The sequence below is a fragment of the Helianthus annuus genome, chromosome 5 (assembly GCF_002127325.2).
Source record: "Helianthus annuus cultivar XRQ/B chromosome 5, HanXRQr2.0-SUNRISE, whole genome shotgun sequence".
Classification (NCBI taxonomy): domain Eukaryota; kingdom Viridiplantae; phylum Streptophyta; class Magnoliopsida; order Asterales; family Asteraceae; genus Helianthus; species Helianthus annuus.
This window is the reverse complement of record NC_035437.2, coordinates 109,520,330-109,592,418: the sequence shown is the minus strand read 5'-3', so window position 1 is coordinate 109,592,418 and position 72,089 is coordinate 109,520,330. Positions and strand designations below refer to the sequence as shown.

Genomic DNA, 72,089 nt, shown 5'->3' with positions numbered 1-72,089 from the left:
AGCATATGAGTCATCTTTGCTTGAGGTTTGGTTCGTTGTACGCTAACATATGAGATTGTGACCGTTGCTATGAACAGACCATGTTTTAAAGAACGATTTGAATACGTATGTACTGATCTCATGTTTTTACCTAGTAGATATATGAAATTGTCCCCAAACAATACGCGAAAACGATTGAATTGTATGTAAAAGGCGAAATAATCTTAAAGGTCGCGATATATGAAAAAACAAACAAACAAGGACTCACTTGAGAATCCAAGTCTCTATATTAACCCTCCAAAAAACCTAATTTGAAAACCAGTTGGTTAACTGTAACTACACAAGACTGAAATATGTACAAACTCAGGAAAAAAAAAAACCATGTTAATTTCCTACTTTGAGTTGATATGGACTTTTGACCACTAATATTTACCCACAATTTCCATGTAAATCCTCATGATTCAGCCTAGAACTTGTGTGATTTCCAGTATTCTTCACACACACGGTTCCTATCAATCGACTGGATACCCTGTTGAACGACATAAAACCAATTTTATATGAAAAAGTGCACGAAAAAAGAAACAAAATTACAACCTTAAGATTTACCTGCAAGATAAAAGGTGACGAAAAACCGAACATTTCCATTCCATCAAGACTCCCAGGAGGTGGTAAAACCGGAAGATTAGCTTTTCCTAATTTATGTTGTTCCGAGATTTCATGATTAATTCTTTCGCGCACCATTTCCCAACATTTTACAGGTGAAAAATAGATAAATACTTCACTTGGATACTTCTCCGGTGAAACCTGTGAAAAGAGAAAAAAATATGGTTTTTCATAAGTTTTGGGTGGATGCGGTAATTTTCACCCGTTTATTAAAGAATGGGTCGGTCACACTTTTTTGTCTCTAAGAGGGGGCTGAAAGTAGGGCCGCAAACGAACCAAATCATTGGGCACGAAGTTCGTTTGTGTTCGTTCGTTAAATGAACGAACAGGAACAAGAAATTTCATTCGTCTAGCAAAATGATGAACGAACGGACATAAACAAAGGTCGCATTCATTCATTTATGATTTATGTTCGTGAAGGTTAGGTAATATGTTCGTTTGTGTTTGTGTTTGTTTTTGATAGTTAAGAAGTGTTTTTAGTTTTTACATTATACTCAAAATTTCCAACAAATAAAATATTTAATAAGTATCAATGTATTATATATTTTGTTCATAAACGCTTGTTTACGTTCGTTGCCTAAAATTAACAAACGAGCACGTTCATTTCCTTAACGAACAAACACGAGCATAAAATCTCATTCGGTAAGTGTTCATGAACAGTTAGTGAACACATATATTTCCTTAACAAACGAAAATTATTACTTGTCTGACATGTTACAACAATATCATGATTTTCAAATTGCAGCAAAGTTAAAAGTAAGAAAGAAAAAAAAAAGATTTTCCGTACCATAAATAAAGGTCTACCCAATCCAGCATCCAAGATTTGTGAAATGTAGTAGCAAATATTATTGGGATCGAATATATCCAAGTATTTAACCCTGCTTCTGAATCCTGCAAAAGTTGCAACATTCAATATTATGTTTATCTATTTTGACCCATTAAGATTTCGACACGCTCACTTATTAATAGGTGGTTGATACGGTTTAGGTTTAGCTCCAACATGTAAAATGGGTAGAAAGGCGCCAATAGTGTATTTTTAATAATGTTATGAAAGATCTAAATTCTTACTGGAAGATAAAATACCATTAATCACAACAAACCCCTGTTTTAAGTCCTTTTGACCCGCACCTAAAAGTTAATTTTGACCCGTTACCCAAGTCCAAGTGCCCAAAGCATCTGCCCCGCTCATTTTTCCACCTTTATTCCCAAGAGAAAATCCCACGGTGGGTGAGCAATAACTGAACCGTTAACCGAAACCAACGAAACCTTACCGCGTTAATTGACAATAGGTTATCGTTTTTTTTGTACCCTCGGTTAACCTAAATTTGCTGAACCAAACCACTCATATTTTCATATATTTCTAGCTTTTATACCTCCATTTCATGTATTTATACATCTATTTCCTGTACTTATAACTCCATTACATGTTTTTTTAGAAAAAATTTTAGCTCAAGTTTGGTTTCGGTTATTAACCGAAAATAACCGAACCAAAAACCGAAAAAAATAAGCGAATAAACCGAACCGATTAACCGAAAACCGAATGGTTAATAAGATAGATTAACCGATGACTTCGGTTACAATTACGGTTTCGGTTAATGTTAATAACCGAACCGAAGCGTGCACACCCCTAATATTAAGACTTACCTTTAGGATAAATGGCCCGATTGTCACACCATAACTTTCCCGGTTGCACAACTCCAAATTCCAAAAGTTCAACATTGTACTTCTCTTTGACACTTGCACAATCTCGTATTTCTTGGTGAGGCCCACAAGCAAGAAACGCTGGTGTATTAATTCCACAAGGACTTACCTTTTTGTCCTCATCACCAGCCTCATCATCACTAAGAACAATAACATCACTATTTCCCACAAACAATCGATTATTTTCCGAACCTTCCTTCACGAAATCTTTTCGCTCTTCGGCTGGCGATCCCGTAGAACGTGGGCTATCTTTATTTAAATGATCAGTTAAATAGAGCCCGAGATCTTTTTTAGCCCATCTGTATATTGCACTTAATTTTCCTTCTAAAGCTTCAACCAAGATTTCTAAATCGCTCATATCGTAACGAAATAAAAAATACTTTGACCCCGATGAACACGAGCAAAACTGGTTTGCATGACTCATGCAAGAATATTTTTCAGGCGAACAATTGTGACAACCGGCAGCTGATAAATGCAGGTCAAAATAGCAAACGCTGCATTCTCTCTCGTTTACGGAGTCGAAATTAGCGTCCATTTTTAAAGATTGAGAACTTTTACAAAGAAAATCCCGTCTCACACGCTCCATCTCCACACGCTCCTACACATACAAATATTTGGGGTAAGAATGTTAAGACCGTTGATAATAGCTTCACAAAATTCATGTTCATTTTGACCTTAAAAGTTAAAAGTCAAACTAGCTAACTAGAATAACAAGCTTACTGGCATACCGTATGACAAGGAAAGAAGGTTTGACCTCAAAAGTCAAACTAATTAACTAGAATAACAAGCTTACCGGCATACCGTAAGACAAGAAAAGAAGGTTTGACCTCAAAAGTCAAACAAGTTAACTAGAATAACAAGCTTACCGGCATAGACAAGGAAAGAAGGTTTGACTTCAAAAGTCAAACTAGTATAACTAGAACAACAAGCTTACCAGCATACCGTATGGCAAGAAAAGAAGGTTTGACCTCAAAAGTCAAACTAGTTAACTAGAACAACAAGCTTACCAGCATACCGTATGACAAGAAAAGAAGGTTTGACCTCAAAAGTCAAACTAGTTAACTAGAACAACAAGCTTACCGGCATACCGTATGACAAGAAAAGAAGGTTTGACCAGGTCACTTTGACCTCAAAAGTCAAACTATATAACTAGAATAACATGCATATTATATGACAAGAAAATTACCTTGAGTGCTTTCGATAATATCCCTTCTTTCCCACAAACGTCTTTCCATTTTAAGTTATCGGGTGTATTTTTTCGAAGTAAATTAATTTCCCACTGAGCTTTTACAGCATCTCTTGCAGCCCCAAGTAAAAGTTTATCATGAGAAATTGACGTTTTACGGGCCTGCTCACGATACAGCTCGATTGCAGTATGTCCATGCGGCAACCAATCAACCGGTGCCACATTGACAGCCTCCGCACAATTGAACCCGCAATTGAACCCCGCATGATATGACCGAGGAAAAGTCAACACAAATTCACCTGGGTTTTGAATGCAACGGTAAATAGGAACGCCCTCGGATTTTAGTATCGATGGTGAAAGTTGTGTGACCTGAGATTTAAAATCAGATATTGAATTATCAGAATCAAATAATCAACGTGGTTAAAAATAGGTGTGTTCAAGATCAGATTATCTGGTTTTCGGGTATCCGATATCCAAAATTTTGGATAAGGATTCGGATATTAAACGGATATCCGGAATTATAAAAAAAAATCCAAAAATCCGTTCGTGCAAACAAAACACATTCATAAATCCGCATCTGAATCCAACTATTTACTATTTATTTTTAGTTTTCTGATATCGGATAATCCGAGTATCCGAACTTTTTAGAATTCCACATCCGAATCTGAATCCGAAAATTCGGATTATCCGATTTTCGGATATTTCAGATTTCTTTGAACACCCCTAGTTAGAAAGACAACAATTCGGTTGCTTGAAACTACAATAATCAAAGTACATGTAAAGTGAAACATTAAGGTTATATTTTTTTTAACTATTTTAAAAGAAAAAAAAGCTACAATAATAGACATGTAAATCTACAACTCACCAACTTATGAAGCAGATCGGGCTGCTCTGCAAAAAGATTCGGTAAATGCTTTCTCATAGCGGCTTCTAGCTTAACGGCATCTTTTCCTGCTACACCGTACCACATTTTTGGGGCGCCCCAATGCAAATAATTTATTGAATACATGTGATGATCTTCAACATGCTGCAATAGGATAGATAAAAGGAAACGGGTTGAAAGTCACTCAATGTATACTTAAAATGAATTAATTGTTTTTACGAAAATAAAATATATATATTGAAATAACAGTAGTCTTTGTAATCATCACGATAATTTTTTTATAAAAGATTTAAAAAGGTATTTTAGACCGTTAAAAAATTACACATATTGATAACTTTAACTTACCCAACAAAAAGACGAGAAGCACATTCCGATATACAACCAAGGAACCAAAACACCGGATATATCACTACTTTCATATTTGAGTAATGACCGCTGAAGCTTTGGGAAGTTATTCAAATTCCAACCAGATTTAACATATTTTTCATCCGACCCCAAAACTTGACAAGAGACAATGGGAAACCCGCTACCAAACGTGCAGGTTTCCAAGTCCGCACCATAAAGCACCTACATTAAAAGTAGTTTGTTTATGTTAAGTTTCAAAATCAAAGAATGACAAGGGAGAAAAGACAGTGTTTGGATGTGCGGTTTGAAAGTGATTATATGATATTGAATAATCAAAACTATATGGTTGCATTGTTTTCAGGACCGGACCGGACCGGACGTTGAACCGGTCTCCTTATTGGTTCACTGGTCGGGCAGGTCGAATCGGTCAGATCGGATGTAAGAACCGCGTGATGCCATGAATATTATGAAAATAAATAGGATAAAACTGAAAAACTTTAATCAAAATCCGGTTCAACCCCTTAAAAGCCAAGTTTGACGACATGGCTATCCCGGTTCGACCGCTGGTTCACGGTCCAACAGGCCAGTTCGACTCATGATGGCCGGTTCAGTTTTCAAAACATTGGTTAGTTGTAATAAAGTGTTTGGATGTACTATTGTTTTTTGAAGTTGTAATAATCAGATAATCAAACGTATATTCGTTTGAATATAAATAAGATTATTTAAAAATTAATAGCAAAATACCTCAATTTCTTCGGTAGGATTCTCTACCATTCGCCAATATTCACCCTCGATGTTTTCTACTAACGGTTCCCATGAATCTTGGATACCGGGTTTCCCATCGTTTATTCTAAAATATTGCCTTTTAAAGTCATCCGCATATTTCTTGAACTCATCAAGAGTGAACTGCGGACCAGTCTCGAACCCAAAATCAGCTTCGTGAGCCACCGGCTCGACCGCATTTGACCCGTGGGTCACATGGTCAAACCCTGCTTTCGTCCCTCTTCGAGCTTTTTTCTTTTTGTGGTAATTTGGTCTAAACATTTTTCTCATTGAATCCCTATTTTGAAGTTTATCAACCCTTTGAATTCTTGTAGCGAATGTTGAATTTTCCCATATGTTTTTTTGTTTAAGAGGGCATGGAGGTTTCCATGATGACGGTGGAATGATCCGACATATGCCATATGATTCCGCTTCATTGCGTATGCTTGCAATGTATTTTAAAGTATCCTCAAACTCCTGAACCGAAGTAAAAACATTTAATAATCTAACTAAATAAGTGTATATCATTATGAATTGGTCGATTTAGGTTTTTTGGTTTACTGGTCGAATAAAAAATCTAGCTAAAAGGGGAACGAGTCAAACAGGTTGAAATTCGGCCACATTCTATTTATGATGTATACAACCTCTCAGATCGTTTATTAAAAAGAGTAAATTGTCATTTTAGTCCCTGAGGTTTGACCATTTTTGCGACTTTCATCCAAAGGTTTGTTTTCCGCATCTGGGTCCTCGTGGTTTCAAAATCTTGTCATTTTCGTCCCTAAGGGCCAAGCCTCGAGGGGCGAAAATCGCAATAAATTGCCAAACCTCAGGGACAAAAATGGCAAGATTTTGAAACCACGAGGACCTAGATGCAGAAAAACAAACATTTGGATGGAAGTCGCAAAAGTTGCCAAATCTGCTTGACCCGAGTCCATTTTGACCCGTTACCCAACACGCTTGACCCGCTCAGGGACGAAACATTTAGCTACTAAAAACAGGTCAAATGGTCTAACGGGTCAAAAGTAGACCAAAGTGTATGTTTAATGCATACAACAACATAAACCGATTTATTCATAACATTATATTATCATTGAAATATTTATTAAAATCTATAATTATTTAACACACTGATAATTTATAAAAAAAAATTAACACTTTCAAGCTAACCTAACCCGACCTGTTTATACCTTACACAAAAATAACCCCTTTGACTTGAACCCATGTTGACCGGTTACCGAACCCGTGATTTTGTCACCTCTAAGATAAATGAACCATAGAAGAACCTAGTGATGAGCATTACGGTACTGGTACCGAAAAATATCAGTACCGAACCGAATGGTACCGTACCGATCGAATTTTGGTAAACGAACCATACCTCTTCAGTTGGGTAAAATGCAGGAGCCTCGGAAAGAATTGGGACCCGAGCTTCTTCTGGACGCCATTTTGCAGTGACCTAAACACAAAGAGCTTTTAACTTTAGTGCATTTATCTTTTTAAAGAAAGAAAAATGTTAAAAAAGACAACCTTTTGACAGTTGGTGCACTTATCACACCCACGGATAACCCCGGTTGGGATCCGAGAACCTAAAATTTGATCCTGCATCACCAAGGTTAAGTCAAATATTTAAAAAAACAACAAAACTAAGGGTGCTAAACGGGACGTGTTCGTGGGTTGACGGGTTAAACCCGACCCGAACCCGAAAATCATGTCATACATATGAACCCAAACACGACTTGAATATTAGTGGGTTGACCCAAACACGACTTGTTCAACCCGAATTTTTTATTTTTTGATTTTTTTTTCCCAAAATAATATATTAGAATTAAAATTGTACTACAAAAAACACAAATGTATATAATACTATTACATTTTAATTATAAAATTTAATGTAAATTTCTTTTTTTATGTTATAATTATGGCATAAAACACCCACCCACTTTAATTTATGAGACAAAAAGTGTTGTAAAAAAATAAAATATAATGTAAATGGGTTAAACGGGTCAACCCGCCAACCCGACCGAGTTGACACAAACCCAGCCCGTTTAGCAAAACGGGTTCATGGGTTCAAACTGAAATTTACCAGAACTCATTTAGATTAAACCCAAACCCACGAATTTCATGTTACGTTCGGGTCATGTTAGAAATTCACACCCCTAAACAAAACCAGAAAAAAAAAATAATTTTAAATTTTAAATAGGAATTACAATATGATCAAATGGATCAGAATCACACTCGTCTCCCGAACTGCAATCAAATCGGTTGTGGGTTATTTCCGATCGACGCCTCCTAGACCTCCTTATCGTTTGATCCTGACCGTACATATGTACGAGTTCCGGTTTGGCTGTCTGTGGTGCAAGACCACTTGTTGTGACCGAAGAAGTTGATGTGATGCTGTTATCATTTATTCTAAAGGCTGTAAAAGACTCGAAACCGGGTGGAATTGACGGAAAGTCAACGGTCTCTTCTTTGACTTGATGGTTGATTAGTTGTGTTCCCATTTTGAATAGTGTGCACAAGATGGGCTTCTTGATTTCGAGATTTTCTGATAATCAAACAAGAAATAGGACACTAAAATTGAAGAAAGCAAATCAATTGAAAAACTTTGGTTGGTATTTTTAAATTCTAGAGGTGGCGTTTTTGACCCATTTACTTTTGTACATGGGCGGATCTTTACTTGGGCCAGGGTGGGCCCCGGCCCCCTGTTTTTTTCGCTTATCAGTGTAAATTTTACCGAAAAATTTATATGTATTGAGTACATAATTAATGCATTAGATATTCATTTTTCTAAAAGCGTACATAAATAAGGTTTACACGTCAACCAAACCCGACCCATTTCAGGCCATACCCATTTTGACCCGTTTCCCAAATCCTGTCAATTCCTCACAGAATCTTGAATAGGGTTTCTTGATTTTATATGTAAATTACATGTACTCAAGGAATCATACATAAAAATGACAATTCTCTAAAGAACCGAAATTCAAACAATCACAGATCTAAAGGACTTGATACCATCTAATCCGCAATTGCGTTGAATTTAACTTTATCGAATTAGTATTCTCATTAGCTAATGGAACCGATGATTAAATACAGATCTTAAAGTTTGGATCTTGCAAAAACATCAACATCTTTATGGTAAATTTATTTTCATAAAGTTATGAAGCTATTGCCACCGATCATATCAATCGGAAAATAAATAAATAAATAAATAAAAAGTTACAAGAACTTACATATTTTTTGCCCAAAAATGCAGCTCGAGCGCAGATGTTAAAGATGGCTATAATCTTAAATTAACCCTAAAAATCAAATAAATAATGAATCAGTAAATTTAATATTCAAGAACAAGTAATCAATTTATAAGATCAATAAATCAAACCCGACCCGACCCGGATGCCCAATTGTACCCATCAAGAATAAAACAATCAATCTATGGCTACAAAACCATAACTGATCAAACCAAGCACAAGTTACAGACATATAAACTTAGAATCATCATATCCAAAAACTGCATGAAACATATGGATCAAGAAACCTCACATGACCCGACCCGACCCAACTCGACCCATATACCGAATTGTACCTATCAAGCATCAAACTATCAATCTAGGGCTACAAAACAATAACTGATCATACTTATAACCTTAAATTCATCAAATCCATAAATTGCATGAAACATATGGATCAAGAAACCTCACATGACCCGACGCGACCCGACTCGACCCATATACCGAATTGTACCTATCAAGCATCAAACTATCAATCTAGGGCTACAAAACCATAACTCATCAAATCCATAAATTGCATGAAACATATGGATCAAGATACAGCCAAAAAATTACAAATTACCTAAAAACAAGCAACATAACAGTTTCATAATACATTATTAATACCTTAATAGTTAATCCTATGTAACAACCAACAACACAACACACAGTTATAAAAACTAAAATATGATTAAAAAAAAAGATTTGTATTTATACCTCCTGTGTGTGAATGTGAAGTTAATAAAAATCCAACAGATTTTTTGGAATAATATTAGGAAAATCAAAGTGGGAAAGAGGAAATAATGGTCAATATTATTAATCTTGGGGGGGGAAATTTAATGTTTTTACAACTGTTCCAACTAAACATGTTTATCATGAAAACCTGAATTAGATAAGATCTTGATACTTGAATTTAGAGATTTTTTTGGGTTTACATACCAAAGATGAATATGGGATATATGATAACTGATTCAAGAAAGTGGTCCTTTGGGGATAAATTGAGGAGAAATTGAAAAGAGAATTTAATTTTTTTTTTATGGAAGAATATTAAGTATTAATATTAATCCAGTCAAGAAAGTATTATCTATATAAGTTTATTTGGATTGAATGGACGGTCAAGATTGAGACTTTCTTGTGAATTCTTTCAAGATTTTTTTAATTATAATATTGCGGTACCCACAACAAGGCTACAATACAATGGGCTCGGATTTGCCTGTTTCATTGCAAGTCATGAAAAGAAAACTAAGGCGTTTGAAAAAAAAAATCAATATTTGTATAAAAGTTGTCAATTTTACTATCATAATTATCTTTTAGATAAATAAAATTAATATATTTATTTAGTTTATAGTAGTAAAGTTATATCAGTTATAAATAACAGGTTGGTTTAAGTGAACAAATGAAAAAAAAGTACATGATGATTTATTATAGGAAAAATCATTAAAATAAACATAATTAACGTGTTTACTTTGAAAATTAAGAAAATTGTATAATAGACATGAAAAATTAGCCGTTAAACCAATATTGCCAGCTAAGACGACTAGAAATTAACCTGGCATGAAAACTTGACATCAAGGACTACAAGCAAACTAATAAAAAGGTAACACATGTAAAAGAGGGGCTAAAATTCAGTTGGGCTTCTACGTGTGTATTGGTTTAATTGACGTTTTTGTGGACCCTTGGGCCTTGGTCCTTTTCATCATTTATTGTGTCAACAAAGACTTAGTTGTCTTAGCTGGCAGTGCTTATTTAACGTTGCTTGATTGTTGGTTTAGATGTCTATTTTCATGATTTTCTTTTAGTAAGGGTGTTTTCTTATACGTTCACTAGATTAGGGACCTGTGTGTTACACAGGTTAAATAATTTTGGGTTATTGGATTTTAATAATCCTAAGTTTCATCATTTGGCCGATAATAATCCCAACTTTAAAAATTTCCTCCAATAATCCCAACTTGTAAAAGTTTGGCTGCCATTGATCCTTTTCAAACATATAAGAATTCGGTCTCCTCAATAGATTCAATTACACCTAGAGACTCCTTAATTGATTTAGGTGCACCTATGTTAGAAAAGGATCAATGACAGCCAAACTTTTACAAGTTGGGATTATTGGATGGAATTTTTAAAGTTGGGATTATCATCGGCCAATTGGTGAAATTTAGGATTATTAAAATCCAATAACCCAATAATTTTTATTTAAAAATATTAATTTAAAATAACATGTCTATACTTCTTAAAATCTATTGTTCATTAGAAGTTAACACGTGACATCAAATATTTAATATTCGAAAGAGACGATAAAATCAAATTTTAGATGGCTTACAAAGTTAACACGTGACTTCCATTATATAAAAGATGTCACGTGTGATAATAAAATGAACATATGTTGAACTTACCCCCTTGAAAATATAATTAGAACTCTCATATAATTATTTGTACATAAATGTCTATGACGGACCAGTGTTGTCCAATCGTTTAACTTTGTGCTTCGTGTAGGTGTATGCTTATCTTCTACTCTATTTACCCTAAAATTTCTAGGGTTTAACCCTTTTTAGGCTGATTTTCAGCCGTTGGTTCTGTTTGGTGGTTTGATGAGGTGTTTGTTATACTTTGAAGGATATCTTCTTGCATGTCTTTTTTTGATGTGAATGGGCTATGATTAAGCCCCCGGTGATGTTGTTTATTTTGTTTGTTGTTGTTGTTTGGGTTTTTCGATTCTGTGTTGAGATTGTTGTTGATGTTTGTTTTCTGAGTGTCTTTGATTCCAAATTTTTATTTGGTTTGACTTTAGGTTGTTGGGGTCGCTAAAGATGACACTTTATTGTTTATCTGAGATCCTTATAGTTGAATAGATTTGTTTTATTTGTTATTGTTTGTGTGACAATTTTAATGGTTAGTGTTTGTCTTGATGAAAATGGCTTATTGCTCATTTGAGAGCAATAGCTGTGATGGTGCTTCTGAGCTTGGTTTTCTCACTGTTTGAGTGTTGGTTAAGGTTGTTCCGACATGCACTATGATTTATATATTATCAGTTGGCAACATTTTGTTGGGTTTGATTATTGTGTATGTTCGTTAGCAAACCCGACTCTGAACAGTTGAGGTGTTTGGAATATTTGTATGTTATACTCGTTTTTCGGCCAAAAGCCTAGTGTTTGTCTTGATGAAGATGGCTAATTACTTATCCGAGAGCAATAGTTGTGATGGTGCTTGAGATTTGGCTTGACATTGTGTATTGCAATCGTCAGTAGCTTCTAAGCTTGGTCTTCTCACTGTTTTATTGTCGGTTATGGCAGTTAGGGCATGCATTGTGATTTGTATTAATGTTTACAGTTTGGTTTTATAAAATTGAGACAACTTAATAAAAGAAACCGATTATAACCAAATTTCTGAGCCTACCAAAACCAAGTTACAACCACGAATGTAATCATCAAATAGTTTGACCCCTTTGTTATATATGTTTTTCGCTTTATTTTTTTCCTATGATTAGGTTTACAAAATCATTAGCGATGACGAATCAGTTAATACAATTTCTATTACCGAATTACATGAAAAGTGTAAGGCTACAATGATGTACACGTGCCATTATCTTACGAATAGATAATCAATTTAAGTTTTTTTTATAAGTTGTTTTTAAATTAAAAATGGATACTATTTATTCGTAAATTCATAGGTTTATAATGTCGAATTCCAACGAAGAGATAAATGTTTTCGAACAACTTAAGCATCTTCTTGAGGATGTCGTTCAGTCAGACCATAGGATTTACGAGAAGCAAAATGAGCTAACCTAACGAGTTAGGAAGATACACGAAAAACAGGTTAAGCTCCAAATCGCGATAGACGCGCTTCACGTTCAACCTAAGAATGCTGATAAAAATTAACAGGATTATATATTTAGTAGTTTTAAGCATTGATTGTAAGTTTTGTAATATTTTTATTAAGAATCAATGTTATTATATATATATATATATATATATATATATATATATATATATATATATATATAGGTAAAGAGTATGGTACAAATCCCACTATCGTACATTATGTACGCTACAACTACAGCCATACACGTGTCCTGATTCAATTTTAACAAATAAGGGTATATCAGACATTCTATTCCATCATTTACGACAGCTAATCATTGAATCCCGTCAATTATGGAGTTCGTTTCATAACCGTTCCATATAAGTATTCTTCTTTTTCAATTTCGATTGATTGATTCCACACAGAATGGCCATTTTTGCAGAGATTTCTTGAATCGTCATTTAGTTAAGTTTTTGGGGTTTTTTTTTATTTGAAGTTTTTTTTTATTATTAGATTGATAATCAGAGGTAGAAGTTAAGTGTTTATTGGAACTAATTGTTGGGTTACTATATCGCATGTGTTTTTTTTATATATCGCATGTGATGTGTTAAAATAAACCGACTAGTAAAGGAATGGATAGGTTGCATAAATTCGCATGTTTAAATGTAGTCATTTCGCACACAATGAAGTTTGGTATATAATTTCGCAAATGTAATTCTAGATTTCGCAAACTTTAAAGATGTTTACCAATTGCAGCTTTTGATTTCGCATTCTTTTTATGAGTAATTATTTTTATTTTTGCACTGTGTCTTTCAATTATTGAAATCAAATAATTCAGTTCAATAATTGATTTCAATAATTCATATCAATATTTTTTTTTATTATATATTCCATGTTTTCATCACTATTGCAGACATGCAATTAAAAAATGGCAGATCTACCAACATCCTCTTCTTCTTCTTCTGAACCAAGTATCAAGCAGGTTTTAAGGAAAAGGATTCAGCAACAGATTCAAGAGGATCAATATTTTCAAGAGATGTTGGAGGCCAACATTTCTCGTGTAACGGAAAACATGAAGAGAAGACAAGAAATTCTGAACATGTTATCCCAGATGCAAGTGAGTAGTCTTAAAGAAATTGCAGTTATGTTTATGGTGGATTTGGGTGAGAGAGATGAGAAACAGTTGGAAGAGTTGGCTGGTGCAATAACTGTATTAAGATGCTCTATGAAGATGAAAATAGAGTTTCTTTCATCTTTTGAATGAACTTTTTTTTTTGGTGTATGTTTTGTTCCAATAAATTTGCATGTTTTGTTATGTAATGGACTTTGTATTTCGCAATTTTTAAGAATTCAATGTGAAACATGCGATTTTCATACAACACACATGCGAAATAAAAACAAAATTGGCAATTAAGAAACACCAATATATGCGATATTAAGAAGAGAACTAAAGCAGTTTGAAACAGGTGTAACAGTTGAAATATGTAACATAAATACATCATCAAATGTAGTTTAGGTTCCCCTGTCAAAATATATTTTCATCCTTTCTGGGATTTCCGTATCCAGATCTTTCATATACCTTTCTTTGTCTAGCATTTTGTCGAAAGCATTGGCCATTTTAATTATTTTAAGACGATGGATGTTGTGTTCTGACAGAATGATTTTGCTGAGATATCTTGTCCTTAGGAGATGAAGTTGTGCTTTCTGTCTGTTGTTTACTTCATCTTCATTCACAAATCCTGTCGCCCATGGTTTTTGGTCACCTTTGTACGTTTCCATGTGACGCATCGTAAACACTCCACAGTCTACGCCGTTATTCTTCGTCCTCCAATCCATCTTTTTTCTTTCTATCACTGAGGTTGCAAATTCTTCTATAGCCGGTGTTGGTTTTAAAGCATTTCGTAGGTATAAAACCAATACCCTTCTCTGTAGCATTGCAACATTGTGTTAGTAGCTTTTACATAATATATAACATGTATATGTATAAGTTTTTGTATTACCAGTGTGTCTGGAAGCCCCTTGTATCTTTCTTCAAAATCTTGTTCTGCTGCTGAATTGTCAATCAGCTCAATTTTGCCGGATTTTAAGTTGAAGCACAAGACATAGAAGTGGTCACCTTGAAGTACCGGAATAAACACCAGGTCAACCGATTCAAGTTTTTTTACCTCATATCTAAGTAACATGTCTTCAAAATTCGAGGCAAATATTTTGAGTCATTGGTTGTCTGTGTATTTCTTCTCGTCGTAACAGATACTCGGCTGTATGGTATGTAACCAGAGTCAAATCCATGAAAACAATGTACCAAATGCGAATACTGTATGTACCAAATGCGAAATTACAACAGTAGGAGAAAGGCAAACTTTTTTGATTTTTTCACATGCGAATAGTATATACAACACATGCGAAATTACAACATTATGAAAATGTTTCAATAGCAAAAATTGTGCCATAATACATGCGATTTAGATATAAATAGTTTGCGAAATCATTTAGTATGCATTTACCTTTTAGAATTTCAAAATGACAAAATGTACATGAAAACATACCATCATTGTGGAAAACAAGAAGAATCTGTGTGGTGATGATTTTCTATCCCTTTTCTTCTCTTCAAGGTTTAGAATATCTACAAATGCATCTATCCCGTTCGATGCTACGTATTGTTCCCTGAAGAAGCTTTCAAACACAGCTTTGAATATTGCAACCTCAGTTTTTGATCGGTAAAACTCTTCTCTGCCAGTCATAAAAATAAATAATTAGTTCTTGTTTTGTGTATATTTTTTATTAGATTCTTGTTTGTTTGATATATGTTTTTCTACTTACTGCAAGTCTGCAAAGGTAGCAAATGTGAAGCGGATCACACTCAATTCTTGGTTCAAGAGTGCTTCATGCATGTTCACCACTCTATTGCAGTAAGGTGAGCAAAATTTGTCTCCAAGTTCCGCACATCTTTTTTCACCTCTTATTCTTGCTTGTTCTATTGTCTTGTAAAGCAGTTCGTTTAAACCTTTTGGTATGACTTGTTTTGGAACTTGCTTTGGCTTTGTGTTTTTTCTCCCCCTAGTTTGTTTTTTCGCTTTATCTTCTTCCAATGTTGGCCCTACGCTCAAAACCAACTCAACTGAATGCAGTTCTTCAGCAGTTACCTGAGGGCATTCAGGTTCCATTTCCTTTTCAACTTCAACGTCCGTATCAAGTTGTGGGGGGTCTTTTTCCGGCACTTCTTCCTGGACCTTTTGTGTAGATTCTGCCAAGTTCACTATCTCTTCGTCAACAGTTTCATTTTCACTAGTTTCTGCATGCCAGAGTAATTTAAGATATACAATAATTTATGATGTTTAATTTTTCTCAAAAAGTAAAGGGTTTTTATTACCTTTGGCAGTTGTTTGGTAAGCATATACACCCGGTTCCACTATTTGAATATTTGCAATGAGGGTGTCTGTGACTCCTCCATCATCTGGTTGCAGTGTACCTATAGATCCAAATTATTTTATTTAATACAGCATAATCAAAATCGCAGGAGTATACATGACATTGTGTGCGAAACCAAATCTGAAATGTTTTTCATAGTATCGCATGTGTTTTTTATAGGTTTAACAAATGCATAATTTTTAGTGAATTTTTACATTATATCGCATGTGTTAATATATGAGTTCGCATGTGTTACCTTCTGATGCCAATTGTACCAAAACACTGGATATTACTTTTTGTGCTTCTTCATCCTCTCTACCTTCTTTGTTTGTATCAACTTCATGATGAACCTCAGAAGTTGGGTTTTCAGGTTCTTGATGAACAGGAGAGGCTGCAGGTTCATGCTCTTGAACCGGTTCAGGTGGCAGACAAATGGGATTATTCTTAAGCGTCTGATCCCACTCCTTACAAGCATTCATAACCTCAACATCCCAAAAACACTTAGTTTTTGCCTCTGACACTAAGTTGTTCATCTCTTGAACATCTCGAACCATTTTAAGGTATTTTTTGACATTCGCTTTCATCTTTTTCAACAGATTCTGTAATATCAACATAGAAGTTAAATATAATTAATTAAGTTAAATAAGTTAATTTAATATTTTTTTACACTTACCTTTTTGGCTGCTCTTGAAGCCTCTAGTTGCTGTTCGTGGGCCGTGTCATAGATTACCGACGGTGAAAGTGGAGCAGGAGTGTTGCAATAATCCATCATTTTCTGCGTCTGCGTTCCAACTTCAAAGTCAATGTTCATCTGAGACATTTCATTTATTTCAAAACTGAAATTCATGAAATCATCGATGTTCTCGTTATCTTTTGGCTCTGCCCTGGTTTCTTCGTTTTGTACTGCGCGCGCAGTCCTTCTTTTGTAGCTTATTGTCGTGTCAACCGGTGGTTGTAGTGTATAATCATCCTCCGGAGGACCCTCTTCTTCTTCCTTGTTTTCATCATTTTCTTCTTCACTTTCTTCTTCTTCTTCACTCTCACTTGATATCCATAGAGGTCCGTTATCCGAAATATGTTCTTCGACTTTATCAATCTCTGAAGATGTTATATAACGAATAACTGGCATCTCCACGGCTTTCTCAAACAGGTTAAGCTTTTTGTTGTATTCATGCGTGTACAAAAGCTGTATAAATTACAAGATCATTTAATTATATAAAAGAACAAACTAGTATTTTTAAATGTGTTATTAAATGTAGTAATGTATACCGTAAGAAAGGCAACAGGTCCTACGAACTGTATCTTATAGTTCTTCAAGCCCGCTCGTGTCCGGCGCAAGGTTTCCAGTAGATATGAGCACCAATCTAGATTTTTTATTTCCTCAACATCTTCTACACCGAGCAAACATCTATCATTTGCAAGTGTTGCCTTTGTAATTTCTGCAAAGAAAGTCATCCAGTATACAAGGAAATTTAATTTAAACAGATGCCCTCCGTCTCTTTGGTTTTCCATTGTATTTGCTATTAAGCCATGGGTAAGTCTCGCGTTTTGTCCCCACTGGCGGATGAATGTATCCCGGACCGCATTTCCCGGTTCTTGACTTTTTTCAATTTTGTCTTGCTTTTTGACTTTCCTCTTATCGGCTATTATTTCAACCTTCCTTGGACCTTTTGGTAATCCAAATACCTCATATACTGTGTTCGATGTTATTTTGATTTGGTGGTTTCCTACGTTTAGCTTATCCAACTTTTCATCAAAGTTTCTCACTAGCCAATACGCCAATCTTATCGAAATATGGTTGATGTTGATATCAAGAATAGCTCCAAACCCCATATCCCTAACATCATCTATCTGTTTCTTTGAAAATCTTCTAACAGTATCCATATATGAGTTAGGTTGGCGTCGCAGCAGTATTGCTTCATTGCTGTATTTGAAAAACTCTCTGTGTTCTGTTTTTGGTTGTTGCCCCTTCTTTGAATGTTTTTTTTTGTGACTATCTTTGACTTTTTTTTATCTTCCTTCTTCTCATGCTTTTTCTTTTTTTTGGGGTGGTTTAACAAATTCATCATCTTCTGAACTTTCTTGAATCACCAATCTCTTTCTATGCTTTTTAATTTTTATCAGACTTGATATTGGTCCTTCAAAGTCTTCATCAGATTCTATTTCTACAAAATCGCAAGCTATAGTTAAAAAACACTTACAAAATCGCATTTGTCAGCTAATCATGCACAACAAGTCATCAGTGTTGGACCGTTCCGATGACCTTAAACGTCAGTGCAAGTAGTTCATCTCAGTTTACAAAGGCGGAAACAGAGTAAACTAAGTCAAAACAGCTTGTTCCTTCCAATTTCTCTTTCTATTACTGATTGCAAGTCTTTACAATGATTCTGATACAAATCCGACAGCACCTCGACTCACAAACACACACATACGTTCCTGTTCGTTTGAAATGAACACACCACTATTTATAGTGCCAGCCCTACCGTTTGAATGGTGTTCAAACGACCAACATTGTTCAAACGGTCAGGGTTCAAACGAATAGGCTGTTCCAAACGGCCAGCACTATTTCAAACGGCCAGGTACTCTAAAACCTATACAAACCCTAATTTAATCATGTTTATGCAACCGTTTAACCTATCTAGACACAAGACTCAATAAGACGTAGTCAGCAGACATTCAGTGCACCAACAGACTCCCCCTTGGATGTTGACGTAGTCTTCAGCTCCTGAGTCTTCGGTCTTGGTCTCTTTACAACTTTATCTCCTCATTGTAACAACTCAATCTTCACAGGTTCAAAATCTTTTCCGAGCTCCATCTTCAGTCTTCCCTTTGGATGTTGATCCAGACTCCCCCTTTCACAGACTCCCCCTCTCAGTATGCTGGGATCTGAGGTTTCTGGTTCAAGCTTTGACAATTAGCTTCCGTGGGAATGATGAAGTCTCTAAAACCTGTTACTCAACCAATAACATTAGACTTTATCTTTTCAACAATAAACCACAAACACAATCAGCTCTAAAAATCCACTCAAGTATTCAAGTTCAAGTTAATGACCCTGATTACTTGATTTATCTACCAAGTTCAATTTAATGACCCTGGTTGATCTTTTGACGAATCTAACTGATTTTAGTAAAACACATTTTTCTTCAAATTTTCTGAAAATTACAAGTATCAATTTAATGAACTTGTTTTTGTCTTTGAAACAATTCAACTTCCAACAATGTAAGCTCTCCTCATTCTTCAGCTCAGAATTTCCTGCATCTGCTTCATCTTTCTAGAATCCGACAATCAACTTTCCACTCTGGTTTGTCTAAAATAAAGCAGAAATAAAATATTTTTGGATTTTAATGTGTTTTAAACTAAGAAATGAAATAACAGAAAACTTAAATTGCAGAAAGTAAACTATTTACAAGTTTATTTTTGGCGAGCGTGTCAGGGAATCATATCAGCTTTTCAGACAAATTACTAGTACCGTTAAGCTACATTACATACTCAGACTTAAACAATTCACCTCGATTGTCGATATACTGATCCATCTTAAATTCTCATACAAACTTCAATCTATTCAGGATACCGTTTAAGTGTCTTAAGAACTTAGATCAATTCATGTGTCCCACCTCTTGAATATACTCCCGTATCCAGAATCCCAATATTCAGTCTTACAGGCAAGAATACTACAATGATATCTGTTCATAAATTAGGGGTTAAATGCGAGAATTGAGGGATCTCAGGTCAGAACTTCCGTTCAGCAGAGAGATATCAGTTTCGACTTTGCAGTATGTCCCCTTTAGAGGATCTTTTCAGCTACAACAGATGATTATCAATTTTATTGTCTAATCAGCTGAGGGCTTTATGCTATATTTCAAGCATTTTGGATAAAGTATTAGCCAAGGACTAGGTCAGAACTACCGTTCAGCAAAAGTCCCGGAATAATACCCCAGACATCATAGAGTATAAACGCCTAGTATATCAGAATACGAGACCTTTCAAACGAGATTTCAGGGGTTACCTATATATTCAAGTAGTGTTCCCCACGAATTTCACAAGTTTGAAATTTTATGTTTATATCCCGAATAAATTTACTAAATGTACGAAAATCTATCGACACATCGTTAGTGAGACTGTTTAACTCATTTTGACTTTCCAAATCTTTAGCATAATGTAATTGTCTAGCTGATGTACTATCATTTTCCCTATATACACAAGCTCTTTTTCATATTTTATCATGTTTTTGTATTTTTCATTTTTTACTGTTTTTGTATTTTCTGAAAGTATAACTATGTACAACTAACTATCTCCCCCTAAATACCAAAACACGTAAAAAATCGACAAACCATCGCAGATTGTTTCGCGTCTTCATCCGCAACAGTACTCTCATCAACGCTCACAACCCCATCCGACACCGAAAGCAATTTCATACCATTAAGTTTTAACAAATATTGAAACCGATTTTTATCAAAAGCTTTGGTATGCAAATCAGCTTTTTGTTCGTCAGTGTGGATTTTCTCAATTCGTATCAACTTTTTCTCGAAGCAATCGCGAATAAAGTGATGACGAATTTCTATATGTTTAGTTTTAGCGTGATGTACTGGATTTTTAGTAATGTTAATTGCGGCCTCATTATCAACAAACAGAGGTGTGTTAAGAAACTGCAAACCGTAGTCGCGTATCTGTTGCTGTATCCACAGGATCTGAGAGCAGCAACTGCTAGCAGAAACGTACTCCGCTTCACATGTAGATAGCGCCACAGATGTTTGTTTCTTACACTGCCAGGTAACTAATCTCGGACCAAAGAACTGGCATCCTGCAGTTGTTGATTTTGCGTTGACTTTATAGCATCCGAAATCCGAATCGGAATACCCTTCGAGCGTAAAATCGCCTTTCCTAGGATACCATAACCCCAATGACGGAGTATCTTTCAGGTAACGTAATATCCTCTTGACAATAATCATGTGCGATGCTCTCGGGTTAGACTGAAATCTTGCTGCGAGGCACGTTGGGTACATAATATCAGGACGTGAAGCAGTCAGATACATCAAAGAACCTATCATGGAACGGTAAAACGTTTCATCAGCCCTGTCTCCGGTGAGATATGGGTGAATCCCATGATTAGTCGCAAGTGGGGTAGCTGCTGGAGTAGAACTTGACATTCCAAATTTCTCTAGAATATCATGCACGTACTTCGTTTGATGAATGAAAATTCCCTCAGGAAGTTGTTCAACTTGTAGACCCAGAAAGAATTTCATCTCCCCCATTGATGACATTTCGAATTTTTGCTTCATCACCTGTTCGAAATCTTTGCAAATTTCTCATTTGTTGACCCAAAAATTATATCGTCCACATAAATTTGTACTATCAGAAGATGACCATCAACGACTTTAGTGAAGAGAGTGGCATCCACTTTTCCACGTATGAACTGGTTAGCGAGTAGGTGTTGAGACAAAGTCTCGTACCAGGCTCTCGGCGCCTGATGTAGACCATACAACGCTTTGTCCAGCAGATAAACTTTGTTCTTGTGGATTGGGTCAGTAAAGCCCGGCGACTGACCAACATAAACCTCCTCTTTGACCTTCCCATAAAGAAACGCTGATTTTACATCCAACTGATATACTTTGAAATTCTTCCAAGACGCAAATGCTAGGAAAATTCTGATAGCCTCTAGTCGAGCTACAGGAGCATAGACTTCGGTAAAATCAATCCCCTCCTGTTGACTAAAGCCCTGAACAACGAGTCGAGCTTTGTTCCTTACAACCACTCCTCTGTCGTCCCTCTTACATTTGAAAACCCATTTTGTATTGATTTTCCTTTGACCATCCGGCAAATCAACTAACTTCCACACCCCCAACTTTTCAAACTGACTTAACTCTTCTTGCATTGCTATGACCCAAGAGTCTTCAGTAAGCGCCTCTTTGTAAGTTCTCGGTTCGACCTGCGAGATAAAACAACTTAATGAAAATTTAGTTTGTAAAGGTGCTACTGTAGAATAAAAACATGTTAAGCCCTGGTCAAGTTAACGTCTCGTGCGAACGCCCGATTGCAATTCTCCTATGATCAACTCTTCTGGATGATAAGAAAGAGTTCGCGGCATCACTTCGCTTGGAACATCTACATTTCCCTCCAGATTAGTAACATTCTCCTCTGCATCTTGTTCACCAACTTGGTTTGTTTGACTTGACAACTGGATCTGCTCCCCCTCAAGATCTGAATCACCATGGTCAAATACTGGCATGTTATCAGCTTCTTGATCATCATTCACCTCCGACTGATTACCAGAAGCAACTTCATCATCATGTTCACCAGCATTACTAGGACCTGCTTCATCGTCATTTGAAGTTTCCCGAGGTCCTCTAGAATACTCCGCTGGGAACCTGAGCTGCGACTCATACTCTCGCAAAATATCCAGCTCATCAAAGAAATCTTCTTCTTCCTCAGATTCTTCCCTCATGTCAAACGAATCCCAAAGTTTGTCATAATGATATCGCCATGAATCACCAGGATTCTGTGGCGGCATAGTGTACCCCTGACATTCAACATTCGCTGCATCAATAATCCGCTTCTCGCTTGGAACAAAGACACGTCGTGTAGGACTTGAATATCCAACAAAGATTCACTCAATGCTCTTTGAACCAAACTTGCCATTAGGCTCTATCACCGTACATGGTGACCCAAACGGTTCTAGATACTTCAAATTCGGCTTGCGTTTATTGAGTAGCTCAAAACACGTCTTGTTGAACTTCTTTACAGTAAGAACTCTGTTGAGAGTATAGCATGCAGCAGAAACAGCTTCAGCCCAGAAATTAATTGGTAACTTAGAATCTGCAAGCATCGTTCTGGCTGTCTCGATTAGCGTCCGGTTTTTGCGTTCTGCAACTCCATTCTGCTGCGGAGTGTACGGAGCACTAAACTCATGCAGTATACCTCTTTCATCACAAAATTCTTCCATCTTACTGTTTTTGAACTCAGTACCATTATCACTGCGAGTTCTACAGAGTGGCCTCTGGTACAGATTCTCAATTCTTTTAAACAATGCCATCAGGCTGTCAAACGTTTCATCTTTCGATTTCAAGAATAAAACCCACGAAAATCTGGAATAATCATCAGTCACGACCAAACAGTAGGAATCTCCTGTTATACTCTTGACATTCACTGGACCGAACAAATCCATGTGAAGTCGTTCCAATGGTCTTGAAACTGAATTGACTTGCTTTGTAGGGTGTGACTTTTTCTTTTGTTTGCCTTTGACACAACTTATGCACTCCCCTTCCAGATGAAAACCTTTGACATGCACTCCTGTAACCAAATCGTTATGCACCAAGTTCTTAAGTGAATATGCCCCATCTTTCGGTGCCATAACCTTGATTCTTTCTCTGTTGCTCTGGACACAAAACAATGAGCCTGACCCGTGGTTGTAGTAGTGACGCTCATGTCGAACACGTACAGATTGTTGACTCTTGGTGCCCTCATGATGATCCGCTCTTCAGGTATCACAAATCCCGGTTTCAAGATCAAACATTCTTTGTCGGTGAAATGAGTAGTATACATCTTGTCACATATCTGGGAGATACTCAACAGGCTGTTCTCCAGCTCAGCGATGTAGTTAACTCTCTCAAACGTTATGACGCCATTCGACAATGTTCCTTCACCTATGATCCTTCCTCCTTGGTTACCCGCAAAACCCACATAACCACCGTTAATGTTATTCACATCATACAGCAGTGCGGTCTTCCCTGTCATATGTCTCGATGCTCCACTATCCATGATCCACCTGGATATAAGTTGTGGAAGATCCTGCACATAACAAATCATCATTTAAACAACTTCAAGAAATATGCCGATTCATGCTTCGCAATCCAGGAAGCTCCGGCAATTCAAACTGTTTAGTCAAACATGGTGTCCACCCAGGCCTCATCAGCCTTAGGTGTAACCTTGACTCTCGCAATTTGAATTTTGAAATTTTCAGCCTTTAGAGGTGGAAAATTTGCATCATAATCAACCGTAATTGATTCTTCAGCCTTTTTCACCTCAGAAGTTGAAACTTTCTTCTCAACTTTTGATTCAATTTTAGGTTTCCACACCTGTTGAGTTACTGCAACCCTTTTGTAAAATGTGTCATTTTTAGTTACCGACTTCTTTACGGGTTCATTCTTCACTTTGCAGTTGTCAATTTTAACATTCTTCTTCTCAACAAACATTGGTGCTTTACCCTTCACATCAACCTTTTTCTGTTGAACTTTCACAGCTTCAGTCTTAGGCAACACATATGTACACTTTCGTGCAATATGACCAACCTGATCGCATCTGAAACAAGTACGAGTATCAGCTACTCGACTCGTGCCTTCAGACTGAGCCTGTGAAGCTCTCTTCTCAAAAAATTCTTTGTTAGATTTTGAAAAAATTTCTTTTTCTTCATCAGCAAGTGAACTTGAACTGTTCACAAACACTTTCTTTTTAGCAAATCTCTTGTTTTGACCATACCAATTCTGATAACTCCTACCACCCTGATAACTTCCCGACCAGTTATTTCGATTGTTATTGTAAAAACGTGGTGGATTAACAGACTTCTTGTTGTAAACCTTTTGTTTCTCAAAACTCATTTTTCTTTTTGTGTGACACAAATTGTTCACTTCTGAGAACTCAACTTCAACTAGTTTGAAAACATTTGACAATTTGTTCATGTTAACATTCTCAATCGGAAACTCTGAATCCGAAAACAACTTATCCGAACCCATCATCTTGTACATGACAAGGTTTGGTTCTTCATCTAAGTTGTTCTTGGACTTTTGTTTCGGAATGTATTTATCCAAGAAACATCCATCCTCCTCAGAAGTGTCACAATTCGGTTTAAGCACTTTGTCTACCACACTTTTCACCACATCATTTTGGACACCCTCGTCATTGGAAGATGTGAACGTAACATCAATGTTCTCAGGAAGTTTAACATCACTTTCTTCCTCAATTTCCACCAAACTAGACTGCTTTTTCGTGTAGTTGTCTAAAATTGGCGGTGGAACTTTGTGAAACCCTACACCCGTTCCATCAGAAAACACATCCTCGCCAGCTTTGTTTTTCCCTATAGGTTTAGGAACAATATGCTGCAAAACAAAGCTTGCTGACCTATAGCTGTTTAACTTCAACTGAATTCTTTCATTTTCAATTTCAGCTTCTTGAACTTTAAGTTTCAGTTTAGCAATTTCATCTAGTTGGTTGTTAATTGATTCTTCTTTTATTCTCACCACAGCTCTTAGATGTTCATTTTCTTTAAACGTTTTGCCATTACGATCATCACTATCTTTCACAATAGTCTTAAGTTTTTCAAACTTATCTGAAATCTGACGGTGTTCAAGAATTAACTTTTCATTTTCACACTTTATTTTCTCACGTTCAGTTTTATCAAGTTCAATTTGAGCCGTTAATTCTTTGATCCGTTCGGTTGAAGCTTTTACAGTTTTGTCACAACCGAGAATCTGATCCTCAACACTTTTAACTTTTGTTGTCAGATTCTTGATTTTCTCATTGTTAAGGTACGTGACAGTGCTACAAAAATTGCATTGTTTGGTGCAATTTTTGCAGTCAGCATTTCCATCAATCTTGTTACCCGACGCATTTGTTGACACAATTTGACTGACCAGCCCCTTTGACTCAGTAACAGAATTAGGGTCTACCTCAAGTGCTTTCGCAGCCAGCACCTTGTCAGCCATCTTTCCCAGGTTCTCATCCGCCAACTCCTGCGTAGTATCAATCAAGCCTGTATCAACCTGCTTTATTTTCTCAATTTCTTCTTTTTCTTTCTTCTCTTTCTCTTCTTTCTCCTTTCTCTCTTTCTCCTTTTCTTCTTCAATCATCTTCTCAGTTGGCGTTCCCCACCACTTGTGCTGCCAGTATTCGTCTTCTTCTTTGTACTCCTTGATGATGGCTTCGATATCTAGCGTTTTATCATCAATCGCGATGTTGCCATACCTATCAAGGTAGCATTCTCTGTCTGGATCCCATCTATTTGCTCTTCTAGCTTCCAGAAAGATACCAGAAAGTCTGATAATCTTGTTTTCAGCAATCATCTTCCGATATTTATACTTCTGCTCTTCAGTACGATCATCTTTCCACGGAATCGGTTCATCGTTACTTGCCATGAATGCGTAACCAACTTCCTTACTCCAATCGTACCCCTCATCATCGTAAATCACAACCAGTGCCCTTGATTTGTCTCTGTTATCTTCAGACTGCTTCAATCTAGGCGGCTCAGATTTATTCTGATGGTAGATTGCCTTTTTGTAATAATCGTCTCTAAACGGATTCTCTGACTCATCAGCGTACGCGTTTCTGCATTCCCGCTTGAAGTGACCCTTCTGCTTACACTTAAAGCACGTCACCTTGGATTTGTCGAATCCCAACTTTGTAGACGGACCACCGATCGTCTTTCTCCCGGTAATTTCCATGAAACGCTGAGCACGTCGAACAGCACTTGCCATCGCCCAACGAATGTCGATAAGCTCCATTTCTTCGGGGTCTATCTGATCGTAATCTTCTTTCGTCAGATTTGTATTCCCGATCTTACCAGCCACCAACCCTTCGTAGGATTCCAACACCGACGCCAAAAAGACCATTTGTTGCTTAGCCGACTCCTCATCAAAATTCTGTGCGTTCTTCAAATCTATCGCGATATTGCAAGAAAATTTCGCATCAGAATGATTTGCAGAAGACGTAGATCCACTGTGAAAACCACTGTGACTTCCGCTGCTTGGACTGCTTTGACTTTCTTCGCTTGCTGAAGATACATTCTCAGCTGAAAATGCAGTCTTTGGAGAAGTTGCTTTTGGCATCATGCTTTTTGGATAATAGAGATCCAAATTCTGTTGAGAAGAAGAGTGATTGACTTTGTAAGTTTTCTTTAGTTCCAGCTCGTGACTTTCAAGTCTCTCAATCACCAAATCTGGAGTCAAATCTTTAGGAGCAATAGTGTTCTTCAACATAAGCACATAATATCTCCAATCAACCTCATCTGGTAATGAATCGAACAGTTTGTCAACTAGTTCTTCATCAGAAAACTTGATTTCATGTCTTGCTAATTCTAGTTTCAGATGACCGAACCTCTCTATCATTTTACACACCGATTCATTCTTTAGACAACCAAAAAGATCAAATTCTTTTCTAAGAAGCTTTCATTTGTTCTTTACAATCTCTTTGCTTCCAAGACACTTCTTTCCGAGTTTATCCCACAAATCTTTAGCATTGGAGTAATCTATCAGCGAAATGATGTCTTCCCGCACCGACTGAAACAATAATGCCACACACTTTTGCTCGGCCACAAAACTCTCAATCTCTTCAGCCGATCTCAATGCTTCACCATTCTTTTCTCCCTCGGCATAACCATTCTTCATACTCTTCCAGCTGGGAAAAGCGAATGCCATCAACCAGTCTTCGAACTTTGTTGCCCACCTGCTGTAATTTTCTATAGCCATCAGCTTAGGAGGTTTGTTAAATGTTCCAAATGCGCTTTCGGACTCCCAAGCTTCCTTCTTTCTTTCTTTAGGTGGACTCTTGTCTACATTGCTTGAAGAAGTATCGTTGTTTCCTGAACTACCCGTGAAAGCATACATGTCGCTAAACGGATTCAAGAAAATATCATCCATTTTGATTGTACCTGAAAAATTAGACAACACTTAGAAAAATTTTGGTTTTGAAAAATATTAGATTCAAACGGAACCTGTTCAAACGGAATGGTTCAAACAGTGATTCAAACGAGCAGGTTATTTTCAAACGGAATGGACTTGTCCGTTTGAAATAACAATAGTTTCAAACGACAGATATTCAAACGGAATGGACTCAAACGGTCACGCTTCAAACGATACGATTCTAATTCAAACGACAATTTCAAACGGTCTTCATTTTCAAACGATCAGTTCAAACGATCAGTATGTTTTCAAACGATAGGACTTATTTTCAAACGACCTTTGTCATTTTCAAACGGATGACGTCATTTTTCTTCGAACAATTTCAAACGGACATGATGATTTTGATTAGTTTTAGGTCGAATTTTGGTTCCAAATTGTCAAGGATTAGTTAAAAGTGAATTTCGTTTGATATGTGAACGTTTCAAGCCATTTTAACCGTGACAACTATTCAAAATCAGAAAAGAAAGGTAGAAGTGAGATAATCCGGCGATTTCAAGCTGTATTTGGTATGAACTCCTCGTCCTGAGCTCTGATACCACTTGTTGGACCGTTCCGATGACCTTAAACGTCAGTAGAAGTAGTTCATCTCAGTTTACAAAGGCGGAAACAGAGTAAACTAAGTCAAAACAGCTTGTTCCTTCCAATTTCTCTTTCTATTACTGATTGCAAGTCTTTACAATGATTCTGATACAAATCGGACAGCACCTCGACTCACAAACACACACATACGTTCCTGTTCGTTTGAAATGAACACACCACTATTTATAGTGCCAGCCCTACCGTTTGAATGGTGTTCAAACGACCAACATTGTTCAAACGGTCAGGGTTTAAACGAATAGGCTGTTCCAAACGGCCAGCACTATTTCAAACGGCCAGGCATTTTAAAACCTATATAAACCCTAATTTAATCATGTTTATGCAACCGTTTAACCTATCTAGACACAAGCCTCAATAAGACGTAGTCAGCAGACATTCAGTGCACCAACAATCAGTTCGCATGTGTTAGATATCAATTCGCACGTTTTATTTTATCAATTTGCTTTTAAGTGTTATGATTTCGCATTTGTTACATAAGCATTACCTAAACAATACAACTAACTTCTGATATAAAATCGCATTTGCATTTATATCAATTCGCAAATCTAATTTAACCTAAAACAAAAAAACAATACAACTAACTTCTGATATAAAATCGCATTTGCATTTATATCAATTCGCAAATCTAATTTAACCTAAAACAAAAAACCTTCTACATTCCAGCTTTTATCATATGAAATCGCAAATATCAAAAAAAACACAACAAAACCCTATATGATATCGCACATCCATCAGTATCATTAAGACAACTGCATAAAAAATTCAAAACCTAACAAATAAATATACCAGTAACAAACCCTAGAAAAATTGATGCTGTTATCAATATATAATGTTATAAAACTTATATGTTTAGTTAAAACGTTAATAAACAAACAAAATCGCATTTGATTGTAAAGCACCTGTATATTACACTTTAAATCGCAAATGTAAATTGATACCTGGATTCATCTTCTTCGATTGTGGTCTGTCGTTGTTTGCTTTGCTTCTTTTCTCAATATTCATGGAATCGTAGTTGAAATCGCAATGCAGAGTAGCAGGTAATCGCAATGGAGAGTAGCAGGTGATGTTTTGGAGAAGGAGAATGCTTTTGATTTTGGGTTTACGGTATGATTTTGAGTTATTGTGTGCTGATAATCAGGGGTTTTGTTCTCGCTATGGACGATTCTAACCTTGGCGGTTTCTTTTACTAATTTTATTTTGATTAATTTAATTATTTAAACACGCGCTTTTAATGAGATGATCGTACGGTTGTTGTTGTAGCGTACATAATGTACGATTAGAGCATTTGTATGATAACCGGCCTATATATATATATATATATATATATATATATATATATATATTATTTTTAATTGCCAATAATTTTTTGAACTAAAAATCAATATCATTCCACACGAAAAAAGGGCAATTACAAAGCAATGGCAGGTAGTCGGGCAACAAGTTGCGCCGCCACCCCCTTTTGAATAGAAAAATTAATTCTACTAAATACAAAGTTTGAAACCTTTAGCGACGAAGAATTACTATTAACGACTTTTTGAACCCGATTCAAAAGTCGCACAGCGTTAGGAGTGAGACCACCAAAGGTATCAAACACAAACGGGACAAACACATGTCGATTATACTTTAATTAATATGTCGACAAATTACAATGCTCGCTAATAAACCCCGCCCCAACACGAAGGGCTTACATCTACTTTATTAAATTTGATACGAATTAAAATTGTATATACGATACCAATTAAAGTCATTGAGTAATGAGTAATATAACATCTTTTTTCAGAAAAAGAATATACATAAGCAAAGTGGCATATTTTATGTTGGCGTCACCGTCACACCAAATCATTTGTAACTAAAAACATTATTAGTTGGATTTGGGTGAGAAATGTTCGAGGTATCATCAACTCTTCCAACCATAACCTACCCAACATCACCAACAATCAAACCTTAAAAAATTGCATGCATCCCCTCAATCTTTATCAAACTAAAAACATTAATCCTGAATCTTGAATATTGAATCTTGGAATTTAGACACATCTTGTTGTTGCAATGGTGTCACAAGCACATAAAACCCTCCATTTTACACCATGGATTCTCCTCAACTTCATGTTACTGATCCTAGTTTCATCAAACTCCGATCTGGTTTCGCACTATACGGACTTTGTCTACGAGCAATGTCGAAACGAAACTCGCATTCCGCACACGTTGGTGTCATCCCTCATGCAAGAACTTGTAGAGAAATCCACTGAATCCAAGTTTTACCAAACCAGCTCCGGCGACGACTTCGTCGCTATATCAGGCAAGTTTCAGTGCCGGCATGATCTCACCATAGAAAGTTGTCATGATTGCATAGTAAACACCGTCACAAGATTAACATGTTCGTCAGGTTCTTTGGCTCGGGTTCAGCTCAAAGGGTGCTTCATGAGCTTAGAGCCTGAGCCCGAGCCTCGACCTGAGATTGGAAATAGAAGGATTGGTACCGAGGGTTTGGTTGGTGGTCGGAAAGATTACTTGCAACACAAGAAATGTGGTGAAAGGAGGTCATGGTTAGAAGGGTTAGAGGAAGTAAGGGATGTGGCTTTTGAAAGTGTCGCTAAATGTGTGACGAGTAGTGGCGTTGGGTATTGTGACAAGAGATATGAAGGGATGTATGCGATGGGACAATGTGAGGGGAGTTTGGAAGTGTGTGAGTGTGGGGAATGTGTCAGTAATGCGTTTCAAGTGGCTCAGGATGAATGTTGGGGGTCTGACTCAGGAGAGGTTTACTTGGAGAACTGCTTCATTAGCTTTAGTGACTATCAACCTCATAAAGGTATCTCATTTGATTGCTTTTCTTGAATTTGTAGACTAAAAAATCTTTTTTGATGATCTATTAGGTGTCACTAGTTAGTAATAGAGGCAATGAGGCATAGCCTGATTCTCTATTACTGGACTCTACAAACTTGTTACGTAACGTCTATTTCATTTACTGAACTTACCCTTATTTATTTTTTTAACGGACGATTTAGGGAATAAAACCAAAACTCTAAGGATCTAGAATTTGGAAGTTTGCAACTTTGGAATGTGTTCAAAAATCATCCAATCATTTATCAGTTGAAATAGTCTATGGGCCGGGTTAGTTACCGAAAAACTAGTTTTCTCTTATGCAATGTTTTTATGGGCCGGGTTGATCTTACATGACCTGACCTTTTAGGGGCATAATATTTTATTAGTGGGTCCTCCTTATGTTTTGTGGGAGAAAGTGGTACATTTAGCAACACTCTTTTAAATTCTATCAAACATAAAATGGTACTTCATGGCAGATAGAGAATGCCATTTAGTGACTACTAAAAGTGTCGAAAATTAGTCACTATCCAAGTTGTTTTACCTACATACATAAAAATATGAGTAAACTGTCAAAATGGTCCAAAAATATAGAGAAGTCATTTTGATAGTTTACTTTGAAAATATAGAGAAGTGTGAGTGTATATTTTAGTATTTTCCGTCACATGATTTGCAATATATAAAACACCAATAAAACTAGTTTTATGCCATTTATCTTCACCTTTTTAAAGTGGGGGTAAAAGTAAAACACTACTAGAAAATTGTTAAGTTTGTGACAATCAAATTTATAGCAAATTTGTCTGAAATTGGCCTTACCTACAAATTTCCTACAAAAAAATCCATAGGAAATAAACTTATGGGTAAACTCTCTTTACTTTTTAGGGCGTAGGATCGTTATCCAAAATTTCCAAATTAAAAACAACCCTTTAGACTAGACGGTATGGGCTAGCGCCCTCAACACCACCCCGCCACATTCATAAGAGGCGCCATCCTTGGCCTCCGCCAAAGCCATGGCGGGTGTGAGAGGGGGAGAAGGAAGGGGCCCATTTGTATCATCCAATGAAATTTATTTTTTAATCTTTTTTTAATAGTTAAAAGAGGCTTTAAAGGAGGTGTTATCCTACATCGTGCAAGTTAACGATAAAGTTTCTCGCTTAGTGGCACATACATGGCGCTGATATGACGTGAAGGGCTTTATCCCACACCACCCAGCCTTAAGTAACGACACCTTAATTTTACCCAAGTTGAACTTAAGAGTACTCAAATCAATTAGTGTTCTTAAATTACCCAAATTACTAGAATGAACTTTTCAACACGAACTCCTATAATGATCATGTTGAACCTGATTTGTTTGTGGCGATGTTCCTAAACTACCCAAAATACCCAAATGAACTTTTCAACACAAACTTCGATAAAGACCTCGGGTTCACGAACCAAAACTGTTTCGCAAATGCCGGACCCAAATGGTTTGCGGCGAGTTCCAGATTGACCCGTAAGGTCTTTCCCGAACACCCTTCTAGTGACAGTTTTTATGTGTCACTGTACATTTGTCATCTTATTGTAGCCCCTGAATATGATCGTTAGCGACATATTTCATCCCTTTGTGGTGAAAATGTATACTTTTCATCTTGTGCTCATCCTTTTTACAGGAAAAGGCGCTGAGGGAGGTTCCGGTAAGATAGCAGCAATGGTGGTGGGTGTAGGTGTTGCTATAGCTCTATTGTCTACCCTTTGCTACTGCATCAGATCTTCGACAAGAAAACAAGATGGTTAGTTCATTATATAATGGGTCTATCAATATTGTTTCTTTCAAACAAGATGAAATATAACATATAGCTAGAAACATTTTGTTGTTGGTGCAGATTGGTGAAGATGATATGCAACATGTAGACTTTCGGCGTTCTGCCAGACTTGTTCGATCGTTTAGAATTATGTTTGTACATATGGACTTTGTAGTTCGATTAATCGAAAGATCATATTTTACAACATAACATAGTGTGACACATGTTTTTACACTTGTATTACAGGTTTCTGTTGATCCAAAATATGATTTATATATATATATATATATATATATATATATATATATATATATATATATATATATAGGGGATCGCTAAAATGAGAACCACCTCTAGTTGTAAGAACCATGGGAACCACTTTCTGGCCCTTAGATCAACTAGATGGATGGATGTGATTAAAAGTAGATAATATTAATATTAAAAGATTTTTGTCTTATTATGTCTTTAATATTATAATCCAAAAGGGTATTTAAGTAAAATCAATCTATTTTGTCTTTTTATATATATTAATTTTAAATTACCTTTTTTGTCCTATTCATTAATTAGTTTTTTTTACTTAATTATTTTTTATTTATCCACAGATTTTTTTTGTAAATCAATTTTATTAAATCAAATTTTTATTATAATTCTTTTAATTTTTAATATTTTTACGCCTGGCCTTTTCATGCCTCGTTTTTTGACGCGCCGTTTTTTCGCCCGGCTTTTTCACGCGTCGTTTTTTTTACGCGCCGTTTTTTCGTTTTACGCCCCGGTTTTTTACGTTAATGTTATTTACGTCTTACGCGCCGTTTTTTTGCGTTTTACGTCCCGGTTTTTGCGTCAACGTTTTTTTGCGTTTTACGCACCGGTTTTTTACGTTTTTACGCGCCGGTTTTTTACGTTAACGTTATTTACGTTTTACACGCCGGTTTTTTGCGTTTTACGCACCGGTTTATTGCGTCAAAGTTTTTTTTTTTTTTACGTTTTACGCGCCGGTTTTTTTACGTTTTACGCACCGGTTTTTTAACGTTTTACGCACCGGTTTTTTTACGTTTTACACGCCGGGTTTTTCGCGTTTTACGCACCGGTTTTTTTACGTTTTACGCACCGTTTTTTTACATCAACGTTTTTTTACGTTTTACGCACCGGTTTTTTTACGTTTTACACGCCGGTTTTTTTTACGTTTTACGCACCGGTTTTTTTACGTTTTACGCGCCGGTTTTTGGTGTCCCGTTTTACCATTTTTGCTTAAAACTTTTTACGTTTTTACGAAAAACCTTTTTACATTTTACGTAAAACCCCTTACGTTTTACGCACCGGTAATTTACGTTAACGTTATTTACATTTTACGCACCGGGTTTTTACGTTAACGTTTTTTACGTTAACATTTTAAAATTCAGGTTTTTTACATTACCGGTTTTTTTACGTTATCGGTTTTTTTACGTTAACGGTTTTTACGTTAACGGTCTTTTACGTTAACGTTTTTACGTTAACGTTTTTTTCGTTTGAATAAAAAAATTTTACGTTTGACGTAGAACTTTTTACTTTTTACGTTTTACGTAAAACGTAAAACGTTTTACATTTTACGTAAAACGTAAAACGTTTTACGTTTTTTTACGTTACATGTTTTTTACGTTAACGGTTTTTTTACGTTAACGGTTTTTTTTTATGTTAACGGTTTTTACGTTAACGGTTTTTTACGTTAACGTTTTTACGTTAACGGTTTTTTACGTTAACGTTTTTACGTTAACGTTTTTTTCGTTTTAGTAAAAAAAAAATTACGTTTTACGTAGAACTTTTTACTTTTTACGTTTTACGTAAAAACGTTTTACGTTTTACGTAAGACTTTTTACGATTTACGTAAAACGTTTTACGTAAAACTTTTTACGCTTCACGTTTTTACGTTTTACGTCAAAAAAGTTTTACGGGTTATTTTTTTTAGAAAATTTTTTTGTACGCAAAAACGAACGTACCCAGAAATCGCAAACTCGGGAGGTGTCTCAGATATATTGTTATCATCATCAACGCCTCAAAAAAAAATAAAAACGCAAGAAACATAAAAAACAAAGGGTATCTCGAAAAAAAACGGGGTTTGGCTCAGATTATTCGATAATCAAGAGGCTGCAAAAGTGGGGTTGCAGGATCAAAAACCCTACCCTCCGCCGTCCTTGCCACGCCATCGTCATCAAAATCTACGTTTTTTTTTTTTGCATCATCGCCACCACGTCGATCGTATCAAAACCCACAGAATTAAATATCACAAAATCAAATCCCACAAATCAACATGAACAACATTTAAACCCAGATTCAACCCGGATTCAACATGAACAAAAGTGTATCTAAAACAACAGATCTAAACCAACAGATCAAAATCTACTTTTGTTTTTCATCATTGCCAACCCAATCGATCACCAACATATCAATAACAACAGATCTAAAACAACAGATCTAAACCAACAGATCTATACCAACATATTAAACCCACAATCCACTTATAAAAATCACCAGAAAATCAACAAACATAGTTCACTGATCAAACAAAAATCACCAGAAAATAAAAAAATCGTTGATAAAAAATCAACAAGAATAAACCCATAGAGTTCATCAGACAAAAATCTAGAAACCCCATCAAACAAAAATGAAACCCCATCAAACAAAATAAAGAAACCCCATCAAAAATCATGAAACCCCCAACTCAAACCTGGATACGGCTTCACCGGCTCAGCCACTGCCGCCGGCCCTCTCCACCTACCCACCATCCCCAACGCCACCCGCCGCCGCCAACCCCCCAAAACCCCCACTGGTCTCCCCACAAAAACCACCACCGGTGCCGGTGACGAACAGTTGCAGGTGGTGTTCGTCGTCGATGTGATGTGGAGAAGATGAAGATGGAGTGGAGTTGCAGGTTGGTCGGAGACGGTGCCGGAGAAGATATCAGCAGAGGAAAGGAGGTTGTTATAAGGTGGAGTTGCAGGTAGGGGTAATATGTGATGAAGGTGGAGTTGCAGGTTGTTCGTCCTCCATGAGGGTGACACAATTTCTCATTTTTATCAAAGGAAATTTATTTTTGAATTGAGTTTTCAATGTGCAGTGAGATATTTAAACAAAAAAGAGGAGAGAGGAGAGAGGAGATGTATATTAAATGAAGAGAGAGGGAAGATATGACACTTGGGGTAAAAGACCAAAATACCCTTTATGTTGGCATAATTTGATTGGCTTAGAGTGGTTCTCGCGGTTCTTACAACTGGAGGTGGTTCTTATTTTAGCGGCTCCCTATATATATATATATATATATAAACCATTCAACAAGTATATAACACCATTCAACAAGTATATAACACCATTCATTGACTAAACATCTGATCGAAACATATTTTTTTTCTCTATATAAGTATAGCAATATGGTACTCGTATTAAAGATAAAAAAACGCTCATTATTATGGTTTAATTTTTTTTAATGTTACGTATAAAAAGTTATTGACGTTTAAAAAAGACGGAGGAATGTTACATGTGCATTACCTAATTTCTAGTGGGTTTAAAAGACTATATTGGCCCTAGATATTTCAAATCAGTCCAAATTAATGAAAATATTTTACAATTTGGTCCCTATTGATCTCAACCATTAGATCAAAAGATCTAATGGCTGAGATTCTTTCTTACCCTTCACACACTTTAAGCCTTTTTTACAGGATCCTCTACATATATATATATATATATATATATATATATATAGGGCTTGGTTATATAAGAAACCCTATCTTTTTTAGAAAACTATGGAAACCCATTGTGAACCATTGATTACCTTTCATCTAACTTGATCAAAGGCTCTCATAATTTTGGTAAGAATTATATTTAAAAGAAATCTTATAATACATATTAGTAAAGGAGAAATGGCATTTAAGGCATTCAAAATTCTGACTTTTCTCTTACACACATCAACTTTATTTCTCTTAGACACATGTTATCTCTCTCTCCTCTCACCTCTCACCTCTCTCTTCAATCAAGAACATGATGAACACCAAACACAAGTTTCTATCTTCAAGTTCAGATCTAAATCGTATGAAAGAAAAAATGTTTGAAGATTGTTGTTTTAGAGAGAGAACGACGGCAGGATGAAGGTTTTTAGAGAGATGAATTTTTTGTTTTAGAGAGAGAAACAACAATCTTCATCATGTTCATCTATAACACCAAGAACACACATACAAGTGTGTGAGAGAGAAGAAGTTTGAAGTATGTTGTTTTAGAGAGAGAACGATGACACACGCACGAGTGTGTGTGTGAGAAGAAGGTTTGAAGATCTTCTTCGTGTTCATCGGACGGTTATAGATCCGGTAAGTGTTCTTGAAATATCATTTCACACTTGATTTTTTGTTGAAATGATTATTAATATGATTTTTTTTGAACGAGTTTTTTTGGTGGTTGGTGACGCCGGAGTTCGAAACATCGTCGGAGTCAAGATCTAGTAATGGTTAATGTTCTCTCTCTCTCTCCTCTCCTTTGTCTTCAATCAAGATCTAGTAATGGTTAATGTTCATGTATTTTAAATAAATCGAAAACTTTAGGATGAGATTTTTGAACGGGATTTTTTGTTGGTTTGGTTGCTTGTTTGGGGATTTTGATCTTAACAATAATTGTTTTTTTTGTTGGTTTGGTTGCAGGTTTAGCCTTTTGATCTGAACAGTAAGTGTTTTTTTTTTGTTGGGTTGTTTGATTTACAGAAACAGACCCATAACATGTGTTAAGCACCTGTTAGAATAATATATAACGTGTGTTGATTTACAGAAACATATCCATAAAGATATTCAATTGACAAGCTGGATGGATGCGGGGATATTGAACAAGTCAAATCTTTTGGGAAAGAAGTTTTCATTCGTTTATAACATGTGTTAGTGGTTCATGCTGTAACAGATCCATAAAGAAGTTTTCATGCTGTAACAAGTTTTCGTTCATGCTGTAACAGAACAGCATGATGTAACTAGACATGTGTTCATATATAACATGTGTTAAGCCCCTGATAGAATAATATATAACGTGTGTTATCCTTGTTAATTAAAAAAAACAAGTAATAACTATTTTATTTTTATTGATGTTTAAAATATCTGATAATGTGGATACCGAGCGTAATACTTGTACAAGTATTACATGTACAAGTTAGTATGTAACGTGTAATATTAAACGAGCCATTTATGGTATCACATGTACCGGTAATTTTTGGAATATACAGATTTTGGAATATATAACATGTGTTAAGACTCTGTTATAATCTTTGTATAACTTTAACTTTAGGACCTTAACATAATATGAAACGGGTCATTTGTTGTGCAGATTTTGGAATATATAACATGTGTTAAAACCAACGGTCTCGGCAATTGGATCTTATTTCCCTTGAATCCATCACCGTCCTAATAAACAAAAAGATAAGATAACCGTTAAGTCGTTAACTCATAAATATTAACACATTCATAGCCAGATGTTCAGACTATAACACGAAATATAACGTGTGTTAACATGTGCATCCAGCAAGATGATGGCATGTAAACGTGCATTATGATTAGCGGATCACGCATGGTAACACATTTATAGGTAGGTTGGGAATAAATTTTTAAAACCCTTATGTGTATAATTCGATGGTGACACTATGTTGTAAACGGGTGTGTATAATTCTTAAACGGTTTTTTGGATTCGTTATTATTGTTGGGGTTTCCTAATCACTTGTTTTTTGTTACATGTTTTACAAGTGTGTTGTTGAATCCAAAAAATATCAGGTTTGTTTCTCTAAGACCGAAAAATGACTGCCCTTGGTCAGATACTAACATGTGTTAGTGTACATGTAAGGTCAGTCACATTTGTTTTCATTAACATGTGTTACGTTTATGTCAGCGTTTGTTTTCACATTTGTTGTCGTTAACATCCGGAACATATGATATATAACGTTTTTTAACATGTCAGCAAGTGTCAAATATTGCGAACCATATTGGGAATAAATAAATTGAAACCATCAAGTTGTGCACTTTTATATCAAGTGGATGGTATCGTTTAAAACGTAGAGGGTGTACAACATGTGTTAGGCTGTATATGTACTAACATGTCACATTTAATCACATGCATGTTACTCCCGTAATTTGTTGGTTTCTAAAAAACGATGGTATCGTTTAAAACGTAGAGGGTTTCTAAACGTAGAGGATGGTATCGTTTAAAACGTAGAGGGTGTACAACTAGTTGGTTTCTAAAAAACGATGTGCCAATGATTAGACTTCAAAAAAAAAAAAAAAACCGATCATGTGTTAAGACACATGATAAGTGGAAATATTTTCTTCGGAATTGCTATGTCTAGCAGTATAAAGTGTAACATGTATTTTGGTACAAGCTTTAAAAAGAAAATAGAAAAAAGACAAAAAGACAACCATCAGGAATTTCCCTAAACCCAGAAGAATCAAAGGGCAGTTGATTAAATCCAGAACCATGACGAGGCATTTTAGAATACCCGACGTTTAGGGAAGCAACATGTGTATCGCTGAACTACATCGAAAACAACATGAACTAGCGACAAAGTGAAGAGAAAGACATAAACGCGCACAATATCATGACAAAATCTGGGTCGAAGATACTTCATGAACATTAATAAAGCAACCTCAGGAACATTACTTCGTTGAAAGAATCCATTAATCATACAATCTAGAACATTTATCTGGTGATACAATCTGGAACATTTACTTGAATCACTTTAATAAATCGCCTACATGACCATTACTGACTCTAAATGTATCTCCATGCTTGTACAAAACGAAGAGAAACAACACAACAAGACTCTTTCTGGTACAAAAAGAACACATGCTTGTACAAACCTGGAACATTTCCTTCATCTTCGATCTCAATCTCAATCTCACTAATGTTATTTCAAATCAGATGTTGGAGGATGCTCCATGGTTCAACAATGGTGGAACTAGATCTCAATGAAGAAGAATGACTTTATGAAAAATAAAATCTTTATTTAAATGTAAAAAGTAAAGGTATATGATGGGTTGAAAACATGATGGGACATGACAGGACAAATGGAGGAAAATATCTTTGGGAATATATGCAAAATTACACATATACCCTTAAAGAAAAAGTAGGAGTATGTTAATGGCTGACACGTGGCGTAATATGGACCATGCAATGAGTTTTCAAAGTTTTCTAAAAATAAAGGGTTTCTTGTGTAACATTATCCTATATATATATATATATATATATATATATATATATATATATATATATATATATATATATATAGGATAAAGATCTGTTAGGAACCACCCTTTATTGCGAGAACCGCGAGAACCAGTGTGAACACAAACAGTAATGCCTAAAAAAAATCTAAAAAAACACCCAATTTTTTTTTTGAAAAATCGCTATATTTTGTTAATAAAAAAATTAAAAAAAAATTTCAAAAAAAAAAAAATTCGAGTAACAGTTATCCATCCACATGTGCATATGTATCATTTCTTTGTCAAATTCCGTAATTCATTAAAAATAATAGTCAATTGCACTTTCATTTACACTACCACGTGTAATACACTACTTTTTACGTTAACAATATTAGAAATGCACATGTGCATCTATATGTATCAACATGAAATAAGGTGTTTTGGTACACTACTTTCTCTTTTATCTATCATTCCATCCATAATACACAAGCATGCACATGTGCATTTTTTGTCATTTCTTTGACAAATTCCATAATTCGTTACACATATTAGACAATTGCACTTTGATTTACACTACCATATGTAATACACTACTTTTTACATTACCAATATTAGAAATGCACATGTGCATTTATATGTATCAACATGAAATAAGGTGTTTTGGTACACTACTTTGAATACACTTTCCCTTTCATCTATCATACCATCCATAATACACTACCATTACCTCCTACCATCCATAATACAATACCATTACGTCCTACCATCCATAATAGAATACCATTAACAATATTTTCACTTTATTACATGTATGTAAACACCATTTATACCATTCAATCAACATATTACATCATAAATTGACAACTATAACCAAACCATCAACCACTAGATATAACTAACCAAAAAACATGTATATGGGCCTACTTCTCCATTCAAAATCACAAACTTTTTGTACTAAAACACGTTATATCATGGTTATACCTAATGATGCACATGTGCATTTTGAATATTGGTAATGTAAAAAGTAGTGTATTACTAATGGTATTGTAAATTAAAGTGCAATTGTCTATTCCTGATAACGTATTACCGAATTTGTCGAAGTAATGATACATATGCACATGTGCATGGATAACTGTTAGTCGAAAAAAAAACGTTTTTTTTTTATATACGGTAAGGAAATATAGCGATTTTTTGAAGAAAAATATTAAAAAAAAATTAAAAAATTTTTGAGTGCTTTTTTGATTTTTTTAGATTTTATTCTGTGTTCACATTGGTTCTCGCGGTTCTCGCAATAAGGGTGGTTCTCGCATAAACCTTACCCTATATACCCTATATATATATATATATATATATATATATATATATATATATATGTATATGTCTGAACTACAACAATAACAATTATATGAAACATTTATTTATCATTAAATCTCCATATTACCAAAAATGTGATACAGATCTTTCATGCTAAATTATTTTTGTGTTGTTACAAGAATTTAGTAGGTAAAAACATTGAAAAGTGTTACCAAAAATTGTCATGAGTGACACATGAAGAAGTGTTATGTCAAGTCATAAGTAAACCAAATGATCTATCTTGTCTTGTAACGAGAAGGGTAAGAAATATTAATGATTTGATAACATGAAAGGTACCACAAGTAAAATTGAAAATTCTAAATATCACAACCCAATAGATAAAATGGTGGGTAATACTTTATTGTCTATTAGGTTTTGGGTTCGATTTTCAGAATGAGTTTGCTTTCGTTTCCTCTTGAATTGATGTATAAACATTATTGTCTACTAGAGATGAATATGAGGGGTGATCTTGCTGGTGACGCAATGACGCTTCAGTAGTCCGTTAGTGATCAAAATTTGACGTTACAAAATTGTCTATATTAAGGGGAAGAATACGAGTTAAAAGTGTGACATATAGGGATACTTTTAGTGCGTCACTAACACTTGCCCATGAAATATTTACTAAATCAATAATATGTCTATGAAACAAAATCCAAAGAAAGGAAAATTATGTTTTTTTTAAAATTTTGTAAAGAGTAAACTGTAATTTTACCCTCTGAGGTTTAGGCCAATTGGCACTCTGACCCCCTAACGAAATAATTGCAATTTTATCCCTTAACGTTTGATGTTATGTCGCAAGTTTACCCCCCGTCGTCAGATTTGCTTAACAGTCAACATAACAAGGTGAGGGTCAAAGGGTAAATAGGTAATTTTGCAAACCTTTGTGAAGCTTCTTCATTACAACACCCTGTAAGTAACACATGAAAGCATATTTACCCCCCACCTTCCCACCATCCTCCTACAATCGATCCTTCCTTCTCCGGCGATCAGGCTTCTTCGGCGGCACACCTTCTCCTACGATCAGGCTTCTCCGGCGACACCACCTCCTCCGTTCACACCTCGTTATTATGGTTGCATCACTAGCTGTCTTTTCTGAAAGCTCAAGTGCCCCTGCTATTATGGTTGTCTCGTCATGTGTTAGCTCTCCTCCTTTCCCGGCCTCGTTACCATGCAAATTCACTAGTGTCTTTAACTCAGCTCTCCGGAACAGAGCAATTTGTTCTTGCCCCAACAGATAGTCTAGGAGCTGATGAAGAAGAATACAATACAATTTATTATTTATGATCATTCATTTAAAGTAAGTATATACATGATGAGGCAGATGCACCAATAGCCAATCCATATCTAGTACAGACAGATTGAGGTATGATTTGCGGATAGATATAATAATCAAATGAAGATTGGTTTTTCAGATATCAAATTTGCAATAATTGATTGATTGATTGACTAACCTCACCAAAGAGAAGAATTAAGGTGACTGAAATAAGAATGGCACCCCAAGGCAGTGGCGGATCTTGCCCGTTGAATGTCCCAGGGTCGAAAGACACGGGCACTAAAAAATGCCCGGGCCGAACATAGTATATATAAAAAATTTCGATCGAAATGCGGAAAATTAGCACTACGGCCGAAAAACTTGCCAGGGCCGTGGCCCTGGCACAGGCCTTCAAAGATCCGCCCATGCCCCAAGGCCCAAGCTGTGACTAAAGAATCCAGAAAGATAGGAAGGGCCTGTCATTGGAATTTAATGTAACCTAACCTAACCTTGTTTACAAATAATAATAGTATAGTAATATAGTAATTAGTAAGTAGAGTAGAGTAGAGTAGAGAGTACACTGGCGGACCTAGAAACTTTTTTTATGGGGGACGGAAACTTTTGCCGATCGTTCGTCTATCCCTAAGTATATATTAATTTTTGGTCCGGTCCAGGCGAGTTGGGTCACATTAAAAAATAAAACCAAATTAGATTGCAACTAATAATAAAAGTACACCATTTAAGAGTTAATTTAGCGATTAGTAAATTAAAAAACAAATGCTAAAAGATAAAAAATAGTAAGCATTAATTTAATCTAGAATCCTTTCTCATTCTCAGTTTGACTTAATTTGACAATTAGGAAATGGCTTAGTTTTTATTCTTAATAATCTATACTATATAATAAAAGAAACCAATTTTGGGACACATGTCACTCATTGAAGCCATTTATTTTTTAGCCTATTAAAATTAAATAATTATTTAAAATTAAATAATTATTTATGAAATATACGTAGAGATATACTATTTAATATATATATTATTATGAGATATACGTAGAGATATAGTATAGATTAAAAACTTATTTAGAAAATATACTATTAATATTAAATTATTATTTTTATAATATATTTCCTTAGATATAGGAATAGGTTATTTATTCAACCCGTACAATACACGGGGTTTTTTAAATATATAAATAATTTATTATTTAGTATTATTTAGTATAAAAATAAGTTTTTATTTTTATTATTTACTATATAAAATTACATTTATTCAACCCGTGTAACACACGGGGTTTTTTAAGATACAAATTTTTTATCATTTACTATATAAAATTACATTTATCCAACCCGTGTAATACATGAAGTATTTAAAAATATATTTTTTTATATATATAAATTCAACCCGTGTAATACACGTGGTTTTTTAAAGATATAACTTTTTTTTATAAACTACTATATAAAATTACATTTATACAACCTATGTAACACATGAGTTTTTAAAAATATAACTTTTTTTTATTATTTGATATATAAAATAGATTTATTCAACCCGTACAATACACGGGATTTTTTAAACATATAAATAATTTAGTATTTTTTTTCATTATTTGATGTATACAATTATATTTATTCAACCTGTATAACAATACAAGGGGTTTTTTAAGATATATCTTTTTATTTTTTAGTATATAAAATTATATGTATTCAATCCATGTAATAAACAAAGTTTTTAAAGATATATTATTTTATTATTTAATATATAAATTCACATTTATTCAGCCCGGGTAATACACGGGGTTCTAATCTAGTATAGTAATATAATAAGCAAATGGCAACTTGAACAATTTACGTTGGATTGATATATTTCAATTAGAAAGATACTACCTAACTGATTTTTTAGGAAGCAATTTCTCAATTACCTACAAATAAGAAGGGTGCAAAGGAGTAAGTGTTGCATTGTGACCACAGATAATGATAAACCGACAACGAAAGGATTAGTGTGTAGCGTAAGAAAGAGACAGCGAATTCAGGGCAGGACGAGCATATGTATCCGTTCACACCTCCGGCGACACTACATCCTCCGGGAAAGGAGGGAAGGATTTTGGAAGTTGGAGGGGGTAATATTGTTGCTTAACACAAAGTATAGGGGGTAATAATAAAGGATAATTTAGTAATTTACCACTAGGGGGTAATTGTGCGACATAACAAGAACGTTGGGGGGTAATATTAAAGGGTAAGATAGTCATTTCACATTAAAGTTAACAGAGCTGTTAACAAATTTGACGCCGGGGGTAAACTTGCGACATAACACCAAACGTTAGGGGGTAAAATTGCAATTATTTTGTTTGGGGGAGGGGGGGGTCAGAGTGCCAATTGGCCTAAACCCCAGGGGGTAAAATTGCAGTTTACTCTTTTGTAAATATAGTTGCAAGAATTAGCAACATTGTTTGTATTTGTGATTTTTATTAATAAGAACTATTATCAACGGAGACAACATTCATCCGTGATAGTCGGTTAATGTTTGATTGTTGATTCGCAATGATGTGATCATGGCGATGTACTGATAATAGTGATCCTTAGTGAATCTTGTGTCGGTAGTCCATCAGTGAGCGACCATGGGTAACCCTTTGGTGAAAAGTCATTACACATCTGTGTTTTCTACAATTTCACATACGATTGGTATCCTGTCAACGGATAATCGACATCTTACTTTCATGAAATTTCTCTTGTTTTGAAGTGCCCTTACTACAATGCAGCGCTGAACACCGATATTAGTAATCACGTAATACGTTAATTTTATGGTGTCATTTAAAAAAGTATATATATTAACGTATGAAAAAGTTATGACAGTTAAAAAATGGCGAGGAGGTTGATTTAAAAGTAACATCATATGTTTTAAAAGGGTGCTACTTTCTACATCCCCCCTAATTACTTTTTTCACCCCCTTCTCTCACATACTTACAGGTGGGGCCTGCGTGGGACCGACAGTTTTCCTCTCACAAGGGGGGTATAATCAGAAATGAGAGGGGGTGTGTATAGAATGAGCCTTTTAAAACTATAATTACTTAAACTTTTAAAATTATGTTAGAATTACTTTTTTCTCTTCATTATATGTATTATAATAGAGTAATAATTAATGGGGTTGGTGGTCCTTATCAAAGGTAAAGCCTTTCGAAACATTAGGAAGATTTTGGGTTCTCTCATTATGACATGATCAAAGAAATTCACCATTCTAAAAAATTATGTATTAAATAGTATAGATTGAGATAGATGTTAGGTTCGACATAGTTCATAAAACAAGATTACGTCAAAGTCTTACAATCCCTGCCCTAAATTTATTCTAACCGGAATACGATATATAACTAAATAAACTGTCGAATGCAAAATGTAAAACTAAAGTCACCCTTAATCGTAAAGTGCCAAAGTACAAGATCATTAAGAGAAAATACGACTAAAACTTGTCACTAATTATGCTGCTTTACCGACGGCGCCTTTTTGCAAGTCTGCACAATAGTCGAACAAGCTCCCATCGTAGCACCGCCTTACCGATTCTTTCGATAGAAAGCCTTCGGAATCCTTTGCAAGCATATAAAGAACTCCCCATTCCAACTTGCTAGCAGTCCTATACACGTAAAAATTAAACCAAACATCAGTGACGGAATAAAGCATCAAAAGAACCGTCGCTAGACAACTATGCTTGCAACCCTTGTCGAGCTGTCATTTTGCTTTGTACAATGCTTGTAATATGAAAATTGTATTGTTAGCAGGAAAGAATATCTGTGAATTTTAGATGTTTTTTGTTGATTTTAATGATTTTTTTGTAGGAAAATAGTTATTTAACTTGGTTATCGTCGCAAGGATATGTGGAGGAATCCAACTTTTAGCGACAAAATATACTCTCTAGTGGACGATGGTACAAAATCCAGAAGCAACCCTTTTTATCAGAGTGATGAACTCAAACACCTTCTAAAATTTAGTCTAAGTCTACACATTTTTGTCTACGAGAAACTTGAACCCTCACCACTTAGGGATAAACAATTTTTTTCCAACACCTTTAGTACCACTGCGCCAAATGCTCTTTGGTAATTCCAAAATCAACTAACATCAAAATTATGAGATTTGATTTGACTCGAAACTTGTTTTAAACTCGTTTAACATCATTTTTGGTTTGTCACTAAACGATATTCTAGTCTAGTGCTTGTCGCTATATGTTGTAACTGTCTCTTACTTTTAGCGACCAAAAATTCTCTTCCTAATGAGTTGAGAAAAGTACACATACCAGCCAAAGAAATCGAAGGCATTGCGGCTCGAATCAGTCATATGCCAAAGTTCTTTGAACGTGAGTTTGTCCGTCTTCGTGTGAGCGTATTTGCTGAAAATGTTCTCAAGGTTTGCTGGAATAAACCTGTCAGAAAACAAATCGTCTTTTGGTTACCAACGACTTCACTAGCGACGCATCAAAGAAAAAAGTCTTTTCTCTAACCTTCCTTCGGTGTCATAAGTCGAGCTATCACTTCCATGCTTACACTTGTGTATGTTTTCTATGTAAATTGGGAAGAGAGGCGACGGTAACCATGTCTATAATGAGAGAATTCGATCAAACCAAGTTGTTTTGAAGGTAAAGAAAGTATGATTATGTGACAAGCAAAGTCTGGGTATAATGATTTAACTACTTACCGGTAGAGTGGAATAACTCATCGCTACATGTATAAGTGCGGTGAAGAAAACACAAGCAATGATATTGAATCCCAGGTCACGAAATCCTGATAAAAAAAACCCAGATTGATAATAATTGGCTTTATTAATTGTTGCTTTGTTATTTTCTTTTCTTTTCGTGCTATGCAAATACGAACCACATCACAAAAATGGTAGCAACCAGATTAGCGACCAAAACAACCAAAAACAATATTTTGCAAAAACATTCGGTTGAAAAACTTTTTAAAATAAATAAAAGTTAAGCCGGTAGGAAAAATGGTAGCAAATATTAAAAATAAAAAATAAGGCTGTCGCAAATCGGTGCTAATGATTTTAGTCGCAGAATAGTTTGATTGCAAACTCGGCTGCAAAAAGGTTAAGTTGCCAAAAAGATTCGGTGCCTAATCCAAATGCTAATCGTGTGACATAAATTCCAGTCGCAAAAGTGTAACTAATCACTAGTCGCGATTCAATATTATTATAAATTATAAATATAAATAAAGACCAAACATAAACTTTTTATGATATTATTATTATGAATAAAAAACACACATAAACCTTTTACAATAACCCCTCTTTCTATTAAATATGATTGCTTACCAGACTACCTATCCAAACTAAATAATGACTCCTACTTACATAAATATAACAACCAAACTTATCTTGACTTTAATGGATAAACATAACTCAAATAAACATTTAAATGATGAATTCAAACAACCTCTATTGTAATGGATAAACATAACTCAAATAAACATTTAAATAATAAATTCAAACTACCTCTATCAAGATTAAACCTACAAAAACCGATGGCAAAAGATTACTAACTATTTTGACCGTATCACAAATGGTTATATATCTTGGTGTCAATAATAATGACCAAAAAAAAAAACAATTAAGATGATGCATGTAAATATAAATTGGAAAAATGAAGTTGCCTTTGAATGTTTCCCAAGGGTAGATGATGCCATTATCATCTTGATCAAAGAAGGCTACATGCTGCTGCATAACCGACATGTTACGGTGTTTGTGTCCCCATGTTCCATGCACGTTATCCGTATCCGGTGCAGCCAAGGCTCGAGCCAAATCTGAACAACACAAACTCAATCTCAGATCTCACAAAAATTAAACATAACTGCATGCATGATGATGTATATTCAATTTACAAGGTTTAGGGAGTTTGGAATCGAGATCAGATCGGAGTTTTCTTTGTGAAGTGAGTGGAGCCTTATCGGCGACGGTTAACATGGCGTCGGCTGACGCCTTGAATAACTGGTTTCCGGCAGAATTGTCTCCCATCTCAGACGGTTGAGAAAAGTGACTGAATTAGTGACAGTTTTATGATGGCGTTTGCGTTGGAATCGGAAGCCGGTTGGTTTAAATCATTTTGAATTTTTCACTTGGACCCTCTTAACCCTAATTTTATGGTCCTAATATAATATAATATATTATATGGGTGGTTCGCTAGAAAGTCCAAATTTCATAAAAAGTGTAAAACGTTATAAAACACTCTAATTTCAGCCATAAAACACACCTAAAACCCACAAATAACAGAGTGAAAATTACTAAAACACCATATTTAAACCATAATAGTTCATAAAAACTTAAAACACACAATCGTAGAACTATGAATATAAAACACAACATGCTAATCAACATAAAACACAATAATATTTGTTATTCGATAATCAGAGTCTTATCATGCAAAACACAAAACACAACCCACAAATATGATGTTTTATTAATCTTCATTTTGTTATTTGTGGGTTTTTTGTGGGTTTTTTTGTGTGTTTTATGGTTGACAATGTGGTGTTTTATGACTTTCTACACTTTTTAGGAAATTTGGACTTTCTAGCCAACTCCTAGCCTTATATTATATTAATAGTATATTATTTTACTTTATAAATATTTTACGGGTGTGCAAGATTATAAAAAAATTTCGATTAAGTTTTATTTTTTTAAAACTAGTGATTCTAAGTCTAGTTTATTATTAGGGTATAATGTAAAAATGGTTCTTGAGTTTAGGCCATTTGTCATTTCAAATTCAAAAATGAAATCTTTTGTATATAGGTCCTTAATATTTTATTTTTGTTGGCTTTTCCATCCAATTGACAAACCGGGTTAGAATTTTTATTAATCTCTCCTTTTTTGTCGTCTTTCTTATTTAAATGAAGGGTATAATTGTCATTTTATGTATGAATATATGTTAACTAAAAAACAAAAAGAAATGTGTGGCCCCTTTATAAACCCCCAAAGTCTCACATGCACTCACCATCGTCCTTGAGTTCCTGAGTTCCCGAGTTCTCCCCATTTCAGAAATTGGAACCCTATAAAAGTTGGAAGCGATGGACGATTCGGATGCTTTTAACTAGTCTGTTCGAAAACAAGACTCAAATTTCAATCCGGAAGTAAGATATCATATGTTTTTCTCACACTTAACGCAATTTTGATTTGTTTTTTCTTCCAAAATATGTTAATGTTGTGCAAATGGAGTGTTGAATGATTTGTTTTTTTTTTCTACAGCTAATCGCCCTGCTTTCTTCACCCTGAAAGTTCATCATGATGGTGATTTTAATGATGAAACTGATTTTGAATACAAGGGGGGTCAGGTAGACTATGTTGATAACATTAATTCTGATATGTTTTCTGAGATGATCATGAATGATATGCTGGTAGGAGATGATGTTGTAATATACCATTTTAGGGTTTCCGGAGAAGATTTAATGGTAGGTTTAAGGTCTTTAGGAAATGACAGTGATATCATTAGATTGCTAAAGTATGTTGAAACTAACAAAGTGCTTGAAGTGTATATTTAACATGTTCATAAACTTCCTAAAAAGAATGTTGTAACTGATGAGGAGGATAAGGGTGAACATGAACTTGAATATGTAGACTTAAGTGATGGAGCAGGATAAGGAAAATGATAGTGATAGTGATAGTGTTGGTGGTAGTTATGATCCTAGTGATTTGGAGTAAAGGGACTGCAAGTGAAGGTGAAAAGGCTGAAAGTGTAGAGGCTAAGGCTAGCACACATGTAAAGTCTAAGGCTAGGAAACATGGAACTGATAAGGTAGGTCCGGATGAGGATGAAGATTCAGACTACATGGATGATAAAGATAACTTAGTGGAAGATTATAGTGTAGATAAGGATGAGTTTAGGGTTGCATTGATGAAGGTGAAGAAGATATTGATGTAGGTGGATTAAATAATTAGGTTGATTTAGATGGTTTTGAAAGTTTAAATGTTTCAGATGTTGATACCCCTCTTGAAAGAGCTTGTAGGAGTGTTAGGAAGATGAAGTAAAGGTCTGACCATCAATGAATGTCCCTTTTATCATGGGCAATCATTTGATGATAAGGACACTATTAAGTTGATGGTCAAAAATCATGCAATTCACTCAAGAAGACAACTTCATATTACAAGGAATGATAACTTTGGGTCATCTGTTTGGGTGGGATCCCATGTATGAATAGTTGTGAAATATATGATAAAGAAACCAATCAACCACCTGCATTTAAGGGCAATTCAGTAAAATCCAAATCTACACAGGGCCCACACACGTGGGAACATCCAAGGGCAATTCCAGAAATTCAACATCAAATCTTAACCCTAAAAAGAATATACCACCTCCTACTTACCCTTGAATGTTGTATGCTTCAAAAGTTAAAAAGGCAGGCTCTTGGATTGTGAAAACCTGCATCAATGAACACATCTATTTGAACACCAGAGATGTTAGGTTATGAACAGTTGGTTAGTTAGTCAAGAAAATTCAACCTACCATTAAAATTAATTCGGGAATACCACTTAAAGCTCCACAAGAAGATCTTCAAAGGAAATATCAGGTCCAAGTGACTGTACATCAAGTGTTTAGGGATAAGATGAAGGCAACAGAGAAGGTTCAGGGTCATTGTAAGGCTCAATATGAGAGTCTAAGGGACTATAGTGAGGAGTTGCTCAAATCTAATCCTAGAAGTACAGTTAAGATAGATGTTGAACCTTGTTGTAACCCTAACAGTCCAACAAGGCAATTTAGGATGATCTACTTTGCTTAGCTGCATTGAAGGCTGGATTTAAACTACTTGGGAGACCTATGTTGGGGCTTAATGGGTGTTTTTTTTTTTTTGAAAGGGCCATTCTCTGGGCATATTCTCATAGCAGTTGGAGTTGGTGGTAACAATGGGATTTACCATGTTGCCTATGTAGTGGTTGAGGATGTGACTACTGCAAGCTGGACATGGTTTCTGGAGTGCCTAGGTGATGATCTGTGTGACAACTGTCAAAAATCCAGGTATCCGTACAATTAAATTAATCATGATTAGTGCCTAATGACTGTGCTAAATTACAATTAACTGCTTTCTGATTTCTGCTATACACATACATGTGCATCATACATTGTTTAATATCATACCAATATTGCATGAAAGCTATATTGCCTCCAATGATGCATTAAGTACAGTTAGCACCGTGAACGGATAAATCAGCAAAATGCTGACAAAACTCAACACATAGACAGACAGTTTTTGAGACCCAATATAGGCCAGAAACTAAGTACTACACTAGTATAGTGTGTAGAAAAGTAAGGATCCCAAAACTGCCTTTCTAAGTGATAGATTAAGTGCCTGAAAATGCCTAAAACTCACCCAAAGTGCTGAATTCAGTAAAATCCAGCAAAAATCAGCATTTTAACAATCTAATTTCATGCAGAAATATGCTTAAGTGGTCCTGAATGCTTTCCTAAGTGTCGGGAATCAAAAGTGTCACAAAAGGGTACATAAAGAACACTAAAGTGTATAATTTAGCACTTTAACGAACCAGTATCTAACCGAACAACCGGATACTACCTGAAACATCAAATTTACACTAGAAGCACTGTTTAACATTACCAAGCTAGTTATGGTCCCCGAACATCATAACACCCCCTAAATATCTAGTAACTAACATAACTAACTTATACTTGATTTTTAACCATTAAGTAACTAAACTTGTTAACACCTATGCTAGACCCCCCCACCTAGTGGACGGCCCCAACATGGGCCCCACTCTTGATTTTCTTTCAATTTTAAATAAGATCATGTTGGCCCTTTACTAGCATATTATACAAAGGTTTAAGTGATAAAATGGATTATAAAAGAACATAAGGGTTCACCATATCATTCTTACACACACTCAAACACACACATAAGCTCTCTCCCTCTCCTTGTTCACGGCCGTGAGCCACCACCACCATCATCATCATTTTCACTTCAATACCAACCATTCCAAGAGCATACAAAGGTGCTAGAAGCAAGACAAAGGAGCTTGGAGCTTGTGGAACTTGAAGAACCTCTCTTGTTTACTTTTATCCACTTATTTTCTTCACTTGAATCATCCCTAGCCTTGAGCTAGTGGTAGGAACCTTGTGCACTCTATATTACTTCTATTTTAAGTGGTTAAAGATGGATCATAATCAGAAACATCAAGAACACTAAAGAATCATAAGAAGTAAACATGAACATAAGCTTTGTTGATGTTTTCAAAATACATGTATTTTAAGGAATTAAAGGTGGATCTGGCGGGCGTTCGAAAGTTTCAAGTGTTGTAAGAATAAAAGATGTCATCCATGGTCTTGAGATTTGGTTTGGGTGTCCTATCCTGGACAAGACACCACTCCCAAATCTTGGTTTTTATTTAGAGTCTTTTGATGAGTCCTTGTGAACTCTTAAACAATTTGCATGGGCTGTAAAACTTGAATTTGGAGTCTTGAATTAAACAATGATGTTTGTGATGTTTTCGAATCTATTTAATGGATGACGATCTATGGTTTTATCATATAGATGTTGTTATGGTTGAATGTAATGGTATTAAGAAAGTCACACCATAATCACGCTTCCGCAATAGTCAGGGTGTGACAATCTGGATCTGGCAGCTAACATTAATTTCAGTTTCATAAGTGACAGGCGTAAGGTAACTTTTATTCAGTTTTCTTTTGTTTACATTAACAGTTATGTTAACCCTTTGTTATTGAAATGTTAATATGTTATGTAACTTTGATGTAGGGTTTAATACCTGCAATATCTAAAGTGTATCCAAGTTCAGAGCATAGATACTACCTCAAACATATCTATGAAAATATGAAACCAAGATGAAGCAGTATGGAATATAAAAAGCTATTGTGGAACTATGCATCAGCAATAACAGTTCCACAAAATGAAAAGGCTACAAAGGCAATTCTTAATAAGGATAAAGCACTAAATGATTGGCTTAAAGAAATCCCAAGCAAACATTGGTCAAGGGCGTACTTCTCTTGTCTATTGTGTAGCCTAAGTAAAAATCATTTTTTTTTATAAATTTAAAGCTAGGTGCAAGTCATTAAAAGTTATTAAGTTAACTCATCTAATATGTGCATAGAGTTATTAAATTAAGTAGACTAACACATCACTAGACGACACGCATCAGATAAGTCCCATACCTTGTAGCGTGGGGGGTTGAGTCCAATTAACAAATCCATTGGAGTTAAGGTGTTGCTCCCCTTGAGGTCAAGGGTTCGAGCACCGCCGAAGGCAGAATTAGTGTAATTTAAGCCGATAAAAAATGTCATACCTTGCAATAGTTTCAATTCATAACATACATTTAAGACGCGGAGAATGAATCACAAGTGTTTCGTTAGAAGATACCGATTGAGATTTTCAAATGCATTTCTTTTTTACTATTATAATTATTGGAATTTTAATTTATATAACAACTATAATAAATTAAAATATACATTATATGTACATATAAGTTTTATCATAAATAATTATTGCATTATAATTTTTATATAGTTTTATTTATATACTTCACAGCACAAAAAATATAAATAATATTATCGAATACATATTTTTTCTTTTGGGATTGAACCCTACAAAGGAACTGATGATATGTAAAGCCCAAAACTGGTTCAGAACAGTTGATCAATCATAAGCAGTGTTTGCACAAGATTCTCCCCTTGACAGTGACTTCAAAAACTGATAGACTCCAAGCACTGCTCATTACAACTGCTGACAGGCCAAGCACTGATGAAGATTAAAGTACTGAAGCTCAATCTACTAATGTGTCCTAAGTACTGTTGAAGACCAAAGCTCTACTCCTCCAAAGTACTGATCATCCTTTGAAGAAAGCACTGATGCTCAACATTAGTGCTTAGGCTACAACAGTAGAATGAAGAATCAATGTTTATTTATGCATTGTCTATGTAATTAGTAGTTTTGTAATAAGTGGTTGTATATAACAGTCCTTAGAGGTTGTTAGGTTGTTAGATGTCACTTTCATGGTGACGTCAGCCGAAGATGCTCAGTGGTTGGCTTGTACTTTAAATAGAATAGTACTCTGTACTGTTCCATTAGCTCTTTCTTCTAAGTCATTCTCTACGAACAAATACCGAGCTCAGGCTGAGGGGGAGTCTTGTGCATGCATGCAATTGTGTTGATTATTGTAATTAAATACAATCATTCGATTCAATGATAAACATGTTTGCTTAAACTTTTCTTCCATTGATTGTGTTATCAAAGTTCATTTCATTATTCCGCTGCAATTCATATCTCTGTTTCATCTTCACTTTAATTAAACAAACACAATCTAAGAAACTCAGATCCTATCAATGGTATCAGAGCTAGGACAGTCAAATTTGATTTAACAGTCATTTTGACGTAAAAGTTCAGCTCGATTTTGTTGATACTTTGAATTGTTCGTAGTTAATTGAAAAACAAAGTAAGGGATAATCACGTAAAAAGTTGATTATTCAGTACATGTAAAACAACCAGAATGTGAATACCTGTAAAACAACCAAAATGGCATCACAATCACAAGACACTAACAACACTGGCACACTCTTCAAACCACCTATGTTGGTCAGACCCGAATACAACATCTGGCAGCGTAGGATGGGTCACATCTTAGCTCAACAAAACACAGGATGTTGGAAGTCGGTTGCCTTTGGACCACATGTTCCAATGGTGCCGAGTGCTGAGGATCCAAAAATTTTTGAACCAAAGAAAATTGAAAACTATTCCGATCATGATTTTCAAAGGCCTTTAGCATAGTAGCATCAGCACTCCCCAATGAAATTTATGCTGGGTTGTTACACTGTAACAGTGCCAAGGAATTGTGGGATGCACTTAAGGAATAGTTTGGTGGTACTGAAGAAGTAATTGAAAACAACAGGGAGGTTTTGAATCAACAGTATGAAACCTTTTGTCACACTAAAGGTGAATCATTAACACAACAGTTTGAACGTTTTAGTTGTCTTATAAGTGAACTGAAACTTGTTAATGTTGAATTTGCTAAATCAACTCTAAATAGTAGGTTTCTATGGTCACTTCCTGAAAAATGGGACACAATTGCTTTTGTAACCAGAAATTCAGTTGGGTTCAAAGAACTTACCCTGACCCAGCTTCATGGTCGACTCCTTACCTATGAGAGGGAGTTGAACCAGAAAAAGAAGCTACAAGAGACTGGGAAGGTTGCTGATGATTATACCTTCGGCAACACAACTCATTTGGGTCAGGAAGAATCTGGTGGTAGTAAGGATCAGGGTTATGATCATTATATTGACATAACAGCTAGTGGAGCTTTTAACAACTCTGATTCTTACTCATCCAACTATGCTTTTACAGCAAATGGAGAAAACCAGAATTCTGATAATTGTCCTTTGAACTCAATGATCTCCAGCACTTTGATCCAATTGATCTGGAGGAGATGGATATTTTGCACCAACTTGCACTGCTGAGTGTTAGAACCAGCAAGTTTTATAAGAGAACAAGGAGAAAATTTCCAGGGTTACATGGGAACTTGAAAGTAGGGTTGGATAAATCAAAGATAAAATGCTACAAGTGTAATAGGTTAGGTCATTTTTCTAGAGAGTGTAGGAGTCAAAATAACGGACCAATCATCACACATCCTAGCTCTAGACCACAAAATAACCAAACCACCATGCAACATTCCCAATATACCCCTGCTGCTCATGTAAACACTGCTCTCTATGCACACCCTGCAACCCCTGTTCCAGTGCACTATGTCCAAACCACTGTTCCACAGATACAGTATGTCCATGCCCCAGCTCCTCAGGTTCAGGTGCATCAAGTTGCACCTCAACAAGCTACCCAAACTTCTGTTTAAACAGATCAGCAAAGCTTCTTTACCCAAGGATTTGTTGATTGGAGTAGCTTGTCTGAAGATCTAGCTGATGAAAACTTTGCTCTATATGCTGAGAATGATGTTTCTAGTGATGAATTCTGTTTTGCAACATTAGAACCCATTCTAGAAGGCCTGGAAACTGAAGAAGGAGCATCCAATGCAGAAACAGTGGATACAATTGTTGAAGCAGTGGTTACTGCTGTTGTTAATGAACAACTGTTGGGAGAAAATTTGGAACCCCTGATGGAACCACTGTCTGATCCGTGGTCTGTTGAAGAAGAAGAGAAGAAGCCAGAAGAAAGTGAACATGTCTGTGATTGTGCCACGATGGTTGCAACTAAGGTATCACCCTAGGTTCTTAAAAACCTATGTTCAAACAAATGCATCATAGCAATTTCAAATGTTAAGGAGGTGAATGAGAACCTTAGAGATAAAATGTTAAATGATGAAGTACAATTTGAAAAATCTTTAAAAGAAATGAAAATCAAATTGTCAGAAAAGTAAAATGAAATTTGCAGCCTCAAACATGAGCATAGCATAACCAAGGACCAACTTCAGGGAATGATAGAAAAATATCAGACCTGTAAAAAGGAGTTGGAATCCACCCAAATCACATGTGAAAAATTGGTGAAATCCTGCAAAGCTTATGAAGTTATGCTTGAAAAACAGATCAAAAGTAATGTAAAATTTGGCATAGGTTTCAGGAAAAATGACAAAGTTGAAAACATTGCTACAAATGAATCCGGTTCTGTTGAAATCATACCCACTAACAAGGATGGTCAAGAAATCAAAATAATTGATAAAAGTGGAAACAAAATCACTCTTGAAAGATCAGTGGGATCCTCAACTTTTGAGTAGATTGAGAAATACCAATTCAAACCCACATGGTCTGATGAGTGTGACCTCCTTGAATATTTTAAACCCATGGACTTCACCACAGTGGATGGTGTCACGGCCCCCGGCCCGGTTTGACCCGTCCCTGGGGCCGCATGACAGAAATCCCGTGGTATCTGAATTATGCGACAGCGGAAGTCTTTTATTACAGGATCTTTTCACCGTAAAATGCTCGTTTAATATATTACACAAAGTTTTAGGGATAAAACCCAATAATTTACAATTAGTTGATTTCACACAGAAATCATTATTTTCCAAAACATGTTTTATTTATTTATTCACAATGAGCCACTTATCTGAGCTTGTAGTGCTTTACCGCACTTTTCCTGGATCACATAGATCACCTGAAACATGTTTGAAAAGGTTTTGTCAGCGGGAAATACTGAGTGAATCATTCAGTTTTCTAAAATGACCCGTTAGTTATAAATTACAGTATTAAGGGGAATTACAATGTTTCTGATATCAAACCAACTACCCACAGTACTTGTCACTCGACCAACCATTGGCTAGCCCATTTGTCCAATGGTGTCTGTGACTGTGGTCAGATCACCCCTTGGCCACCCGTTTGTCCAAGTGTGACGGGAAACAAGTAATGTATACAAAACCCCACATACCGGCTGTAATATGGTGATTACATAGACTTAATCCCTGTAATTATAACTTTGAAAATAACTTGGAGTTTTGTAATACTTACTCACAAACTGTGAGAAAACAGTTTAAAAAGAAGAATGACTCACATTGCAGATTAACGAGCAAGATATAAGCCTACTGATTAGCCTTGATTAAACCTAGTTTAACATAATGCACACACAGTCAAGTTAGTAACTAATACAGCAGTTACGTCAATTCACGTGATTAAACCCTCACAACGATTAGTCAGTGCAATACTCGATAATTCAATCGGATTCACAACGAATAACAGAGCATAGTCCGAATTCGAACAGCACTCTAATATTCAAGTCGAAATCACGATGAATAACCTAAGTACAAGCTCAATTGAGCAGCACCCGGACTATCGTTGGATAGTTATAATCGATCGGACGTTGAATCGTAATAGCGATCGAGTTATTACCCTGATTGCGGCAGCACCTCGTGATCGTGTGTGTGTTTATTGTATTATAACAGCTAGAACTCGACGTCTACAGAAGCTATGAACGTCGTTTTAACACCACAGTTCAAGTGCCAAGGTCGGCTATTTATAGCCAGAATTTCGTTTCCCTTACGGAGCGTATGCCTTACCCCTTACGGTATGCTTACGGTTCGTAAGGACGAACCCTTACGGTCCGTAAAGGGTGCAGCCTATTTCCTAGCCTAGCTGAGTTCGGTTCTAGCCTTGATGATTCAACAAATTAACCAATCAGGTCATAGCAACGTTTAAATTTAGATAATTATCAATTAGGGTTTGCCCCCCTCGAGTTTTAGGGGCCCTGATCCTGATTCCGATTGTTCCGGAAATTTCAGGGTTTATGCTAAATCACTTGGGTGTCTCAATTAGGGTTTCCTTATTGGATAATTATTATCCTAATTACGGGTTTTAGTGATAGTTGTTACATCCTCCCTACCTTAAGAAAAATCTCGTCCTCGAGATTTATTGGAATAGATGAGGATATTTTCGCTTCATTTCTGATTCCAGCTCCCACGTGTATTCTGGTCCTCTCTTTGAATTCCATTTGACTTTGACTAATACCAGTCGTTTATGTTTGAGAAATTTGACTTTTCGATCTTCGATCGCCAATGGTTTCTCTATGAATTTCAGCTTTTCATTTACTTCTACATCCTGAAGAGGGACTATCAGGGATTCATCTGATAAACATTTCTTGAGATTGGATACATGGAATACATCATGTACTCCAGCTAATTCTTCTGGTAATTGTAAACGATAAGCTACTGGTCCTATTCGTTGAATCACAGGGAATGGTCCAACGTACCTTGGACTTAGTTTTCCTTTCTTACCGAATCGTACTATTCCTTTCCAAGGAGAAACTTTTAAAAGTACTTTATCTCCTACTTGGAATTCTAAAGGCTTGCGACGATTATCTGCATAGCTCTTCTGACGATCTCGAGCCGTTTTCAATCTTTCCTTGATCTGAGTTATCTTGTCAGTAGTTTCTTGTACAATTTCAGGACCTGATAATTGACTTTCTCCGATTTCTGCCCAACATACTGGAGTTCTGCATTTGCGTCCATACAGTGCTTCGAATGGTGCAGCTTCGATGCTTGAATGATAGCTATTGTTATAGGAGAATTCAATTAATGGTAAATGGCTATCCCAATTACCACCAAAGTCAATTACACATGCTCGGAGCATGTCTTCTAGAGTTTGTATTGTCCTTTCACTCTGTCCGTCTGTTTGTGGATGATAAGCAGTACTTAAATTTAGTCGCGTTCCCATTGCTTTCTGAAAACTTGTCCAGAAATGAGAAGTAAATCGACTATCTCTATCCGATACAATGGAGAGCGGGACTCCATGTAGGGATACTACTTCGTCCACGTACAGTTGTGCTAACCTTTCCATGCTAAAGGTTTCTTTCATTGGTAGGAAATGAGCTGACTTGGTTAATCGGTCTACGATTACCCAAATCGCATCATTACCTCTTTTGGTTTTGGGTAACTTGGTAACAAAATCCATTGTTATGAGTTCCCATTTCCATACAGGCATTTCTAGTTGTTGTAGTAATCCTGAGGGTTTCTGGTGTTCAGCCTTAACTTGTGAACAAGTTAAACACTTAGATACGTATTCGGCTATATCCTTTTTCATTCATATCCACCAGAAATTATTTCTTAAATCTTGGTACATCTTATTATTTCCTGGGTGCATAGTATACCTAGATTTATGAGCTTCTTCTAAAATCTTATTTCTTAATTCTCCTTTCTTAGGTACCCAAATTCGTTTCTTATGGAATTTCCAGATTCCATCATTTCCTTGTTCTAGTTCTTTTAGGTAACCCTTCATTCCTTCAGCATCATCTTTGATTGCTGTTTTCTGAACTTCTTTGATTTGTGCCATTAAATCTACTTGTAGATTTAACCTCAGAGCACGGACTCGTTTTTGTTTCTCATGGTACTTACGACTTAAGGCATCTGCAACTACATTTGCCTTTCCTTTGTGATATTGAATATTACAGTCGTAATCACTCAGCATCTCCATCCATCTTCTTTGCCTCATGTTTAATTCTTTTTGCCCAAATATATATCTTAAACTCTTATGATCTGTATAAATAATAAACTTACTTCCATACAGATAATGTCTCCATATTTTAAGGGCAAAAATTATGGCTCCTAATTCTAGATCATGAGTCGTATAATTCTCTTCGTGCTTTTTCAATTGCCTAGAAGCGTACGCAATTACCTTCTTGCGTTGCATTAACACACATCCATATCCTAATTTTGAAGCATCACAATATACTTCAAAATCTTCTGTTCCTTCTGGTAAGGCTAAGATTGGTGCATTCGTTAATTTATGCTTTAAAATCTTAAACGCTTCTTCTTGTCTAGGTCCCCATTCAAACTTAGCAGCTTTACAGGTTAACTTAGTTAATGGTACGGCTATCTTAGAAAAATCTTTGATAAATCGTCTATAGTATCCAGCTAAGCCTAGAAAACTTCTTATCTCCATTGCTGTCTGTGGGACTTTCCACTTCGTAATTGCTTCTATCTTAGCAGGATCTACATGGATACCTTCGTGATTTACCACATGTCCTAAGAATTGTACTTCTTGCAGCCAAAATTCACACTTCGAGAATTTGGCATAAAGCCTTTCTTTTCTTAACAAAGTTAAGAGAACGTGTAAGTGTTCACAATGTTCTTTTTGGCTTTTGGAGTAAATAAGTATATCGTCGATGAAAACGATTACAAATTTGTCCAAGTATGGTTTACAGATTCGATTCATCATGTCCATGAATGCTGCTGGGGCATTCGTTAATCCAAAGGGCATGACTGTAAACTCATAATGACCATACCTAGTTCTGAAAGCAGTTCTAGGTATGTCTTCTTCTTGTACTTTCAACTGATGGTATCCGGATCTTAAATATATCTTTGAGAAGTACCTAGCTCCTTGCAATTGATCAAAAAGATCATCAATCCTAGGTAGTGGGTATCGATTCTTAATGGTAACCTTATTCAATTCTCTATAATCGATACACATTCTCATCGATCCATCTTTCTTTTTCACAAACAACACTGGTGCACCCCAAGGGGATGAACTAGGTTGTATGAATCCTTTGCTTAATAATTCATCTAATTCCTTTTTCAATTCTAGCATTTCGGTAGGTGCTAATCTATAAGGTGCTTTAGCTATTGGTGCAGTACCAGGAATTAAATGAATTCTAAACTCTACTTCTCTATCAGGTGGTAATCCAGGTAATTCTTCTGGAAAAACATCTGGGTATTCTGAGACTATCGGGTATCCTGAAGCTCCTTATTTTTAGTGTTAATGATTACTGAAATCACATACACCATTTCCTGCTTCCTCGAATAACTAGCCAATTTCATTATTGAAATGAATTTTAGTGGCTTTCGAGGTTTATCTCCAGTAATTAAAATTACCTCTCCTGAAGGGGTTTGAATTTCTACGGCATTTTTATTACATAGGATTCGAGCATGGTTGGTTATTAACCAATCCATTCCTAATACTACATCAAATCCGGCTAAATTCATTGGTAACAGATTTGCAGAAAACTTATGGCCTAATAGTTCTATTTTTCCTTCTTGCCAAACCGTATCTATTTTCACAGAATTTCCTTCTACTGTTTCGACTGTAAAAATCTGCTTAAGGGTGGTTAAAGGTAACTTAAGAGCTTGACAAAATGAAGTATTGATAAAACTTTGGTTTGCACCAGAGTCAAATAATACTTTTGCAAATACGTCATGTACTAGGAACGTACCAGCTATCACATCGGGAATGAGTTCAGCTTCTTGAGTGGTTAGCTGGAATGCGCGTACATTCTTCTTGGTTGCTCCTTCAGCTGGTTTAGCTTTGTTGTCTACTGGTTTAGCTAATTTAGGACATTCGGATTGGAAATGTCCCTTTTCTCTGCAGTTATAACAAATTCTTGTTTTCTTCCTGCAGTCTTCTTCACGATGTCCTTTTGCCTTGCAAAAATTGCAAACTATATTGCATTGTCCATAATGCTTCTTTTTGCAATTTCTGCAGAAAGGAGGTGATGAGGATTGCCCTGTTCCTCTTTTCTTGGTATTACCCATACGAAATCCTTGGGTAATCTTTTGAGCTATTTCCTTCTTACGATCTTCCTCTCTTGTGCGCATCAATTCATCCGTTAGGGTATTAGCTAATTCTACAGCATCGTCAATGGTACGAGGTCTCGCAGCTTTAACGATGTTTCGGATTTCACTAATTAACCCCCAGATGTAACGGGAAATGAGTACCGGTTCTGGCGAAGCCAGTGTTGGCACTACCCTTGCGTATTCAAAGAATGTCGAAGTATAGCCCCGGCAATCTACCCCTGTCATGCGGTGACTTAGGAATTTGTTTGCCATTTGATCTTTTTCATATTCGGGACAAAATTTTCTTTCTACAAGATTCTTAAATTCTTCCCAACTCATGGCATAGGCTATCCTTCTTCCTTTTGCCTGGAGGATCGTGTTCCACCATTCTAGTGCTCCTTCTTTGAACAGGTTTGATGCATACATCACTTGATCCTCTTCGGCACATTTGCTTATTGCAATTACTGCTTCGGTTTTCTCTAACCAGCGCAGTGTTGCAGTTGCCCCTTCGTTACCTGCAAATTCAGTGGGTTTGCAAGCAAGAAACTCTTTGTAAGTGCAACCAGGTGTTGCAGCTTTTATTCTTTTTAGAAGTGGGACTTGTTGCGGATCATGATCGTTATGATTACCGCCTCCATTTATGCTGTTACTGCCGTTATCTTCCAGAGTACGTTTACTATGATTCAAGTGTTGTGGTTCTGCAGGTTTTTGAATAGCAGCCACAATTTCTGGAATAGCATGGGCTATCCCTTGGGCGATAAAGTGCTCGATATCTTGTCGGGCTATATATTGATCTTCCTGTTCTTGCTCAAATTGATTTACTTCATTAATTGGTTCATTGTTAGCGTTTTCCATCTGCTAATTTAGTAAGCATTATTAGTGTCTAACTTATTAATAACAAATTTAGCACAGATGAACACATAAATTACTACAACATACAAACATAACCAAAATTGTCGATTTCTCGACTTTCATTTTGTTATTGTATATTGTATATGCATCCGTACACACCGTATCTTACAAAGTTTTATTTGCCCATTTTACAAAGTTTTAGGTTACTTATTTACACTATTATACAATATTACTTCCTGACTTTTTCGTTGGTTTGACTGACAGTTTTAGTAACGATGCTCCCTCTCATCGTATTTCCAAGATAGTTGCTCCCCTATTTCCCTGATCCTATTACCTGTACCTATCAGTTCTTCTCCGAACTGACGAAGTTCGGCTAGGTTTTCATTACTCATGGGAGGATTAGGGATTGGTTCTGGATCGAATTGTGGAAGGCAACTATAAGGACTATTAACTATGCTTTGGAATTGCCAGTCATTTGTCCACCATTCCTCCAGCTCGCCTAGTGATCGGGTGTGGATTAAAGGTTCCGGAATAGTTGGTGCTACGTTTAAGGGAAATTGGACTGTAGCCGGGCAAGGGTACAAATTATTGCGTATCGGGCTTATGACCTCACAGTTTTCTAGTAGACGGTCTATTTCGTCTTGGAACGTGATTTCTTCTGGTTGTTTTGAGCTTTCGCCTATCTCTATTCCCTTTTGCTTAAGATCTATTCCTATTTCCTTTTCTGGTGGTTTCGAACTTTCTCCAGTTTCTATTTCTTTTCCCTTGCTCATGCTCACAGGATTTTCTATTTTAGGAAGTCTCCTAGTGGCTGGTTTCCTACGGCGTACTTTCCTCCACCCTACGTATCTTCTCTTCTTTTTAGGTTTAGCTTTTTCCAGCGGTGGAGCTTGGAATTCCACAGGTTCTTCTATGTCAGCAATGTAACCAGTAAAGTCGTAAGAGACTTCGATAGGCACTGGATATAAGTTGAGATTCTGAAATGCTTCCGATATCTCATTCATGTTGCATAGTATATATGTAAAATACAAGAATGCAATGTTAAAACTTTGGAACAAAGTTTAACAAACAAACACTGAAGTTTTATTGCATACTAATTTATACAGAGGATAACAGAAATAATACAGTAGGATTTTATTTATTTACTGGATAGTGATTTTTATTACTAGCCCAACTTATCAGATATTTAGAGGTTTGCATTTTCTGCTACAGTAGCTAGCATATAGAGATTTGCCCATTTCTTGTCTATTTTATCTTCCCAAGGTGTACTATTACCCAATTCTTGGACTTCTGGGTTAAACTTAACTCTCTTGGTTCGGGGTTTCTTTTTCTCCTGACTCTTTTTAAGTATCGAATCCCTTTTCTCTGGGGAAAGAGGATTCTCATAGTTTGCTTTGCGGACAAAGATTCCTTCTTCTAGGTTTACTGGGTTTTTAGAAGAAGATGTAATATCTAATTTGTGGTAGATAGCAGAAAGCTTTTGTTTACCCATACTGTAATTAACAAATAATCAGTTAATAAAACAGATAATCACAAAATGACATTTAGTAGGATTAAGTATTTGGTCAAATACTTAATTCAGTAATAGGCTTAAATCAGTGGCTCGATCAGTGGCTCAATAGGTTATTAATTATTAGCTCTGATACCACCTTATTTCTGTCACGGCCCCCAGCCCGGTTTGACCCGTTCCTGGGGCCGCGGGACAGAAATCTCGTGGTATCTGAATTATGCGACAGCGGAAGTCTTTTATTACAGGATCTTTTCACCGTAAAATGCTCGTTTAATATATTACACAAAGTTTTAGGGATAAAACCCAATAATTTACAATTAGCTGATTTCACACAGAAATCATTATTTTCCAAAACATGTTTTATTTATTTATTCACAATGAGCCACTTATCTGAGCTTGTAGTGCTTTACCGCACTTTTCCTGGATCACATAGATCACCTGAAACATGTTTGAAAAGGTTTTGTCAGCGGGAAATACTGAGTGAATCATTCAGTTTTCTAAAATGACCCGTTAGTTATAAATTACAGTATTAAGGGGAATTACAATGTTTCTGATATCAAACCAACTACCCACAGTACTTGTCACTCGACCAACCATTGGCTAGCCCATTTGTCCAATGGTGTCTGTGACTGTGGTCAGATCACCCCTTGGCCACCCGTTTGTCCAAGTGTGACGGGAAACAAGTAATGTATACAAAACCCCACATACCGGCTGTAATATGGTGATTACATAGACTTAATCCCTGTAATTATAACTTTGAAAATAACTTGGAGTTTTGTAATACTTACTCACAAACTGTGAGAAAACAGTTTAAAAAGAAGAATGACTCACATTGCAGATTAACGAGCAAGATATAAGCCTATTGATTAGCCTTGATTAAACCTAGTTTAACATAATGCACACACAGTCAAGTTAGTAACTAATACAGCAGTTACGTCAATTCACGTGATTAAACCCTCACAACGATTAGTCAGTGCAATACTCGATAATTCAATCGGATTCACAACGAATAACAGAGCATAGTCCGAATTCGAACAACACTCTAATATTCAAGTCGAAATCACAATGAATAACCTAAGTACAAGCTCAATTGAGCAGCACCCGGACTATCGTTGGATAGTTATAATCGATCGGACGTTGAATCGTAATAGCGATCGAGTTATTACCCTGATTGCGGCAGCACCTCGTGATCGTGTGTGTGTTTATTGTATTATAACAGCTAGAATTCGACGTCTACAGAAGCTATGAACGTCGTTTTAACACCACAGTTCAAGTGCCAAGGTTGGCTATTTATAGCCAGAATTTCGTTTCCCTTACGAACCGTATGCCTTACCTCTTACGGTCCGTAAGGCTGACCGGTATGCTTATGGTTCGTAAGGACCAACCCTTACGGTCCGTAAAGGGTGCAGCCTATTTCCTAGCCTAGCTGAGTTCGGTTCTAGCCTTGATGATTCAACAAATTAACCAATTAGGTCATAGCAACGTTTAAATTTAGATAATTATCAATTAGGGTTTGCCCCCCTCGAGTTTAAGGGGCCCTGATCCTGATTCCGATTGTTCCGGAAATTTCAGGGTTTATGCTAAATCACTTGGGTGTCTCAATTAGGGTTTCCTTATTGGAGAATTATTATCCTAATTACGGGTTTTAGTGATAGTTGTTACAGATGGTGTAAAGGCACCAAAGGCGAAGGTAATTGCTCTTAAGGACATCCCAACAGTGGTTCAAAACTCTGTTGCAATGGAGTCTGAAAAGAAGAAAAAGAGAGAAAAGATTAAAAACTTATTTTGTGACTTTTGTGAAAAGAAAAATCATTTAACAAAAGATTGTTTTCATTTAAAAGCTTATGACATTAACAAAACAAGTACCATTGTGCCTTCAAAAAGCTGCACCATCTATGGTAAAACAAACCATCTTACTCAGGAGTGTGTGTACCTCAAAACCTTTGAGGTCAAAAAGGATTACACTTCAAAAACACTCATTAGTTCTTCAAAATCACAAATCAAGAAACAACCATCTTTTATGCCTGTCCAAACAGCTGTTACAAAACAGCTGAACCAAAACTCTGTTAAAAGAGAGGTTCAAGTGACAGATGCACCCCCTGCTAACCAATTCCAAAGAGGAAAAGGTCAACCTCCATACCAAAGTGTCCCACATGTTTATGAGGCTTACAAAAGGCCTTCTAAACCAAAAGTGCACAGGCATCCCTTTGGATATCAACAGCTGATTGGAAATGGTCCCCAATAGTGGTTAGAAGCATAGACCTCAAAAGCTGCTCAAACCCCTGAGCTAACCACTGTCCATGATCCTGAACTTAACATAGACACTGTTGAGACCCCATCCAAAGCCTTATTGGCTTTGGAGACCCTCCTGAACTAATTCTCTACTTGATGTGCAGGGAGCTTCTGCATGCTTAGATAGTCTTTGGTATGTAGATAGTGGAGGCTCCAGGCACATGACTGGATATAGAGCCCTACTCAAAGAATTCAAAACTCATGGAGGGGGTGATATATTTTTTGGTCATAATAGTAAAGGAAAGGTGATAGGTTCTGGTACAGTTCAGTCTGGAAAAGTTAAGTTTGAAAATATCAATCTAATTGACAATCTAAAATTGAATCTCCTTAGTGTCTCACAAATGAGTGACAAAGGTTATGGGGGTCATTCTTTACTAAGGAGTGTTGTAGGGTTGTTGGACCAGAAATGGTCAAAAAGATTGAAGAAATAATAAAAATGGAAAAACTCAACTTGTTGCTCAAAGAAGTGGCAATGTTTATGTAGTTGATTTGTCAAAAGAGAGCCCTATGACTGATGCCTGCCTGTTCTCAGCTGCCTCTAACAAAGAGACAGAACTATGGCACAGAATATTGGGGCACACAAATCTCAAGACAATCACTGCCTTATCAAAACAAAGCCTTATAAGAGGTCTTCCACAAAAATTGTTCACCTGTCCTAAGCATTGTGTTTCCTGTTTAAAAGGAAAACAACATAAAAGCTCATTTAAGTCCATTGAAGAGTTCAAAACAACCAAGTGCTTGCAAATGCTGCACATGGATCTGTTTTGTCACACCCTTGCTTTGCGGAAGTGTGGGTTTATTTGGTGTGTCTTCTTAATACCATAGCTTAACCACAACCAAGCTATATGAAAATAAAACCATGATGTTCATCCATTGATTTAAGTTTTAAAAGTAAAATACGACAACATTGTTTTAAAGTCGACACATGCAACAAGTTTACAACACAACATAATAAAAACCTTGTTCATAAAACACAACCACAAAATATGAAATAACGCAGTTTAAGACTTGTGACTCATCCAGGTAAAAGTCACAACCCCTAAACTTGGATGGCATCACTCCTCTTACGCAGCATGAAGACATTAGCATACCTCGCCAGACCCCTAATTCGCTGAAATACATGTAAGTTGAAAAATCAACAAAAATGTTGAGCGAGTTCATGTGAAAGTGAGTATGTAAAACCTTTGTAATACATTTGTAAGTATAAAAATCCCTGGTATGTAGCAAATAAGGAAATAAAGAGATCACCAATGGTTTGCAAGGTCATTGATATGTGTGAAGTGCAGTAGGAAGACTCAAACCTAGCAGATTTTTGCGTTAGGCTCAAAGTCACCCTGAGGTCCGTTCTGTTGGGCCTGGAGTTGGGCTCGCTACACCCATATAGATCTACCGCTAATGACCCTCGGTCCTACAATGAGGATTAATGGCCTCCAGTTTCCGCCTATCCACTCACATGATCTAAGTAGTAACCCTCCTTACGCTAACCATGCCATGTAACAAGTATTCGTAATCATAGTAACATGTATTTCACCCCCGAAGTATAAAAACTGAAAACAGTTAAGAGAAAAGGGGGGATATGAACTCACTGAAGTGCGTCTCGAAATAGTAAATCCCAATCACTGAAGTGCCTTGGCTTAAGGTTTAACGTTTTTGGGAAATAGTTAGACAACTATTTCGTATTTAGACTTCTTAATTATTTTGTATAAATATTCCTTCCCAAGGATGGGGGGTTTTTAATACATGTGTGTTTCTATAATTTTCAAAAATATATTATTAAGTCTCACTTAATAAAATATATTTTAATTCATTTGTCTAAAATACTCTATCCCTAAAATATACATATTTTCCCCCAAAAATATTATATTTTATTCCTTGCAAATTCCAAAATAATACTTTGTGAAAATACACATTTATGAGTATCTTCCGAAATTACATAAGTTACATTTTATGATTCGTGTGGTAATAACAATAGCAGTGTAACTTAAATATTTATTTGCGAAAGCGTTCGTATTATTTTGGAGTCGTATTTTCATGATATTTCAAGTAATATTATTTTTACTCTAAAAATAATATAGTTCACAAAATAATTATAAAATCACTCAAGCGTTTTATCATGAAATATATATTCCAAATATATATTTAACAAGTTTTATCTACGAAAATCCACCTCTGAATACTTGGTTAATTTATAACAAAAATCATGGCGAAATTTGTTTGGAAAAACAAGTCAAACATATGTTTAGAGACACTTGTCATGAAAATATTCTAAGTGTTATTTTTCTAGAAAAATTTCGCCAGAGTTTCCTCTGTAACTGGAGGTGGCCACGCTTACGAGCGTATCATTTTCTTTTAAAAATTCAACCAACAACTTTCAACCATCAATATTCAATATTCAAACATCAACTAGTCAAAAATAAGTGTAGATCACAAACACATGAACTTGTAAGTCGTGTAAAATTATGTAGTAACCTTCCAACATTTTTAGTAGATCTTTCTATCTTTAAAAATAAAATCGGTTTCTTGAAAACTCTATTTTTAGAGAAAATGTAACTTTACAACTTCTAGTCCAAAAATTACGAAATTATTCCTTTGTTAAACCTTTTGTCACACAAGTGTTTACACACTTGTTTGTTTGCAAAAATGCTTTTCGTTGTGTAAGATCCGGCTTTTAAACAAGATTTGCATCTTACACTTGGTTCTTCGAAAATACCACTTATAGATCTTTAGATCTACTAGTTTAAAACTCTATTTTATAAGAAAAATCACTTTTACACAAGTTCATGTTCATGTGTGGAAGGGTTCATCATCTTGCTTCTTTTACACTTAACATATTGCTAGTTCATGTTCCATGAACATGATCTAGCATGGTTAGATGACGATCCGTTCCACTACTAGCATCAAACAACATAAAATAATAATTCCTAAACAAGATTCACATGATTTACACTAATAGTTACTCTTTATCCATCAAGTTTATCTTTCATTCAAGACTTTATGTTTTGATCTTTAGTGTTCTTGATTTTTATCCGTTAAATCTCTTATTAACCACTTTAAACATGAACAAGGAAGTGTTTAGAGGCACTTACTACTAGCTCGAGGCTAGGGAAGAAACAAAGCGAAAACAGGGTGGATAAAAGCAACGTAGTGAGGTTCTTGAGATTCCGAAAGCACCAGGTCTCCTCGTATGTCACCTTGCACCTTGGGATGTATGTGGAATTGCAAGAATAAAACTTGATGATGGTGGTGGTGATAGTGTTCTCGGCCGAACACTAGGAGAGGGAGAGAGATGAGAGCAATTTTGTGTGAAGTGATTAATGAATGGAAGTCTTAACTCTTAAGCAATTATATAATCCAATTTGGTGTTTTTGTCCAACATATATTATGTCACCTAGATATTAGGCAAGTTAATAAAATAATCAAAAGTTTGTGGAGGGTGTCCCCCTTGGGGAACCGATCGGTTAGGGGGGGGGGTTATGGTTTGATTTCAACCAAGTAGTTAAGTGATAGTTAGAGATTAAAATAGGTTATTAGTGTGTTATTTAATATAACGGGTGTTCGGGGACCCTAACTAGCTCCGAAAAGGTTAAACAATGTCATTGACAATATTTTTATGTTTCGGGTAAAGTCCGATTGTTCGGTTGGATACTGATTCGTTAAAGTGCTAAATAAGCATTTAAAGTGTCTTTAATAGTGTTTTAGTGACACAATTTATTTCCCGACACTTTGTAAAGTGTCTAGTATTATTTTCCCATGTTTTTGCACTTTACTAGTTAAGTTAAATGCTGAATTTTGTAATAAAGTGCACAATTTTGTAATTAGAGCATGTTTTAGGCACATCCGGTCACTATAACTATCACCTAGTGATGTAGTTCTACAATCCTCACCTCCCTACACTCCCTACTAGTGTAGTAATTCATTCCCGGCTCATACTGGCCTTAGAGACAATGTCTGTCTAGTGCTGGCAATGTCAGCATGTTTACTGGGTTATCCGTTCACTGTGCAACTGTGCTTTTGTGCATCAAGTTTGTCACTATAGGTCTGTGTAAATAATGGTGTGACAGTAATAAAGTATGATGCATGAAAATGTATGTATCAGAAATCAAGTAGCAGTTTAACCACAATTGTAAGCAAGCACAGTAATTAAGCATTAATTAAATATTAATTAATTCGTACGGATACCTGATTTGGTGAGGGTTGTCACATGTTTAGCCCAGTAAAAGTCATGAGCCTTAAAAAGAAAAGATATTGTTTGGTAATTGTAGATGACTTTTCTAGGTTTACATGGACTTATTTCTTACATTCAAAGATGAGACTGCAGGCATTTTGCAAGACTTTGTCAAACAGGTTGAAAAGCAATTTGACTTGCCAGTCAAAGTCTTTAGGAGTGACAATGGCACAGAATTCAGAAATAGGGAGTTGGATGAGTTTTATGTGTCAAAAGGAATTGTAAGGCAGTACAGCATTCCAAGGACACCAGAACAAAATGGGGTTGTTGAAAGAAAGAACAGGACACTGATTGAGGCTGCCAGAACCATGCTTGCAGATTCAGGTTTGCCATTAACTTTCTGGGCAGAGGCTGTAAACACTGCCTGCTATGTCCAGAACAGAGTTTTAATCAACCCCAGGCATCAAAAGACTGTCTACAAAATTCTGTATAAAATCAAACCACTGAACTCATACTTTAACGTATTTGGCTGCCCTTGTTTCATTTTAAACTTGAAAGGCTCAATTTCAAAATTTGCAGCTAAAGTAGATTGTGGTTATCATTTGGGATACTTAACCACTGCTAAGGCCTACAAAGTGTAACACTAGGACTAAGTGTGTGGAAGAGAC

General features: G+C 35.8%; 6 protein-coding genes and 1 long non-coding RNA gene across 9 annotated transcripts in view; 3 read left to right on the top strand and 4 right to left on the bottom strand.

Annotated features, from left to right (window-relative positions):
• LOC110940884 (tubulin-folding cofactor B) overlaps nucleotides 1-131 on the top strand; it is a 4,505-nt gene extending 4,374 nt beyond the window's left edge. The window contains exon 9 of the mRNA XM_022182456.2: nucleotides 1-131. This exon is cut by the window's left edge and continues 151 nt beyond it. The gene's annotated coding sequence lies outside the window, so the exon portion shown is untranslated.
• An 87-nt stretch (nucleotides 132-218) lies between these two features.
• LOC110940882 (putative lysine-specific demethylase JMJ16) lies at nucleotides 219-9,814 on the bottom strand. 3 transcript variants are annotated; one of them, XM_035990133.1, is made up of 13 exons: nucleotides 9,719-9,814; nucleotides 8,747-8,812; nucleotides 7,724-8,061; nucleotides 7,044-7,115; nucleotides 6,895-6,972; nucleotides 5,502-5,996; nucleotides 4,758-4,979; nucleotides 4,395-4,556; nucleotides 3,530-3,898; nucleotides 2,287-2,941; nucleotides 1,430-1,533; nucleotides 586-783; nucleotides 219-508 (listed from the first exon to the last, which is right to left on the bottom strand). In XM_035990133.1, exons 3-13 carry the CDS (start codon nucleotides 8,015-8,017, stop codon nucleotides 446-448), a joined length of 2,712 nt encoding a protein of 903 aa, XP_035846026.1. In that variant the 5' UTR covers nucleotides 8,018-8,061; nucleotides 8,747-8,812; nucleotides 9,719-9,814; the 3' UTR covers nucleotides 219-445. The 3 variants fall into 3 exon arrangements, with proteins under 3 accessions (XP_035846026.1, XP_022038145.1, XP_022038147.1); XM_022182453.2 differs by lacking the exon at nucleotides 9,719-9,814 and adding an exon at nucleotides 9,497-9,658; XM_022182455.2 differs by lacking the exon at nucleotides 9,719-9,814 and adding an exon at nucleotides 9,407-9,468.
• Nucleotides 9,815-14,009: 4,195 nt separating this feature from the next.
• LOC110938970 lies at nucleotides 14,010-14,767 on the bottom strand. Its single transcript, XM_022180912.2, has 2 exons — nucleotides 14,575-14,767; nucleotides 14,010-14,500 (listed from the first exon to the last, which is right to left on the bottom strand). Exons 1-2 carry the CDS (start codon nucleotides 14,755-14,757, stop codon nucleotides 14,087-14,089), a joined length of 597 nt encoding a protein of 198 aa, XP_022036604.1. The 5' UTR covers nucleotides 14,758-14,767; the 3' UTR covers nucleotides 14,010-14,086.
• Nucleotides 14,768-30,221: 15,454 nt separating this feature from the next.
• LOC110940881 (plasmodesmata-located protein 4) lies at nucleotides 30,222-33,084 on the top strand. The gene is made up of 3 exons (XM_022182452.2): nucleotides 30,222-31,054; nucleotides 32,715-32,834; nucleotides 32,928-33,084. The coding sequence occupies exons 1-3, from the start codon at nucleotides 30,292-30,294 to the stop codon at nucleotides 32,933-32,935; spliced, it is 891 nt and encodes a 296-aa protein (XP_022038144.1). The 5' UTR covers nucleotides 30,222-30,291; the 3' UTR covers nucleotides 32,936-33,084.
• A 4,099-nt stretch (nucleotides 33,085-37,183) lies between these two features.
• On the top strand, nucleotides 37,184-38,081 carry LOC110938968. Its single transcript, XR_002591858.2, has 3 exons — nucleotides 37,184-37,314; nucleotides 37,505-37,526; nucleotides 37,629-38,081. It is a non-coding gene; the product is annotated as an uncharacterized LOC110938968 (long non-coding RNA).
• A 4,083-nt stretch (nucleotides 38,082-42,164) lies between these two features.
• Nucleotides 42,165-43,109, bottom strand: LOC118492237. Its single transcript, XM_035990132.1, has 2 exons — nucleotides 42,838-43,109; nucleotides 42,165-42,632 (listed from the first exon to the last, which is right to left on the bottom strand). The coding sequence occupies exons 1-2, from the start codon at nucleotides 43,063-43,065 to the stop codon at nucleotides 42,345-42,347; spliced, it is 516 nt and encodes a 171-aa protein (XP_035846025.1). The 5' UTR covers nucleotides 43,066-43,109; the 3' UTR covers nucleotides 42,165-42,344.
• Nucleotides 43,110-46,028: 2,919 nt separating this feature from the next.
• Nucleotides 46,029-48,681, bottom strand: LOC110940880 (probable peroxygenase 3). The gene is made up of 6 exons (XM_022182451.2): nucleotides 48,502-48,681; nucleotides 48,274-48,423; nucleotides 47,318-47,403; nucleotides 47,124-47,218; nucleotides 46,920-47,045; nucleotides 46,029-46,262 (listed from the first exon to the last, which is right to left on the bottom strand). Exons 1-6 carry the CDS (start codon nucleotides 48,632-48,634, stop codon nucleotides 46,109-46,111), a joined length of 744 nt encoding a protein of 247 aa, XP_022038143.1. The 5' UTR covers nucleotides 48,635-48,681; the 3' UTR covers nucleotides 46,029-46,108.
• Nucleotides 48,682-72,089: the final 23,408 nt, after the last annotated feature.

Coding starts and splice junctions, on each gene's coding strand:
- LOC110940882 (XM_035990133.1), bottom strand. CDS start 8,017: ATGGGAACACAACTAATCAACCATCAAGTCAAAGAAGAGACCGTTGAC. Junction 6,973..7,043: donor AGTGCACCAACTGTCAAAAG/GTTGTCTTTTTT, acceptor CTTTGTGTTTAG/GTCACTGCAAAATGGCGTCC. Junction 3,899..4,394: donor CCGATCTGCTTCATAAGTTG/GTGAGTTGTAGA, acceptor TTTAAATCTCAG/GTCACACAACTTTCACCATC.
- LOC110938970 (XM_022180912.2), bottom strand. CDS start 14,757: ATGTTACTTAGATATGAGGTAAAAAAACTTGAATCGGTTGACCTGGTG. Junction 14,501..14,574: donor AGGGGCTTCCAGACACACTG/GTAATACAAAAA, acceptor GCAATGCTACAG/AGAAGGGTATTGGTTTTATA.
- LOC110940881 (XM_022182452.2), top strand. CDS start 30,292: ATGGTGTCACAAGCACATAAAACCCTCCATTTTACACCATGGATTCTC. Junction 31,055..32,714: donor TGACTATCAACCTCATAAAG/GTATCTCATTTG, acceptor TCCTTTTTACAG/GAAAAGGCGCTGAGGGAGGT.
- LOC118492237 (XM_035990132.1), bottom strand. CDS start 43,065: ATGGGCGGATCTTTGAAGGCCTGTGCCAGGGCCACGGCCCTGGCAAGT. Junction 42,633..42,837: donor TAATTCTTCTCTTTGGTGAG/GTTAGTCAATCA, acceptor CTTCTTCATCAG/CTCCTAGACTATCTGTTGGG.
- LOC110940880 (XM_022182451.2), bottom strand. CDS start 48,634: ATGGGAGACAATTCTGCCGGAAACCAGTTATTCAAGGCGTCAGCCGAC. Junction 48,424..48,501: donor TTCCAAACTCCCTAAACCTT/GTAAATTGAATA, acceptor TGTGTTGTTCAG/ATTTGGCTCGAGCCTTGGCT. Junction 47,404..48,273: donor CCCTTGGGAAACATTCAAAG/GCAACTTCATTT, acceptor TTTTTTTATCAG/GATTTCGTGACCTGGGATTC.